Source organism: Cajanus cajan, chromosome 7 (genome assembly GCF_000230855.2).
Source record: "Cajanus cajan strain Asha chromosome 7, NIPB_CcT2T_4, whole genome shotgun sequence".
Classification (NCBI taxonomy): domain Eukaryota; kingdom Viridiplantae; phylum Streptophyta; class Magnoliopsida; order Fabales; family Fabaceae; genus Cajanus; species Cajanus cajan.
Genome location: NC_138523.1, coordinates 11898357 through 11970445, shown reverse-complemented (window position 1 = coordinate 11970445; position 72089 = coordinate 11898357). Strand labels below are relative to the sequence as shown.

The window sequence follows — 72089 nt, the reverse complement described above, 5'->3', positions numbered from 1 at the left end:
TAAAAAAGAATTATTTATTTTATCAATAATAACTATTCACTTATTTTCCAACTAGTTTCAATTTTTGTTTTTTGTTTTTTACTCTTTATAACTAATTACACATTTACATGTTAAGATTTGTCTCAGTTACTTTACATGTTGTAATATTATTTATTTCTATATTTTATTTTATATTATTTTAAAACAAAATTCATATAAGGAAGAAATGACTCTTTTTCACCGGTAGTGAATAAAGCTATCAATGAGTAGTAATTTGACGCAATGGTCAGTTATGATACTATGTAATTTGGTTTTTCAAAAAATTAAGACAAACAAGCTTAAAATAATAATAAAGGTTTCAATGTACTGTTTGTCTATTTGTAGATTCTTTGTGGCCTTATTATTCATTACTTGTATTTTTGCTAATAAGAGCACTTTCAGCGGAGGGTGCTTGTGCTGTTTCTTAAGATTAAGCAACGGAACTTAGAAATATTTGTTATTGGAGTAATCCTACTTGACAAGAAAAAGTTGAAAATTTTTAAAACCGTTCCTTCCTGAAGCTACGGTGCTTAGGATTGTGAAATGCCAAATGGAGGGTTCTCAATGGTTCATCTGTCCAAGCTGGCCGCTTCAACATCTCCATGCCCAAAGCCACGAACCGTCGCACAGAAGACCTCCCCGTGAGCTAGCAACACCGCTGAGATTCACTCGCACCAACACCAGCCACTGCGGAGCTCCTCTCGTCGTCGTCCACGTGGCCACCGTCGTCGGACCAGCACTGTCGCACTAGCACCGTCGTCCCTGTGGCCACCGTCGTCGCAACGTTGTCGTCCCCGCACCAGTTCCGTCGCACCAGGACCAGCCCTCCTCTCATCGTTGTCCTCGCACCAGTGTCGTCGTCCCTGTGGCCACTGTCGCCGCACCAGCGTCGTCGCCCACCAGCCACGAGAGAGGAATGAGAGACAAGAGAGAATCACATAAAGAAGAGAGAGACGTTGAAAGAGAAAGAGGGAACGAGATTTACGTTTATTTTCTATTTTTATTTTTTACATTTTATTTTCTATTTTTATTTTTTATATTTTATAATAAAAAAAATACATTTAGTAAATTATTCATATTTATATATTATTCATAATAATTAATTTTTAAAAAATTTATAATAAAGTGTAGTGTGAGGTGTTAAAAAATTTAGTATGAGTTGTAAAAAAGTAGGAGTACTTATAAGAAATTTTCATTGGAACAAAAATTATAAAAATATAGTATGAGTTGCTTAAGAGTGACGTGACATAGTGGGACCCATTTAAAGTGGTTGAGAGTTGCTTAAGAGTGACGTGACATAGTGAGACCTATTTAAAATGATTGGGAGTTGCTTATAATCAACTCGCATTATAGATGCTCTATGGGAATGAACTGAAAATAAATACTTGTATCAAAAGACTGAACAGTCAAAACCGGAAAAATAAAAAAATAAAAAAAGAAGTTGTATTTTAACATATCAGCAATACGATACTGTCAAAAAAAATAAGTAGTTTAATCAGTTAAAAATAACTAAAGAAATATGTAATTCAACATGCAGGTTTGCCCGAGTGGTTAAGGGGGAAGACTTAAGATCTTCTGCACAGAAGTGCGCGTGGGTTCGAACCCCACAGCCTGCAGTTTTTCCTTTTAAAAGTTCCGTTTCTAGGCAGAATATGTACTGTGCCGGTGTGCCCCATCTTTAAGTCTTCATAAATCTCATTAGTTTTGATTTAACAAATCAAAATATAACTATATGTAGTAATATAATATTTTAAAAACCTTTAACTTATTTTTTTTGTTTTGAATTGACGAGACTGAACAACCCAATAAGAATTAATTAAATTAAATAATACTAGTTACATTTGCCTTTGTTAGCAGGGCAAAAAAAATAGGTAAAACTTCATCAAAAATTCTCAAATTTGCACTAATAGATAAATCATAACTTGTTAATTTATTTGCCATTTAATTGTTTGGCTTCTCGATGCGTATGCGACCATATTATATCATCCCTAATCACCTTAAACGAGATTATGTTATGAGTCAAATTAGAATAAGAATAAAAAGAAAAGTATTTTTTGATAAGTAAGAAATTCGCATTTAAAAAATCTTATTCCATAATGAACTTTATGAAACCTTTACTCCAATCAATGTCAACTCCTATATCATTCTCATTATTCATTCATCACATATTATAATATTCATTATATTATCATTATCATAACATCTCAATTATGACATTATTATCATCGAACCTCAAACACCATCACACATCATAACATTATCTATTACTATAACTTATATCAAATACAAGTACTTAAAAGGACAACTCACTATTACAACTCTTAAATTATCTCTTCTTATTTTGAGTTTCTATGATATGTGTGGTTTAAATGTTATATCTAGAGTTATACCTATTATTTCAAATTGATCTTAATTTTATTAAAAATATAAAATAATTATTTACAACTTTTATGTTGACGTCAATAATTTATTTTACCATCTACTATTTTTAAAAATTACGTTACAACAATTTAAGCTTAAATTTGTCAACTTAACCTTTGCTGATTAAGTTGATTATAACTTGAGTTATAAACCTTTATTTTGGGTGATTCTAGTACCATTAGAAAGATAATAATCAAGCCTACAACTCTTATGGATACCACAAAACCTAATTCGGTCATGTAAGGGTCCTCACAATGCTTACAAGTTTCATACATTACGTTTCGCACACAAAACGTGAGACTCATCGTGTGACTCACATAATTCAATTGTTTATTATTATTTTTATGTGATTTTTGAGTCTAAATTATTGTTTCAAATGTATAATTTCTAACCTAGCAAATAAAACTCTTTTTGGATAATCAAGCAAAGATAAATTACCTAAATATTAAGATATGTTTATACCAAAATTTTCATAATTAAACAAAACTACACCAAAATTCTCAAATCACACATACAATCCTAACCCCCAATATATATATATATATATATATATATATATAGATCCATACACATCCTTTTACTTTAATTCTCAACTCAATTAGTCAAATACTTGTTTATCACTCATATATCGTTCATTATCATCAAATCATGCAAAACATTCAACCAAATCAAAAGCTCTAATTTATCTATTACCATTTCAATTCAATATATGTCAATACAACATGAATCAAAGCACAAATTCATAGAGTAAATTAGGAGTCAATTATCAATTAATTTCCACGTCTTTACATAAATTAAATTCATCAACTTAAGCGTCTTAGGGATAGTCTCCCTATTCTTATCCTTCACACATGTCCAAAGGAATTGACAATCTCTCTACTCTTATCATATCGTTAATTTGTGTTTCTCCTTATGGTTTCCTTTAAGTTCTTTCCTGTGAGTTCTCTGGATTTTGCAAAAAGTGCATAATGACTTAACATTCTCTCTATTTTCTTCTTTTGAACCAGTCTCCAAGTTAGGCATAGAGTCCAGCCCAAAATCTTCTGATTTACCTCTCCCCATTTTATTTTTATTAATAAAATGTTTCTCTTATAATATTCTAATTATTCTATTTTTTTTATAAATAGGATGTTACATAAAGCATAAACTTATTTCTTAGACGAGAACATTTTTAGGGACTTTTTGTTGATAATAGGATTTTTAAAAATTCTTTTAATTTCTTATTTAATTTGATTTTTACTTATCATAATTATTAATAAATTAAAATTAATATTTTTAAAATAAATTATTTATAAATAAAAATAATCTTATGTTACAATACAAATTATTTATAATAAATCTAAAATATAACTATTATAAATTTAAAAATATCTATTTCTACAAAATTTAAATATAATTTATATGTTCAAACATAATATTTATTTATATATATATATATATATATAATTTATTATAAATTTTAGTTATATATAATAAATATTTATCTTGTACATTCTGCATATTAAAATATTAGTTATAAATAGTGATTTATAAAAGGATTTGATATGAAATATTCGAGAATAATACTTAATTTTACAAAACAATGATGCACATTTTAATATGTTTATAACACAAATTAATCACAAGAGGTTTAGAAAACATGTATACGAAGAGGAGTCATAATCCATCTTTATTATTTAGGTAAAAAAAACTATGACAATTAAATAACTTCTCTCTATCTAATGACTACGAATTTTCACAATGTTGTGACTTATGTGTATAAAAATGTCTAATAGGCTGACGATTTTATAACTTCCGAAAATGATAATAAAGATTTCCCATATGTTCAATTACATCAAAAACCTAAGTAATATTCATCATTTAATTAATAACAGAATTTATGTTATCATAATTGATATTATTTAATAATATAAAATCCAATCCAATAAATAAACAATATTTATCTACAAAATTTCAATATTTACAACTTTATCTTCAAAAGTTACTGGATAAGAACCGGTAATTTTATCTGATAATTTTTTTGTAATATAAGATAAATTCTAACTTATTGCATGTTGGTATGGCATCAAATGATACAAAAACATACATCTTTTTAAAGTATGCGAAAGCCTCATTTAATTTTCTCATTGCAAAATGTTGTGTACATTTTGCAATATATATAATTTACAAGAAATAATCATGCTTAAATAAGATAAAATCATTATAAATAACAGATCTCTTCATATGTATTTAATATAATTGTATATTAGAAACTTAAAATCACGATTAAGATGTAAAATTCAAGCGTTAATAGATACACGTCCTAAGTGCTATATTTTGTAGCTTTCTTACTCAAAGTTGTATTTTGGTATGCTCATAGTGAATTTAATTTCTTCTCGTTGGTGAAGCATGTTAGAATTTTGTTATGTATCATTTTTTCTATAGTTTTCAATATTTATGAAAGTGCATGTAGAAGAAGAAGAAGAAGAGGATGTCAAGCACATTAATTGAAGTGTTATAGGTCTCCACAGTGGGAGAAACATCTCCTTCACCAGCCTTTCTACTTGGTCCACCTTCCATGTTAATTTGGCTGAGCATGCAAAATCAGGTTATTGAAACTCAAACAACTAGCATTTGTTCACTTGTCAATGTCACTCATGAATATTTGCATTTGCATTCACTAATATTTGCTATATCATATCTGTGGCTTCGAATCATTGAATCGCAAGGTTTAATGGTGATACATTCTCTCAACGTAAATTTTTTTACATAATAAATCAATTAGAAAGGATGATTTTGAATAAAATTGATTTGCAAAGTAAGTTAATTAAAATATAATATTTTTTTTATTTAGTACAAAAGTTATCTAAAATTTTATAAATTCAAAAACTCTATAATTAAATAAAATACCGACACGTAATTTCTGTATCAAATATCGATTTAAACAGATGGAATCTAATGAAATAAAATTAAATAGAATAACTTATCATACTATTGTTCGGGTGTTTTACGATGGAGTTGAGTAAAAATGTCATGTCCTTTCTGAGGAGTAAAACAAATAGGCAAAATTATAATTATATATTATTATATAAAAAGTAGTTCTATCCCATAACTTTGAAATTGGAGAGAAAAAAATGAATTGAATAGAATAAAAACAAAATGGTTTGTCTTGTTAATTTCATTTAATTTTAAACAATAACAGTGATTATTTTATTCTATTTTTCTTCATTAATTTCTTATTATTAACCCAGATATAATTTCATATTTAAGCCTCAAGTCTCTAGCTCAACCACTAAATTTAAACATATGTACTATTTAAGTCACCCCTCATAAATTTGGAGAGTTCTTCCAGAACCAACACTTTTCATTAATTAGCACCAAAAATATGTTCTTTTTAAGTATTAAATACTCTCTCCATTTTTATTTATAATTATTTTATTTTTATTTTTTTATTATTCTTTTTCATTGTTATTTTTTTTAAAATCAATATTTTATTATTATTTTTTTCATTTTTATTCTTCATAATTAATGTGTATTTACTGAATAATATATTTATTTATTTTTAATATACTTATTTTTTTCTATCCACCTAAAAGATATATAATAAAAAAATAAATAATAAATATTTTAAAAAAATTAAAATATCAATCATTTTCTAAAAATAAAAAAAAAAACGGAGAAAGTACATAATAATATCTATTTTTTTTAAGAGCTAGTAATAATTAATCACAATGTGATTAATTATGAATTCCCATGGCACAGGCTCCTCCATTATTGCTAGAAGAAACAAGTGGTCTGTCTAACGGCCACGAGTTGAGTTGAGATATATTTATCTTACTTTCATTTAATTCGAAATTTTAATAAAATTATTTATTTTAATTTTATTTAATTAAGATTTGATAATATGTGCGATAAAACTAAGTTCACATGATTTATCGAGAGTGTATTAATCTTAATATTATATATAATGAAATAATACATAAAAGAAATATATATATATATATATATATATATATATATATATATAACAAAAATTAAATATATTTTAATATATATAATTCAAAATAGATAATATTAATATAAATATAATATTGTATTATACAAAATGGTATTATTTATTAAGTTAAAATTTTTATTATTACTACATATTATTTTTGTTTTTTTTATCTATTCACTTAGAAAATAACACCCAGATTAAAAAAAATATATTCAGATCTTCATTTTTATTAAATTATTTTTAACTTCTTAATACTCCAATATTATTTCTCTCTTATTTGTCACAAGTGAACAAAGTAGTTCAGTAGACATAAAGATATAATTGAAAGAACAATTAAAAAAAAGTAACTTTTTATAACTATTTAAATAAAACAATTATCTCAAAATCACATTTAACTTAACATATTCAATTATATTTTTTTATAATTAAAATAATAATAATTATTGCATACATAATATAAATAATTATTGTATAATTAATTATTTATTCTGCTAATTCAGCATACATAATATAAATACACATTTACTTTTTTTTCTTTCATTTTTTATTTTTATAAAAAAAACTGTCTTATGAGAATCCAAGGCTTATCTAGTGATGTAAATTCTGTTGGGACAGCAGCAAATTCGGTGACTTCATATTTCCTTTCTTTGAAGAGACCGATGAATTATAATTATTATAATGGAAAAGTAACTCAAAGCAGACAGATATAAATTTTTTTTTATACGTAATATGCACCTTTTAATATACATAAAATACCCTTCCTTAAAATTATATAGGAAACTGGCCTTCATTTACTGTTCAAGTGTGAATTGGGGTTCACCTAAATTTTCATATTTTCATTTTCATACATTACACACAGAATTATGAAATCTTAAATCCTAAATCCTAAACCCTAAACTTTAAAACTCAATTCTAAACGAGTCTTTTTCAAAATTTTAATTTTTAGTTATATTGTAATTTTTAAAATTTAAAATAAAAATATATTTTAATATTTTTACCTTTTACTTTTTCTACCCTTACAATAACTTTATTTTATTGTTTGAAAAATATTACATTAGCACCTTTTATATATTACTTAATCTTAATTATTTGGAAAATATTACATTGTGATTCCCTGTAATAAGGACTGATGTAAACCTTTAAAATATAGTGTTCATGCAATTTTGTAGAACTTTATAAAGTTTCAACATAATTAACTCAATTATATATTTTAACATACAAGTATAATAGCCATATCTCTTATGAAAGAATAATATAATTTATTTTAATTTTTATCATTAAAATACTTTAAAAAATTATTTAAGAATTAAATAAATTTTTATTTAAAGTTTACAATATAATTAAATTTTAAAGTTTTAAAAATACCAGTTAAAAATTCGATTTTAAATAACTCAAATTCTAAAAATTTGACTCCTCTAAAGTGAGAAAATTTCATTAAAATAATAAGTTGATAAAAATATCAACAATGGAATATTATAGTTAATTTAAATTTTATTATATATATATATATATATATATATATATTTTTATCATGATTTTTTATCGTTGATTTTTTAATTAAAAATTATTATTACTTTATCCTTTAAAGTGTACTCTTCATTTTAGTGGAGACAAATCTGAATTCTAAACAATATATAAAACTTACACAATAAAATTCACTGAATACCAAATTCATACTTAAAATAGTGAATGAAGACTAATCTAGTATATAATTTTGGATGAGAGATACTTACGTGTATTAAAAGATGCAAAGAAAAGGAAATTAGAAACTAACTGGTTACAATAAACCTCCAACACTAGTTTAATTTCCTTTTTTTGTTTTCTCAATTCCATTGTGACGATGCATAATTACATTCATACCAGTGTTGGTGATTGGAATTTTAAATCCCTTCAGGCATAGATCAATCCTATTAAAATATTCACTTTCCTTGTTAATATTAAGGAATGAGTATCATGCACACATTCTACATTTACTAATAAACCAATCGTAGTTATAACCTTAACATTATAATTTGTATAATTTTGATTAGAAGACATTGAGCAAGACAAAATGGATATTCAACTTGAAACTCTGTAATCTACCCCATTTATTGGAAGCTGTTTATTATTTCTTCAAACAAATTCAAGTAAAGAAAGGCAAAAGAAGGAAAAGTCTTATAAAATAAAAAATAAAAATAAAAAAAGAAAAGAAAAAAGAACTACAAAATCTTAATAACCATCTGTCCAATCAAATATGTTTGCCCAGGGATGATTGATGCCTGTAGACTTCTGTATCGATTTTCTGTATGCTTCATTTCCAATTCCAAGAGAATAACTTACGTAATTTCCTTATGCATCTTTGTTGAATATTCACAAAAAACTGTTTCGGGTCACGGACTCTGATTATGGGAACCTTGAAGAATGACCACGCATTCATTTATGCTAACACAAGCTTTAATTTCTAATGCCACAGATTATACTGCGAACACTATTACAATATGTAGATATCTGAATCAAGTGTGTCAAGTCCTTCTAGGAGTTGGGAACGAAAGTGCCAACATATCCAAATGCCATGATGAAGAAAGCAATTGATTGGATATATAGGAATATGTAGAAGCGGTTTTTGCCGAACATGATATCATAGCAGCCACAGAAGAAGAGGTAGAATCCAACTAGAAGTTCCAACATGTGAATCCTAATGATATTGGTCACAAAGACAACAAATATAGATAGGTAAGCACTAAGCACTTAGATATCATCTAAAAAGTGAATTAGTGAATGTTGTTTTATAATGTTCTCTGATTAATGAAACCAAGAGTAAGAATACTCCTTTATACCTTTCTCCAATCTTGAATCGAAACTTCTTGGGTGCTTTACCCCCACCTTTACCCTTTAGAGCATCTCCAAGCTTTTCAGTGACAATCCATTCATTCACTCTACTAGCCTCTAGTAGACCAATAATTGTCGCCTTTGTTCTATGCAGAGACATGGTATTCTCAAAAAGAATCCAGAAGACCAGTAAGTGGAGTGACCTGAAAAATAGCTAAACACTTTGAGTAAACAAGTTCATTGTCTTTAAAGTTTTAAGTACTTTTAGACCATTTGGGAATGTCTCATGCAAAATGTTTAAGATTTTAAAGAGTGGAAAAACAATCGTGTGTCGTAATTCCTCATTCCTAGGAATTCCTCATTTCATTTGCATGGTTTAAAATGCGCTATGACCAAGGAGCTATATATGATGTGTTTATTTTATTTTATTTTGTATACATAGATCATAATGAGATTTGAACTTATAATCCTACAAAAACTACTTAAACTCCTATCACTAGACCGATTCTGATAGTCTTCTGATATGTTTTATTATGTGCTCTATAGATCATCCAAATTAATCTTTTGAGATTTGATCGTAGAGGCAAATAGATTATACTATTGAAGAAAGGAAAACTAGGGAAAAATGAAGACCTTGGAGTTCCAACAGCATTTAGGAGGGTGATAATGGAAGGGATATACACAGCACCCCACTTGGGAACCGCAACCTCAGGCACCACAACTGTTGCAGGTAACACAATGCAATAGAACACAAAAGTGTTGATGTGGGCCACGACCTTCCGGACAAAGAAGAAGCTGTAAATCACATATATCTTCTTCCACAAGGACACTTTCTGCAATGGACACATAAGAATTTTGGTCATAAATAGCCAATACTTTTTGTCCTGCCAGTTCAAAGGACCAACCTTACCTTGTTTCTCATAATCTCCGTGAACATTTTCTTGAAAAGATTGGCTGGTCCACAAGACCACCTGTGCTGTTGGTACCGGTAGGCCTTTAGAGTACTTGGTAATTCATTTTTAACCTGTAGTCCAATTAATAAACTCATGTAATTCATGCCATATCAACAAAATCATATGATAAAAAGAAGAGTAAACATGCAATGAAAATAAGTTTTACCCTATCATCTGATCACAAATCATGTATACTAAATTTTTTATGTCATATCAGTATAATTTCTGATTGATTAACTATACACGTGCATGAAAATTTAACACTAAATAGGAACAACTGAACAACTAATCAATACTCTTAAGTCCTATCATACACACATGAAATTTTGTAATGTGTGAAGAAGATATGAACAACATTGACTTGTATTGAATTAAGCAAATGGAACCTTCAAATTGGCTAGGTATAAGAATTTCCATCCTTTGAGACTGGCTCGGACAGCCAGGTCCATATCTTCTACTGTGGTCCTATCCTTCCACCCCCCAGCCTCATTCAGAGCCGAAATTCTCCATACACCCGCAGTCCCTGATCATTTAGATGAGTACAAAAATTGGTTGTAACATTTCCACTTTTGCACTTAAAATCAATTATTCTTTTTTATCAAAAAGGATGAAATTGTTTTCATTTTTTTGTTGTTGTTTTTTTTGTATTCTAGGGATAGATTATCTGGCACCAGATGATTACCGTTGAAGCCAAAGAAGGCGTAAGTGGAAGACCCCACTTCTTGTTCCACAGTAAAATGGTAATCCAGTGACATCTCTTGCATCCTGGTCATCAAACATTCATTTGCATTCACTGAAAATAAAAATGCATTGTTAATGCAATGAAATTAACAATTCCATGGTGTAATTGGGAATGATTTAGAAGGAGAGTGCGATATCAATTCAGCTGCCTTTTAGTAATAGTTGCGAAATGAGGGTCCACCATTAAAATTTTGCACATGCAGCTGCCGGATGCAATAGTAGTAGAAGATTTTCTATCACAAAATGTGTTTTCTAAGATTAGAAACAAAATAAAAATGTGCTTACTAGTACTAGACTAGAGAACTCCCAAATAAAAATAAAAACAATAAAGTAAGAAAAGAAGAAGGAAAATAAACATCTTATAAACAATCATGACATGACATCAACAACCTCAATTATACCAACAACGGTGTTGTGCCCTCGTAAAACAGAGGTGCCCCATGACATACGCATGCAGATTAATTTCAAGTAATATTGCCCTCTTTTGCGGTCACAACAATCCACAATAATTATGTTTCGGACTTTAATAATAGTCGAAAACAAATTTACAACTTCCTTGATTGAAAAAAAAAAAAAAAAACTTGAAAAAGGTATGAGCCGAAAAATTCTGGTAATGCACATGCTCGAGTCTATTCTTGAATTAGTATTGTGTCCTTCTCATTTAATTGACATGCTTAAAAGCCACTCAGATAGCACACTGCACAGTTTCCTTCAACATGATCATAAATGTAATTGACATGCTTAAAAGCCACTCAGATAGCACACTCAGATAGACTAACTTTATTTAATATTCTTAATTTAAAAATATTTATAGGAAATTAAATAGAAACACTATCTATTATAAATGTGATTAAAGATATTTTTAAAAATATATAATATATTTACATGAAATTATGAAAATCAAATATATTTAGTTAACTTTTTAATATGCGTAAAATTAATATATATATATATATAAATCTAAATAGAATACTTTTCTAGCACATAGTAGTAGTTTTGTAGGCAGCTATTATGATGATCTAATTATTAGGTGAAGATATAAATGCCTTTAACTATACCTCTAACATAAAGTTACATGATCATTTATAAAAATAATAAGCGAACCACCGTATTTTCTATTGACTCAAGAACATTTATGATGATTTTGCGTATCAATTCCCTTTACTTATTGAGTTGCTGGGGCTATAAACCCCCACACTAATTTTTTCCTGGCTGTGGTCCAACTATGTTATCTCACTTTTCGGCCACAGAAAACTAACCCCATTCCCGCCATAAATGAACCCTTAAGCACTTGTTTTTCAGGATATATATCATAATTATCAAACTGAATTTAGTTTATTTTCAATAATATTTTTTATGCATCATGTCATATACTAAAAAAAAAATCTAACTATCTTGACCTTAATCTCTTAATCATTCGTAACCCCCGGAAACCATTAATGTTATATCATGTGTTTCAGTTGATTTATGATGGTGACCTCACATGACAGACTGTATCCAAAATCGAAAAAGAGATTTACTAATGGCACTCCCACTTTTTCCAGAACTATGAAGACAACACAAGCCAAACAAAGAAAGTAAGAACACAAACGCTGGTCTTGGCGAACACGGGAAGAGACGCACACGTGGCCTATCTAGAGGGCCATTCAAGCACAAAGTGGGACCCACCTCAGCCCAACCAAACAAGAACATTTCCAAAACAAACAAGACCCGCCGACAGTTTTTTATTAGCGAAGCTGTATTCTCGGAACCATGGCCCCGGATTAAGGCTAAATGGTTAATCCAAGAAAAAGAAATTAAAGCCAAGCCGCCAAAGGCCTAGAACCAAAACTCAAGACAATGCTGGACTCTTTTTTTCTAATATAATAATTAAAATTTATTCCGACTTTTAAATTTATGAAATAAAAATAGTAAGGTTTACGTTATCTCTTGTTGGTCTCAACTCTTAATAGATTATAATCAAGCATATACTATAAATTTGAAGATAATTATTATCATGATAAGTATGAATAAATTATTTACCTAATATACTATGGTTACAAATAAAGTTTCCTTTTTCTTTTATTGATATACTAGTTTGTTAAGTTTGAGACTAATTTCATTTATTTGTAAATGTGAATTTTTACTAATAGATGGTAATGACGCGTGTCTCACTATTACGTAAATTCATTAGATTTGGTTACAGAGAATATGAATTAAGGTGCAGATGAGACATAAACAAGGGGTTGAGTGAAAGAGAAAGTACCAAACTTCCAGCGTGCCTGAACGAGACCAAGTTCAGGGTTGTTGACAAGGAATGGGACAGTTCGCCATAGGAAATCAGTCTCTGGTTGAAAATCAGCATCAAAGATTGCAACATAATCACATTGTTTCACATAGCTGCGTTTCATGCCTTCTTTAAGAGCCCCAGCTTTGTAACCGTTTCTGTTGTCCCTCACCTCGTACTTTATGTTCACCCCTTTGCTCGCCCATCTGCTACATTCCATTTGCACCAATTCCTGCAATTTTTCATTGCTTTCACTCACAACCCCTTTATTTTATTAATCACATATATATCATGGATAATATCATATATCAATGTATATTGTGTGTTCTCTATTATATGCATTAATTCGAATAACATAATTACCTTGATTGTTGGGTCAGTAGAATCATCGAGAATTTGGATGATGATTCTGTCTGAAGGCCAAGAAAGACCACATGCGGCACCAATCGATAGTTGATAAACCTGCATTGAGAAGTATAATGTTACACAATATACGTCAAAACTAACAGAACAAAAAGATGTTGGACTTTGGTTATACCTCTCTTTCGTTGTACATTGGGACTTGGACCAAAACCATTGGATAAATGGAATTTCCCAACTCAACGTCGTCCTTCATAGGCTCCCACTTGTAACGCTTCTCGGGTTTTCGACCAAAGAGCTTGACCAAGCAAATGACGAAGCCCATGTACACCCTCTCCACCAGCATCATCAAAGACATGGCCAAGCACAGAAACACTGACACTCTCAGCAGTGGCACGATCACTGGCTCCTTCACTTGGCTCCAAATCAGGCCAATTTGGAAGGAAATGTCATCCCTCGCCCCTTGAAACGCTTCCATCTGAAAACAACAAAGAGAGAAGAGAGGTTATATATTACTAATCACAAACAAACAAACACCCCACGAAATGGATTTTAAGAAATGAACCAACTTTGGCAATGAAGCAGACTTTTCTCTTTTGGGTAGTTTGATTTTGATATACTGGAGTATGTGTTTTGCTTCGGGGTCACGCAAAAAGGAAGCTAGAGGAACACACCTTGCACCTTCTAGATCTTGGAACACTGCTTCTTTGTTTTGAGGAAATGAGGGAACAGAAAATGGATGAGGGAAGAGTGGTGCTAGTTTGCTAATTGCATGGCTCCTTAATTTCCGTGAGCAAAATACTTATGATGTCAGTTATTATGTGGAAGCCAAGACTAGCTCTGGTTGGAACCAAAGCAAATAAAGGGTTGAAAAAAATGAGGTAAAAAAAAAAAGGAATGAAGAACAAGAGTGAGTGAGAGAGAGAGAGAATGTGGTTGTTTTTTGTAAGAGCAATGGCCTCTATGAGGATGCTCTGTCTTCTCTCTCTGTCTTTCTCTCTCTCTCTGTTGTTGGCCTTTTATAATGGGTTTTGCACCCCACAATGCCTCTAGACCTTGAACTCTTGATGCCACCACAACTGTGAACGTTAGGCTTATATAATTTGAGCATGTGGAAACCTAATAATTCGATATTTCATGTGTTTTATTTTATTTTATTATTTTTTGAAATTCTGTTTATGAGATAAGTTGTTTGTATGAAACAATATATTTTAAGATTGCAAATCATTTTTTTCTAAAAAGTAAACTTTTTTTATAACGAAAATTTTTTAATTCATTATTATTTATCAAGTTTTTTCTCTTTGATTTATTACATAAAAATTAATTAGTTTTTTTTTAATTTAAACAAAATTAAATATTGCAAAATTAATTTTCATTAAATTTATCTAACTAAAAATTTATTATGATTATAATCTATTATAATAATAATTGATTATATAATTAATCATTGAAATATTCTAATTATCATAATTTTTTCATAGGAAAAAGACTTTTAGACACTCTTGTCAGAGTTAAAAAGAGAGAAAAAAAATTAAGTTATTGATATTGTCGGTAATGTAACAAAAAGAGAGAAATATTGAGAAATGTTGGGTATTTAAAAATGTTGGAATGTAAAAATAATAATAATAAGTAAAATCAAATGTCAATCAGCTTTGAGCAGGGTTTTCCTTTTCCGTGCATTAATTAGTGTTTTAGTATTAAGAAAATTGCATTTAATAAATAATTGAAAGTACATGTATTAAATTTAATTAATTACAACATTTTAATTAATGTGATTATTAAGCAAGTCTTGTAATACATGTTTTACTATTTTGCCAGCTATAATACATGGTTTCGTGTTTTATTAAAAAAATTTTCTTTCTATTTTTAAATGAGTGTCGTGTAAAATATATATTAATTTTAACAAATTAACGTAAGAGTATTAAAAAATAGTGCATACACCCAGCCTGGTAGTGATTAGGGACGGATGTAAATGCTTACTTATTTTAGTTTTACCTTTTTAATATAAAATAGGATTTGTAAAACTCAGACAATTATTTTAAGACAATTATTTTTATGTCTATATTTGAAGGTTTGATCGTAGAAATAATGACAATTAAATGTTATTTTTAAATTTTTTTGGTAAAGTATCCTATTATCTTTTTATAGTTCTTTTATGATGATAATCATATTATTATTTTTCTTTCTAGACGGACATTCTAATTCTATTTTTATAATTTTTATTATAAATATTTTATTTTTTTATTCTTTTTGACAAAATATTTGAGTATAATTTTTTTAGAATTTATTATTATTTTAAAGGTTATAAAAACTTAGATGTAGTACAGTAAATATTTTTAGTATTTTTACTTGTTTGATAAGAAAATTTAATTCATTTTCATCAAGTTGATTCCTTAAATTGTAACTTCATGTTTAAAGTAGGGATCAAACCTTGATCTTTGGTTAAGAAGTATAAGTGTCAAATCACTTGAGTTAATAATTTTTTTATAAATATCATTGATATTATTCTTGGATTAAGAATTAAAATTTCACATTAATAATACACATTATCATTTAATAAAATTATTTATTAAGCAGATTATCGAGATAAAATTCTAATTCAAAGAACAATATCAAATTTTGTCTTGTAAGTTATTGCATTTTCAAGCAACAAGGCAAGTTTTATGAATATTATATAGAGATTGATAACTTTGAAATATATTGATAAATATTATTTCTTCATATCAATAATTTTCGTATATTTTTCTCCTCACATGTTTATTTTTATTGTCATTCTTTTACTAAAAAATATATTTTAAAGTGTTTTATAATTTTGTTAATGTAATATTTAAGGAACATTTTAGTTTTAGAAAATGATATGTAAGTAAGAAAAAAATAGAATAAATGAATATTTGAGCATTCCTAGCCCTCCTGACCTTGACACTATCTTCCCCCTTCAACTCGACACACTACCATTCCTCCTCCTGACCCCTTAAGGCTAATCCAATTCATTTATAACTCTCTTCATAGGCCTTCAATGGCCACCCCTCCCCATAGACTTTAGGTTTTCAAGAGAGTATTGATAGACTTATTATTATTGTCCTTGTTAACAAATGCTACTCCCATAATATTTTTCAACATCTCAAACTACTTATTACACCTAACCCTACCCTCCCAGTAATGGCAAAAAATGGCGCCCACATCATTTTCATTGGTTCATGTCCCAACTCAATATTCTTATCCAGAACAATGACTTCAACATTCTAATTTACCTCTTACCAATCCAAGAGGTTGATTTGGTCCTTGGAATTGAGTGACTCAACACACTTTCACCCATTATTTATGATTTCTCTTTTCTCTACATGACTTTTAACGACAACTAATATTCTAATACCCTTAATTATGATAAGCCTTTATTGACCACAACCACTTGCAAATAACTATTTCACTTATTCCACATTGATATGGTTGCTTCCTTTCATTATCTTTCAATTGAACCCTCCCACATCCCTAACCTCAAATTCAGTACTTCTTAAACCAATTTCACCAAGTGTACATTATGCCCTCAAGGCCTACCCCTAAAAATACCTAATGACCATCATATACCCTTCCTACCCAAAACTTCCCTAGTTAACATCAAACCTTACCACTACCCCCAACTCACAAGAATGTTGTGCTACTATCATCATCCAAGACCTCTTACTATCAACACTTATTAGGTAGCCCAACATAAGCCTTTTCTCTTCCCCAATTTTGACAGTGCGAAGAAAAATGGCACATGGTGCATTTGTATTGATTATAGAGTCCTTATGGCATAACTATATTTTCTTATATTGACTCATATTTAAACTATCATCAGATTCGGATCAAGCCTACAGGTATTCCAAGATAGCTTTTTGAACTTAAGATGGTCTCTGTGAGTTTTTCAGTTATGCCCTTTGGGCTTATTAATCCTCCTTATTCCTTCGAAAGGCTCATGAATGACCAACTTTGTCCATAGTTAAGGTGTTTTGTTTAGTGTCTTTTGATGACGTTCTTATTTATAGTTCTTTTTTCACTAATCACTTTCAAAATTTATAGTATGGGTTGGTTCAGGGACATGCCAAGCAGAACACTAATGTGGTAGAGACTTTCTATGTTAGGTGTTTTGTAGATTATGTGTCGGCTCTGGACACAACACAGTTCCTAGTGACATAGAATGTTCACACATTCTATGACAGGTCAACACGTGACATAGAAAATTCACTTTTTATGTCAAATGGTCAACATCTATCATAATATGGATACCAAATGTAATGTTTTAATCACATTGACACCCACATTCTATGATGGGTTTAACCTTATCTATCATAGAATGTTTTATGACGGATAAGGTCACACCTACCATAGAGTATGCACTTTCTATGATAAGTATGGTCACACACATCATAAAAAAATGCATTCTTTTAATATGTTGTACACTTTTTTTTTTATAATTTTCCTAAACCTATATAGAAAAAATACAACTTAGGTAGATTAATATAACATAATATTGTTATCTAGATCAATACAAACCTATATAAAACATAATATTTCATTTAAATTTAAAAATTGTATAAAGTAAAATAACTAGCAATCAAAGAGAATTAATAATAAATTTGTTAAAGTTAACAATAAATGTCACAAATTAATAATAATGAACATTTAGTATAAGAATGTACCATTGTTATCAAATAACAATGAATCTAAAGTAAACTAGCCAATATACACAAAGAAAACTAAAATAATGTACAAAAAGATAAATCAATCCTCAAATTGACTCAAGATAAGTCAATGTCTATCTTTTGCAAATATCTTTCAACTTTTCGTCGACAAATAGAGTTAAATTTTTGAATACCTTAAATTAATTCAATATATATATATATATAATTTAAATATTAATTGATCATTAAATAATTAAATAATTATTTAAAATAATTAAATTGATTTAAAAATGTATTACCTTCCTCCATGAGTTCATAATCTTGCTGATAATAATGGTAACATAATAGTCACATTCGTGATTACTCGGTTGACATGGGCATTACAATTTAAGTGAATATAAAACATAAATGAAACATAGTTAGAATATACTTTAATTCAATTATAAGTATTATTAGGTTGACAATTAACTTATTTTTGAAGCAATATATTAAAGCTTCTTCTGAGCTACCGGAGGAAGCCCCCACAAGATCAAGTTTGCATCCAAAGACACCTATGAAAATTAATGGTAAATTGAAAAAGTTAAAGAATGAACAATTTTAACACCGCAAACAAAACTGTGCATAACTAACGTAGTCTAGATACAAAGGTTTCTTCACATCATTGCACAATCTATCAAACACATGTGCATGTTTGAAAGAATCAATCCTAACATCATGGATCATATCCTCTAGTTGATCATCCATCTCTAAATTAACTTATTTTTCTTGTGTTTGAGACACTTGTATGAAGTTAGATGAAAGACACATAGAAGGGGGTGGGTTGAATATGTGTGTGTGAAGAAAGGAATTTTAAAAACATTTTTTCACAAATAGACACTTTTTCGTCTAGTAAAATCTTATCAGCGAATGCTGATCAGAAGCTACCCAGAATAGGTTTAACAAAATCATTTTGTGTCTGGGAGTTTCATCATCTGCTAAGAGAAAATACTTCTTAAGCGAAAACCGTTCTTTTAGGATAATTAGTTGAAAAGGTATGATTTTTCGTCTGAAGATAGTTTTAATAGACAATCTGCTTTAGACAAAGTTTTTAGTATATTAAATCAATAAAATAAAGTGCGTCTAAAACATTAAATCATAGCACATGTATTTTTATATTGGTTCACTCAAACTAAGCTACGTCCAGACTCCCTCAAATGAAAGGTTCTACTAGATAATCAATGAATTACAAGTATTATTTGTTCAGCCTCTTTAGGCTCGCAGTGAGTATTATAGACCACCTAAGTCACAACCACTCCTAGTCCCAAGTATTGTCAACCACTTCTAGCTCGTCAGCTTCACTTGCGGACGCTAGTATTCTTTACTCAGTCACTTCTGGCTCCTAGTGAGTATTACCGACCAACTCCTGGCTCGCTAACTTCACCATTAGCGCTAGTATTCTTTGATCAGCCACTTCTGGCTCTTAGTGAGTATTCTCGACCAACTCCTAACACGTTGACTTCACTCATCTATGCTAATATTCTTTAATCAGCCACTTCTGGCTCGTAGTGAGTATTCTTTGACAAGTCTCTTCATGCTTTACAAGTATTATTTCCCTAGCCTCTTCAGGCTCTACATATATTAACTAGACAAGTTTGGTTTGAGTGTTTGGTTTACTCTCATAGAGAGGATACATAAGATTATACACACACTAAGGTATGCAACCTTAGTTTTTGCAACGATTGAGTGTTTGGTTTACTCTCACATAGAGAATACATAAGTTGGTACACTCACTAAGATTTTTGTTCCTAAGATACATATGAATAGGTATATTTGACTCTTTACGCTCTATCTCTGGATTCGTTGCTTCGTGGGCTTGATATCACTTGGTTAATAATACAAGGTTAAAGCCAAAACCCAAAACGCCAACCTTTTAAGGTTTGAGATAGTGATATATATATTGTCTTGTAGAATTTGCTCGTTGCAAGTGACCGTTGAAGCAGATATAGTCGTTCATGACTAGTTTAATCTCTCATTTAATGCTCAAGATCGTTGCATTAAATGATGCTTCCTGTTTGTAGACCTTGTGTGAAGTCTTCTTTGCCTTGTTAGCAGCTGTGTCTGAATTTAGCAAAGACCTAGGAACCTTTTTGTCCTTTTCTGGTCACATAGTTGTAGAGTGTTCTAAAAAAGTGATGTACTTTCTCTGACACATGCATGCTTTAGCTTTTGCGTGCTTTTCTTCTTCTTCTTTCATCACGCTATCATGTTGAGAGCATTTGAGTGATTGTAGATGATGCCTTGATTTTTCTTTTAAGACTTGATTCTTTAATTGCTTGCATGGTAGTCTTCGTCTGCGTCTGTTGGTCCTGTGCATCTCAATCTTGACTTTCATCTGAGCATCTGAGTTTAATGCTTTTGAATTTTCTTTTGATCTGGTCAACATTGTGAATGGACAGCCTTTGTTCTTGTTTGAAGTGTCTTTCAGTCTGTGTTGTCCTTCGTCTTATGTGTTGTTGACTTTCTTTTGTTCTTTGTCTCATGCTTCGTCTAATTTCTTATGTTGCACTAGAGGTTGTCCTTGACACACCTTCATCTAATATTGGACTCATAATCGTCTAGTGCACATATTGTACTTTGTCTATTCAATTAGCTTGATTTATCTGGTTCTCATGATGTGCCTTGCCTTAACTGTCCTTTTATTAGAGTTGGTCATCTGGTTTCATCTGATGTTTAACACATCTTTGTCTTGTTCCAGGTTTGGTCATGTTTTGGCTTTTCTTCTGATACTTCAATGTCTCGACTTGTAGTAGGCCTCATCTAGTGTTTGTTGAATGTTCTTCCGTTTGTGATCATACCCAATCTTGATGCTTGACTAGCCATCATCTGATTCTTTTGTTTAGTTTGTTCGGGCTTCATAGATCTTGCATTTAATGCATTTGATCTTGCATTAAATGTTTGCTCGGTGATATTGGGTTACGTAAAGTCTTTTTGTATCGTTTGTTTACTTCTATGTCTGGGTTCAATCATGACCTAGACATCTATGTACTTTTCTGGCATTGTAGCTGCAAAGGCATTGTCTTTTACTGACTGGTAGGTAAACTTGCTTTGACACATGCAACTTTGACTTATGGATAAGCGCTAGTCCATTTTTCTTTTCTCTCTTCTTCTATTTTAATGACTTCATGTGTTCTTCTGAGAGTGTGGATGTTAGTTAGTTCTTCTCGTTGTGACTTCAGACGCAATCCAACATTCTTAGTTTTCGTTTGTGTATTTGAGTCTCTGGTCAACTATGCAAGCTCTTGACTCTGTCTAGGATGCTTTGATTTAGGTTTGTCCGTCGTCCATGGTTTTGTATCATTTGAGGCTTCACTAATTTCCTTCTTATGTTGAGCTTGTTTTCGTTTGATCTCTTCATCTGATGTCTTGTAGCTTGTGGATAGCTTTGTCTGGTGTATTTCCTTCTTTTGATCAACCTTCATCCGGTGCTTAGCTTATTTTGTCTTGGTTTTGGTGCAGAGGGTGGTGCATGCATATTTTCTATTCTTCAACTTGCCTGTACTAATTTTTTTATCTTAAACACTAACACATTTGTTAGAGATAACAATATGTATTATATTTGTCTCATTCAAAACCTTACTGGGAATTTCTTCGTCTGACTTAACATTGTACATGTGGCATGTCTAACAATTCACCATACCATATCCATATAATGTAACTTCTAAGGAACCCATTGCACAAAACATGCTCTTGTATAATATGTATTAGATACCTTTTCAAATTGAAACAATTCACACAAGGACAGTATAACCTTTCACTATTGTTTGTAACATTCCTTTGTGCAAACTAAAGAAACTCCTCCAGTCCATTCTCATATTTCACAATTGTGCGTAAACAGTTCATCTAGCTCTAATCCATCAGTGTGCATTCGTTTCACATAAACCATGTCAATCTTACTTTTTAATACAAGTTGTGATTCTACCCATTCAAAAAAATAATTCTTTATAATTGATTAATACATAAAGGTAAAGTCCCATACATTAAATTTGACAAAATTTTGGCAACATTTCGTATTGGTATCTAAGTACACAAAATGAAAGTAGTGACATGAAATTCACTATAATCAAATATGCACCCAGAAAACAACAAGAAATGTACTTAACCAAAATCTTAATAAATTTAAAATGAGGCTTAACCTCCTTCTATATATTAATCAACTATAAAAATATGTATCTTTCCAAATTGTCCAAATGAATAATTCAAGATTCAATACAGTGATTATACATTAATTGTGTAACCATTATATTCAATCTCAAACAAGAAACTAAAGTTCACTCACAATCGATCAATCATAACAACTATAATATAACATTTTCAAATAACTAAACATATAATTATGCTTAGTTAAAACTCATATATAAAATCAACAATATAATATACGCATGTAATTATACATCTCAAGACAACAAAAATTAAATTAGTAATAATTAAAATATTTATTTCATCAAAATTTGAACTCTAGCTCCCAAAAAAGGACTTTGTCTACTCAAGAAAATGAATCTATTTGTACAAAATTCACTTTAATTGTCAGAAGGCTCCAAGAAGATTGTCCTTCATTTTTGCTTCTACACACCAAACCATTGAGAGTTTCTTGAATGAACCACCCTAAATTGTTAAGAGTCTTGAGATCTAGTGAAGTGAATTCACTGAAGAATATTTTTTCTCTCTTGGCTCTCCCATGGTTGGGCATGGTAGATAAGTTCTCTTGTCCTTGGCCATACCTTGCCTCCTCCCCCACCATGGATGTACTCAAGCCACCTCCAAAGCCTTCATACACTCATGTTGTTTCTCCTCCAACTGTACGTGGCGCCTCACTTATCATCTCTTCCTAAGCCTTGTTGGAAGGGAGACGCCTTAACCATCAAGATTTTGGAAAATTTCTACCACGAATGTCTTATTAGATGGAACAATCACCTTCATTGGAGAGTCATACTAACCAAGGGTTAATTTCCCCAAGATTGTTGATCTGCATGCCAATTTTTGTTAATTATGGCTTATGATTGCTAATTGGAAGCTTGTCTCTTTGGGTAAAGGTTACTTTGAGCTCACGTCCCAAAATAATGAAGACTTGAGAAAGATTCTTACTAGGAGATTGTGGTGCTTGAACCCTGGTTTTCTTCGGTTATCTCTTTAGAAGCCTGACTTTAATCTTAGACTCGATAGGAACACTTTGGTTCAGGTTTGGATTTGTTTACTTGATCTTCCTCAAGAATATTGGATTCTCCAAATTATGTTTTCTATAGCTTCTAGTTTTGGTGTCCTTATTTCAACTGATCAAGCAACCATGCAACACACTTATAGTCATTTTGCATGGATTCTTATTAAGATCAATCTGGTCGAGGAAATTACTGATCAAATTTTTCTTGAAAGGGAAGGTTTTGCTTTCTTTATTGCTTTAGAATATGAGAGACTCCTTGATTTTTGTTTTTCTTGCAAAATGATTGGTCATTTTGTGGTTTTTTGCATGACTAATATTCCTAGTGAGGGAGTTGGAGACTTAAAATCCAAGAATGCTAAAGATTCTAAGTTGGATGGTGTTGCCAACGGTAAGAAATTCATTGCTAAACCTGGTCCCAAAGCTGGGGCTACTAGTCTTAGTGTTGTTGCTACTACAACTATCCCTGGAACTTTTATTAGCACAACTAGACTTGCCTTAGGTGATGCACCAACTTTGGGAGCTGCAATAGTTTCTTGTGTTGCTACACTAGTTTTTTAGGTTGGTATTGGGTCTAATTTGCATAATCAGATAAGTTCTCCTAATGAATTGCTTAAGTTTGTTACAATTTCTAATCATGCTCTTGGTTTAACAATTCCTAGAGTTAATGGTACTATAATTGTATCGGATGTTGTAGCAACATCTAGTCCAATTCCTTGTTCTTTAGCTCCAACTGTTTATTTTGGAGGGGTTGATGCTTCTACTATTATGATTGCATCTGGTCCAATTCATGTTGCAACAAATTGTCACAAAGCAACTTCAATTTTTGGTGCCCCAAATTCTAATGTTGCCTAAGTAGCTGATCATACTAGTGACCATGCTACAATTTTGGTCTAAGTTCTAAATGTTTGGTGGATGTTACAAAACCTTAATCTTATGATGTTGATCATGGTTCTTCAAATTCTAAGGGAATTGCAATGTAGTTGTCTCTAATTTTGTTAAACAACTTGGGGGTAAGCATTATAATGTTGTAGCCCCTAGAATGATCCCCAATTCTAGTTTTGCTACAAAACACAAGGATTGGTCCCTTCTTCCAAACACTGATTCAAACTCAAATGATGAATCTATTTTAGCTCCTAATAACGATCTTCTCTAGAATATCTCAGATTCCATTCCTAAATTAGGTTCTGATATACAACCTAATTTAGTTGCATTGTCTACTATTATATTTTCTAACCAAGTGCATGATCAAGTGCAAGTTGTTTCTTATCCTGATCAGTTTGTGGATCAATTGACCAACCCGACACCTAGTGGATCTTTGGATGGAATGCCATCTTTGGAGGATCTTTCTAATGATGATGGTCAAATTGGTTTAGCTTCTCGTTGTGCCTTAGAACAGAACATGGCATTAGCCATCACAAACCTGTCTCATGTAACACTATGTTTTCTAAAATTATTAAAATTATGTTTTAATTAATTAAATGAGTTTTAGAAAATATTTTAGAGGCTTTTAATATTACAAGTGTTTTCAATTAAATAATAAATGTTTGTAAAATTGTTTTGTATAATATTTATTATTGGAATATATGTTTATATTATAGTTATTTTATGTATTTTATTTATAGTTGTGTTGGAAAAAATATTTTTATTTTATATGTTTTTTATAAGTTTTAATAGTTGAGGAAAGGGAAGTGTGACTATGGTTAAAGTGTTTTTCTAAATGGTTAAACATAGGTTGGAAAGTTTTTAGAAGGGCTAATGACAATTTTTCTAAAATTTTTCTTTTTACATTTCTCTTCTTTCTTATGCTCCTTTTATGTGCATTGAAGAACTACCTGTAGATCAAGAAGGAGATCACCCCAGATATTCACATTCATCTGTGAATGCTCATTGAGGTAAGGGTGAGTGAGTAGTCTCACTCTGGATGTGGGCTTTATGTTGGGTAGTGAGAATGACCCCTAATCTCTCCTCTGTTGTATGCGTCATATGAGGAGAAATATCAAATTATGACTTGTGTTTTGTTTTTGTCTTTCATATAATTTTTCAATGCTTTGATTAATGATATTAACATGTATGTATGTTTAATTTCATTATCAAACTAATCTTGTGGATCTTGGATTACTCATGGGTTCTAATGGGAACCTTAGGGAACAAATGTTTTGGGTATATGAGTAGGGATTGGGATGCTTATGTACAAGTATGTAAATATTGGCTTGTAGATGTATGTTGATGGCCTACAGAATGCTTTTTTATTGAATGGAGTCATCAAATTGATGTATGTGTACATGTTGGTGTGTCTTTGCTTTCTGCAGGATAATATGTTTCTAATATGATTTCGAGTGCCACTTTGGGCTCATTAAGCATTATCGTGGTCGAGAGCAAAGTTTTCTCTCTATACCACTCATGTTGCTGGGTGTGGGTTGGTCCACACTAGGTGTGGGTGCTTTAAGGGCTCCCATTGGTGTTTTCACCAGAGTGAACTTGGTCACATTGGGCATTGTCCGTCCTAAGAGCAACGTATGCTCTTTGGATGTTTCACGTTGGACATAGGGTGGCCAATATTGGGTGTTGTGTTGCAATTCATGGTTTTATGTTCGTACACTGATGTATTATTTTATAGGTGTGTTTCCTATACTATTTAATGCTAATAACTATTAGTGGTATGGAGATAAGATATTGACATGATCGTGAGCTATGTATGAGTTGAATGATATTGCATCATTGGTATCTTGATGTGTATGGATCCTCTGAGGGTCATATGATAGGAAGTCTAAGTCGAGGCTTGGCAACAATTTGAACATGTGATGATCATGAATGGATGCATAGTTGTGAATATGTGTTGTGTTAACATGATGTTGCATAGAGTCTTGTGTGACATGCATCACATGCATAAAATGTTTTTGTATGGTATGACATGGAATATGCTGTCAAGAAGGCCCTCTTTACGTAAAAGCTTGGGGATGCCATTTGGGGATAGCTAGGTTTGGGAGCCCTAGTTTCACACATTTGTGTGCATTGGGTGTATCTTGCACAACATCGTTATCTTGACGCACCCTTGTGTATTTCCTCCTACTGTAGAGTGCAATAAAGGTGTGACCTGACATGATCTCCTAGGCTACTTTGTGTGTTATCATTTGGCAATACACTACAATATGATATTTACTAGTGCCACATACATGTGCCTTTTGTAGTCCATGTCCATAGCATTATGTATGTGAAGTGAAATTGTGTAATGAATCATTGATTAGTTTTATGTTGGAATATGAATATTATTACCTGTGTTGTACCTTGTTGTGATAAATTGTTAATAATATGTATTATTATTGCTATGTTTTTGTCACCTTATTGTTCTTGTTGAGTGTTTAGTTATCTAGTTATTTCTATGTGGTGAGCTAAAGTGAGATGTTCTTCACTCCTCGTTCCTTGTGTTTGTTTTATATGAATATTGCTACAAGTGAGACTCAACGTGATGTTGATGATGTTGGATATGGGGCATAAACCCTTCCTTGGGTTCATGCTCTTATAGGATGTCACAACGAGGATTAATTAGAATTTGAATTTTGACATATGTTCATGTTTAAGACAGTTGTTAGATTCCATTTTATTAAATTCTAGTAGACATTAGGTTGGCATATTGTTTCCAGTTAGTATGTAATGTGATACCCTCTCATTGGATATATGTTATTTTTATAATTATAGATTCCCTTCTATTCAAATTTAAATAATTGTGTTTAGTATGACATGTGAGGTAAAGGTTGTCACATCTTGGATCAACTTGACAGAACTACTACTATCTTAGTCCTAGTCACCTTCACTGATACATATGATATATCTCTGTATGACACTTTTGTTCAGCATGACTTCTAAGTTCTTGCAGATAATGGATTTGATTGGCAAGCTCAAAATCAAGCTCCTCCCATTCAGCCTAAAGCTCCTAAAGGACAAAAAGAAATAAAAAGGTTTTGAAGACTTCGTGCCTAGAACTCGTTCTAGAGTTGCCAAGTCCACTCAATTTTCATGATGCCTCTACTTTGGATCATTTTGTTGTTGTGTTGTCTGCATATGATTAGGTCTTGATATTCTAGAATCTAGTTGGTTCCTATTTCAGCTATATTTGTTTTATAGCTAAGTTTGGAGAGAGTTAACTTTCTATGCTTCTGCTATTTGTTTTGGTGTTCCTTGGTTTTGTAGCTAGAACTACAAGAAAATGACGATTTTGCGACAGTTATATGACCTACATTGCGACGGTTAAAACTGCCGCAAAGACATCATTGCGACAGTACACCAACCGTCGCAGAAATGTCCGTCACGAGTGAATTTTGCGACGGTTACTGGAACCGTTGCACAAACCGTCGCAAAATTGAAATTGTGACCCTTATAGCACCTGTCGCACTAACTGCCTCTAAATCAGTCGCTAAATATTTTTTTTATTTTATTAAATTTTTTAGACGTCTCAAATTCGGTTGTTATTCTTCTCAAGGATTTTATTTCACAATACTTCACTTTTTAGTATGTTTTGTCCTTACTTACACAGTTTCTGGGAAACTTCCTAGAAGGTCACTCATCCCTGTATTACTCCAAGTCAAGCACACTTAATTGTGGAATTCTGATGAGATAAGCTACAGAAAAGCAGATATATGTTGTTAGTATAAGTAGTACAACTTAATTCATTTAAGTCATTCTCAACTATACTATCTCATACTTATACTATCTTTGGATTCCTCTCATTCCGGTGTGTCTGAACCGTTATAAATATATAATAATTATATTACTAATAATAATTATATTATATTTAATTAATCTTTATTTATATATATACTTACTTTTATAATTAACAATCTACTTATTTCTATTTAAAATTAATATTATGATATAATTTAAATTATTTATTATAAATTTAAAAGTTTAAATAATAATTTATATATTTTAAAATGAGAAAGGTTATAATAACACCGGTGTAACTTTTACTAAGTATTACACTACTTAATAATCTTATATTAAATGTGAATTTTGTAAATCTAACCATTGGATTGAAAGTTCTTATCACTTTATATGTTTATATCAAATTTTGTTAAAATTGAACAACTTGAAGGTAATCAAAGTGTTCATATTTTAGTATATTTTGAAATGTATATATAATGTCAATTTTTTTTACAAGAATGAAGTATCGAATCATTTTGAATTAATATAAAATTTTGTATATATGATCTAAGAGTAAAAACTTTCAATCTAACGATTGAATTTATAAAATTAACATTTAATATAAAGTTATTGAGCGGTGTAATACTTAGTAAAAGTTACACTGGTGTTATTATAACCTTTCTCTTTTAAAATATTATTTTTATAAATTAAATTTTAACATTTTAAATAAATTATTAATTAACTTAATTTATTTATTCATCTTAAATCTAAGATATAAAATTCAAAAAATGTATTTATCCTTGTTTTAATTTCTAATCAATTTTTCTATATTAATTATTTGTAAAATTTAATAACTTTTAATTTAATAATTGGATCGATAAAATTTAACTTATATCATGAGTTATTGAGCGGAGTAATTTTATTAAGAGTTACTTTGTGAGTCATTTGATTCCTCCTCTCTCTCTCTCTCTATATATATATATATATATATATATTTTTTTTATGATAATTGTGTATCCCATATTAAACAAAATATATATAAAATTGTTAATAAAAGTTTATTAAGATAATATAATACTTCCAAAAGAAAAATATTACTTTTGCTCTAGTCTACTATTAAATGTATTTTTAATCCTAAATTTTATCAAATTTCACCGTAATTTTTGAACAAAATAATATTTAGTTTTTACTAAAAATAACTTTTAAATTCTAATTAAATAGGTGTTATATATATGTGTGTGTATTATATTCAAACCTAGAAGTGATTTTTAAGTTATTATTTGTGAAAAGATAATTAATTTATCAAATATCTCATATTTAATTAACCATTAAAATAATAAATTTCATATATTATTTATTATTTTTTCAATATTCTTGATTTAATCCACAATTAAGATGTATTATTAATTTCACTAACACATAAAAAAATGTAACATATATATTTTTTTTTTAATTTTTAGCTTCCTAGGATTAACATAAAACTTTTTTATTCTAAAATAATTTAAAAGATAGAGAAATAAAATTAATATAGTATATTAAAGTATTTTTTTCCTTTTTAACATTTCTAAATGTAATTACATGTCATTATTATTTTACTTTTCTATTTTTTATTGAAAGTAAAATTATATAATTTTGGAGTGTGCATGACTTTGTGTGAATTTTTATTTCAATTTTTGTCTTGTAAATTGCGACGGTTGGGAGGAACCGTCACAATGTTGGAAAATTTTGCGACGATTGGGAGAAACCGTCGCAATGTTTAAAAATTTTGCGACGGTTTTGAGAGAAACCGTCGCAATGTTCAAAAATTTTGCGACGATCGGGAGGAACCGTCGCAATGTTGGAAAATTTTGCGACGGTTTTGGGAGAAACCGTCGCAATGTTGAAAAATTTTGTGATGGTTGGGAGAAACTGTCGTATGAAGGGTCGCAATATAAAAGCGACGACGGTTTCAGGATAACCGTCGCATTGTCCGTCGCAATTCATCATTTTCGTTGTAGTTTGTTGATTCTGGCTTCCAACCAAAAACCATCATCAAGCAACTAAATAAGCATCCAAACCTCAAACCCATCCCAAACTAGAAAACCAAACCAACACCCAAGCACCAAAATATGCACCCAAACCAACCCTAAACGAGCACCCAAATCAGCACCCCAACCTCATTCACACAATTTTATGAACACATGCATACACAAAAAAAACTCAAACAAGACAATAATTTAGTGAATAATCAATCTCAATAACCTAGACACACATTCAGTAACACCAACAACATCAAACTCAAACAAACATGAAAAAGAGAAGAGAAGATGAGAACGAACTTGGAGCACTTCGTCTCAACGAAGGAAGTGTCCTTAACATCCCGCCTGAACAAGGCCTTTGGCTGAACGAAAGTAGTGATTGAATGAAGTCGCCTAAAATCCCCTCAATGGAGCTAACTAGAACAAAGGGACAATCACTAACATTGCCAAAACGAAGAAGATGATGAACAATATAAAGAGCGCGAACTAAATTTGTGCTCCTAGTGTCTTGATAAAAACACATTCTATGGCGGGTCTTAATTTACCTGTCATAGAATGTCCTTTTCTATTTCAAGTAAGTTAACACACTTGTCATAAAAAGGTTGAAGTCAAAGGTTGGTCAACACATTCTATGACAAGTGTTAACTTATCTGTCATAGACATAACATTATATAATGAGTAAGTCAACACCCGTCATAGAATATTTTGGCATAATTACAAATATGTCATTACACCACTTTCTATATTGTGTGAATAACACCCAACATAGAAAATGTGTCAAGAAATGGAGTTTTTTGATTTAGTGGAAGTTGGTGGGTTTGTAACAATTCAAACATACCAAGATGAGAAGAATATAGATATTTGTATAGTATAAAACTATACAGATAGTTGAAAATAACTTAAAGAAATTAACTATTATTATCTATATCAATAAGATGTATTTACTTATTTTTAGTAGTTCATCACTTAAGAACTTCACACTTAAGTTTACTTGACTTGGAGTGATTTAGGGATGAATGACCTTCTAGAAAGTTTTTCAAAAAGTGTATGAGGGAGAAAAAAACATTTAAAAAAGTCTTGTGTTGGTTTATGGGGACAATCATTAATCCTAAATGTGGTCAGAAATCTTATAAATGGCTATTTGCAGAGGGTTTTAATTTTGATCAACGAATAGTTAAGTGAAGTGTCATTGTGTGAAGTACCGTAGAGTGCAACGTTGAGACGTCAAATTTGATATGTGTTACATTATTAATTAACGATATTCAACTAAGTCTTTTGACCCAATGATTGTAAAGTTTGTCTTAAGACATAAAGGTTGACATGATGTTCCTAAGTTGATTCATATTAATATTAAAATAATGTTTAGCCAATAAAAGTTATGTCCCTTTAGCATAAATTATTTCTTAATTATCAACCTTAAAAAATTACATGAATCATATCTATAAAAAAGTTAACTAACAATCTTTTGCGTTTAAGAAATCATAACTCATAACTTTGGAATAAAATAATCTTGCTATAAAATTTAAAGGAGTATGATTTATTGTTTGATTTTTAACCGTTCAATACTTTAATAATTTTTCTATTTACCTCCTCATTTAATTTTGCACTACTTATTTTAACAAAATTTTCCTTTAACATTACACCATACATATTATGTATTTTCGATTTTAAACAAAATATTTGATTTTTTATTCGATTTAATATTCAAGCTCAAAATTTAAACTCTTAATAACTTAATTAAGAAATACAAAATGTTATCATTTGTTTTAGAGGAAAAATATTATCAATTGTACTAACTAATATTAGTATAAAATGATATATTATAATGCTATTTTAAAATTTTATTTTTTTATAAAAACATTTCAAATGCTCCTTCTCTTTTAATTTCTTTTCTATCGTGTATCCATTTTTCTCCGTTCCAAATATATTATTAAAAAAGTTATAATATCATCGTTACCTCAACATGTTTTACTATGAACTTTTTGTTAGCTCCCCCTTGGAAATGTGGTAATAGTATAAAGCAAGTTTTGGCGGGTAAAAATGGAATGTAGCTTTTGTAATTAATACACTACAAGGAGTAAGGAGATCAGAGGGAATAATCGTTATCAATAGTCACAAATCTTTCTAAATCTTCACCTAATAATCTAGCCCTTAGTCAAATAGTATATAAATGGAACTTTTAAGTAGCATGTTAATACTAATTATATTAACTTAAACTTAAATTTCAAATAGCGACTAATCTTCATTATTATTCATTACAGACTTAGACTTTATACCCTCAATATTATCTATTAGTTTGATGTCTTTATCACACAGGCAAACGAAGGATACACATTTAAATATGGTGTTAACATTAATCATTAATATTAACCTGGCCTAGGACTATAGATTCTGTCAAGCAGAAGCAAAATTTGCCCAATAATCCACCAAGTGGCTTGAATTAACCTCAAATTTGCTTCATTCAATGGATATATTGATATATTCATATATTATGATGTTGTTGTTACATCAATGTTTAGTGTGGATTTTTTAATTAAGTTAAAATTGTGGCGAGCATCTGTAAGCTATGCAATGTACATAGTTTGTATAGAATACGCTTGGTTTTTGGGAGAGGGGGATTTATATTCAACATCAAATTTATAATGCATTTCACAATCATTGGTGTAGTACAAATTATTATAAACTAAAAATTTGAATGTGTGAATCATCTTGACTTTTACTTGATATTACAACAAAATTTTATGATTATCGATAATTATTTAATAATAATAAATTAATTGTTTCTATTTTATTATTTAATAAAAATATTATTTCTATTTTATTATTTAATAAAAATATTAATAATTAATATATAATGATCATTAAAAATGTATTTATATCACACCAAAATTTACTATTAACGACAACTATTTATTGAGAAAAATTTAAGTCTCACATTGACTAAAAATAAGATAATTAAAGAGTATATAAGTAGATGATAACTCTTATCTTATAAGTTTTTTTGTAGGGTTGAGTTAGACATATAACTTATTATTCTAAGTTAGTATAAGATTCCTCACTATTACCAAAATCAATAGTACTGTTCCGATATACCTAAAAGTCCTACATCGCTTAGGAGTCGATGCTAAGGGTAGTTTATAAACATTCATCCTCCTTAACGCACCGAGACGCCTTTTCAAGGACAAAACCGTGACGGCCCAATGAGCGCTAAAGCGGACAATACCTCGGATACGGTGACCCTAACGATGACAGCGGACTTACGGTAGGAACAAGTACTAAACTTGAGGGAGTGTATTGAAAAAAATCTAAATCTCACATCAATTATCGATAAAATAATTAATTAGAAGATAAGACAATAAGTAGAAGATAACTCTCGTCTTACATCGACTAAAGATAAAATAATTAAAGAGTATTTGTACTCATCTTACAAGTCCCATATCGACTAGAAATAAGATAATTAAAAAGTATTATGAATTATTTCTTGAACTTTTAGTGACAATAATAAAAAATATTAAATGCCAGTAAAAAATACCATAAAAAATCATACACTTTCCCCAATCATTATAAAGGTCTTTACCAGAATAATTACCGCTAAATGTTTTAGTGATACTGCATACAATGGCTAATGTGAAAATATCGGTAAAAGATTTTCTAGCAATTTTTATTGTCACTAAAAATTATATTAAATGTTAGTAAAAGTTCATTTTATTGTTGTGATTGAATTATCTCTAGCATTGTTATATCATCGATCATTCTAGCTAGTTTTCATGTCTTTGTCTTAACAGCCAATGAAAGAGTCAGCATTTGTTTTGGCTAGAACTAGAATATACGAAACACATGCATGCGTATTTTGGTTTAACTTTCTAATTAAAGTGTGAAAAAAGCTGAAATTCAACAACTGTTAGGTTGAAGGTAGTGTGTTTAACTTTCGTTTTCAAAGGCAGGTTAAGAAGAAAGATTCCCGCGCCACTTCTCTAACCTACAGTCTTTTAATTCTCTTAAATGGAATCATTAATAAAATCAGTGACCCAATATAATTGTTTTTCCATCTACCTATGTATTTGAGTTTTGAAGGATCAATAAAGAAAATAAGAAAAAAGTCTATGTACTCTGGTGGTTTTAAAATTCATCTGATACTTATTAATTTTCTTTTTTATTGATATGAAGTAATAACAAGTCTTTTAAAGAATGTAAATATATAGAAAGTAAGTATTCTTTTTTATATTTAAATCAAATTTTGAATAATTTAATTATAAGATATAAGTTTAATTTTACTATTTATATAAATCAATGTTTATTGATGATTTATTATCTTTTATAATAAATAACTAAAATGTCATATAAATAATGAATTGCAGTCGGTTGACATCATAGAATGCATAGTCATTAAACTCGAAGAAAATATCATCCTTTCTAGTGACAAAATAGGGCAATCGGTACAACATGGTGCAATTTTGGCTCGAGTACGGCAGTTAAACCACACTTAATCAAAAACTGAAAAGGTAAAAATAAGTTAAAGTGCCATTAATCAAAAACGGAAAAGATTAAAAAAAAGTTAGTAATATACGTATCAAAAATCATTGAAAGAAAATTATTATAATATTAGCTTAACTTTTTATTAATTATACTTATAGTTATACCTATAAAAAAAATACAATTATATTTATTAAAATATTTTATACCAATTAAGAATTTAAAATTGACATAGTAAAGAAAATTTTGGATGATTTACGTAAATTTCTAAATTTAGGGGGGTGTATTGGTTTAGGATTTCGTAGGATTTTAAAAGACTTTTTTTGAGTAAAAAAGTCCATTGGTATTCAATCAGGATTTTATGTCACTTAAAAACAATCCAGTGGTATTCAATCTGGATTTTTAGGATTTTTTAAAGAGTCCATTAAAATCCACTGGTATTCATTTGAGATTTTTTATAACTTAAAAACAATCCATTGGTATTCAAAAATTTAAGGATTTTAAAGGATTGTTGTGTGAGAGGGATTTTGAAAGACTTTCTAGTGTTATCTATAAATACCAGATTCATAAAACAATCCCATCCAAACCCATCGGATTTTGAAGGATTGTTTGAAATGATTTTTCAAGTGTTTTAAGAATTTTCAAGTGAGTTTTTCATCTTTTTTTTCTATGCTCCTGTCTTCTCCAATTTTTCTCTACTAATAATACTACACTATTGTTCATTGCTCATATATAATACTATTCTCATACCATTCTCCTATTTTGTGAAACTCTAATATGTAAATGATAGTGTCATTGACTTGTTTTATTTTTCTGTTCGTTCTCTTTAATTGACTTACTTTATTTTATTCTATGTAGTTGAATTTGTTCCTTTATATAACACAAAAAAATACTTGAAATTTTAACTTTTAAGTGGTAATTTTTTTTATGACACACGTTAAGAAAAGAAAAAGGTGAAAGATGAAATTGATATCATAATCTCAACAATATATATATATATATATATATATATATATATAAAAGATGAATTTGTTAGGGTTTTTGTGAGTAGAATGAGATAAAAATGGATCTTAGTAGGGGGAAGAACCCTCTTAGCATAAAAATTGCGAATTCTCTCTTTCCCTTGAATTTGTTACTCTTATCTCTCCTCCTTTTATGACTCAACAATTATTTTATTTTTTTTACTATGAATTTTTCTTTTTTATTTTTATATTATGAAATTAAGATTTTTTATATTTTAAAAAAAGAAAATTAACATAAGACATTGCAATATCTAACTTTTTTAGGGTTTAGGATTTATGCCTTCATTAACTTATTTTTTAAAAAAGAAAATATTGTTAAAATATTTGTTAGAATAATTTATATTTATAAATATCGTTAAAAATTATCATATATATATATATATATATATATATTCTCTATATCTAAATACTTCTGTTTATATAAAAAAAATTATATATCTAAATATTTTTTCAGTATCGAATATACTAATTTTTTTATATAAAAAATTATCTTATGTTTCTATATTTTCGTTTTTACATTTTTTTATAATAACTGAGGTATTTGATTCATTTGGATAGCAAAAATATATTCGATCTTGTATGATGGTGTGCTTCTAAAAATAATAATATAATTTTATTGATTTTGTCTATTATCCGTAATTATCCGTAATTATTTATATAACTATTTTTTAACATATATTTTTTTAGTAATTCAAATGGGAGATTCACAAGGAAATAATAAAGAAAAATGAAAAGAGAAAGAAAACTATGAAGCTTGGATTAAGGATGATTCCGATGAATTGTTACAATTGATAATGGATGCTATAAAAAGAGGATAGAATATTATAGAGAATTATTATTATTATTTATCTAGACATTATTTTTTTTATTTATTATTTTTATCTTTGACTCTTTTTAAATTTGAATGTATAATTTTTTTTAAATCTTATCAAATGTCAAAACTCCACAAAATCCCACAGAATCCATTAAAATCCTAATTTAAAAGTCTTGCAGAATCCATTAAAATCCTGATTTTAAGTCTTGTAGAATCTTGCAAAATCTTAAAAGTCATGAAAATCCTGCAAAGTCTTTTAAAATCCGCAGGATTTTTTTTAACTAAAAAATTCCTTTAAAATCCTAATCCAATACACCCCCCTTAAACTCCAATATATTAAAAAAGAAAACTATATTCACGTACATAAAAAATTATTACGTACTTTATTGTTTAAATTTTGCAGCAAAAGTTGGCTTGTGGGCACCTACTAATTCCTTCCATAAGAAAACATCATAAATTATACTCCATCAATTCTTTTTTTATTGGTCATAGGAATTAGATGCATAAGAATTGTAGAAGTTATTAACTAAACGTACAAAATAACCATATTTAATTAATTGAATCGTTTTCTACCAAGTACTCAAATTATTACTATTAGATAACAAATTATTATTATTTCGTATTTTTTTTCATTATTGTTGTTACTTTTTATATCATTATGCCTATAACTTGTTAGAATAACGTTGGAGAAATAAATAAATTTTATTAAATAAAACATAATACTGCAACCAAAAAGGAAATGATATATGAAATCATTCATGTGACTTGACTTCCCTTAGATGAATGAAAGGCATGATTGGATTTATGACCAATTTAATTAGTTATAATAATTGTAATTATGATTAATTTTTTTTACCGAAATATGCCGATAAATATTTTTTTTTTTGTATAATTAACATATTTGTTCACTGAAGTGGTAATTTTAATTGGGGCTTTATGTTCAAAGCAAAAAAAAACAAGTATCAAAATACTAATACGTACTAATAACTTTTGGTATCATTGATATAAGATGTTTTGAACTAACCTTATTAGTAAACTCATAATTTTGAGGAAAAATTTATGACAATAAAAAGTGTCAAAAATCGAATATTACAATTGATATATTTAATCCTTAATTTGGTTTAATTTAAGTTTAGAGAATTAATTACTTTTTGTATTCTCAAAAGGCTAAAAAAAATGGTTGTACAAAATAAATGGAACCAAAGAGTTTCTAATCAATATGACATACTAACCATTTGACTCCAATTGTGAGTTTAGAAGTTGGAAGAAGTAAGATTGATATAGACCCAATCTAAATTGGGTGGGGAACAGAGGGATAGCATTAGCATTGTCTCAAATGTCTTTTGTTTGATCAGATATATGAATATGAATGTGAAGACTAGACACTGCACCTTCCTTCTTTCTTCCACCAATTCCACGCAACTTAGACTCCATTCTTCATGATGTCAACACGTCCTTGTCTTTCTTCTCACCACTTTTATCGTATTACACATCAATATAACAATGTTTATACTCTTTTTTTAACACAACTTAACTATAGTTTTTTTTAGGTGTAGTTAATATTGTTCATTAATTAGAATTTGTATTTTACTTTAGTATTATGTATTTATATTTAATATAAATATCACTAATATATATTTATGTATATTATCAAGATAAAACTTTAATTTTGATTGAAAAATAATATCAATCATACGTAAAAAAATTATGTTTAAATTCTGTTTTTATATTTTTTATATTAATTATATGTGATATTTATTAGAGATAATTATATTCAAGTTAATTATATTTGATTGAATTTAAAATTATTGATTGAACTGTAACAGCTTCTTACCGATTAAAAATATAAAAAGCATAAATAATCGAAAGTTCAAAATATATATAGAATTAAAATAAAAAATAAAGTCTGATACAATTTGTTTAATGATATTTTAAACTTTTGATGTACTGTGTTTGTAAATATTATTCTCGTGTTAGAATTATTTCTGTCTATGTTTATATTTATGTATATTCAGTTAAATTAATTGGCAAGGGTCAATGACAATGCTAATGGTTAGTTATTATTTAGAAAGAATTACTTAAAATATATTTAAAATATAGGGGTGAAAATGATTATAATGTCTTAGTCCAAATTTGATTTCTTAGATGGTTATAAGCTAATTTTTTTATCTGATTTAACGTTAATATAAATCTATTCGTAGCTATAAATTTATTTAAAGACTAGTTTTATATTAAGATATGCTTGAATAAATTTATCCGTAAACACTTACAGGAAAGAATATTAAAAAATGAAATAATTTTTTTATAAGTTAATTTATAGAATTTTTCTCTTATTATTTTCTTTAAGATCTTATTTTCAACTTGTATATAAGTAAGTTTTAATTTTAGAGAAATTTATTGATGTAAAAAAATTAGAAAAATTTATTTCAATTTTTTCTTCCTATTTTTTATTCATAAGATTATTTTAAAAAAAATTATCTAAAATAAACGCTAAAACTTTAAATAGGTTGATAGTATTTTAGAGAAATTTATTGATGTAAAACTTTAAAAATGTAGCCCATTGCTCCTTAATGATGTTTATATCTTCTAGCGACAATAGTGATCGATCTATAAATATCTGTTAAGAAAATTTAGACCAATTAGAAGTAACTCTTAAAACATGATAAAATGCAAACTTAAAATAAAAAATTTTAAAATTTTAAAACGTACTTCAGTCCACCCAGATACTATTTGTGCATCAACAATAATATGCATTGCCTTCATTACATAGTATCCGCACTCATAGTTTCCTTTTTGCTTATGAGACTACAAAAAGAATATAAAAACCAATTTTAGTAGTAATGGTAATTCAAAAGAAAATACCTTAGAAAAAATATCATTACTAAAATAACTTACTTTAAGAGAGACCCAAAACATTTTTTTCTTCAACTTTGAACCTTTAAGCATATGGTATCCTTCCATAGCCCTAATGATAAAAGGACATTAGAAGAGTTGCATTAGTACATGACAATCATGAGACTTCAAGCCAACTAATTTCAAATCTTTCATTAATACTAGACTTTTTACATTAGAAGAGTAACCATGCGGCACTTTGACACCATGTAAGCACTCACAAAAACTTGTTTTCTCATTTTTTTGACAATGTGTGACATGCTGGGGGCAAATATGTTCGCTTACCCTTAGGTTGTGGATACAATTGTTGTCGTATTCCCATGAGTTGCAAATCTAGACGAGAGTTGAGTCCATCTTTTGTCTTGCCTTGAATATTGAGAAGTGTGCCAATTACACTATCACATACATTTTTCTCAACATGCATGACATCAATGCAATGTCTAACATCAAGAACTTTCCAGTATGGAAGATCAAATAATATCGACCTCTTCTTCCATATGCTTCTTTCTTTGGGTTGTTTTCCCTTCTTTCCAAGTGTCATATTTAAATTCTTCACCCGTTCATAAACTTGCTCACCAGTTAATGCAGTAGGAGCACTGTCATATTCTTGAAATCCATTAAAAGCTTTTTTTAACCTTCGATATAGATGATTAGGTTTAAGAAATCTTCGATGGCCAAGGTAAACTGTCTTCTTCCAATTAAGTAGTTGATGGTAACAAGTGCCCTCTTCACATATAGGGCAAGCTTTATGCCCCTTAACACTGTAGCCGCACAAGTTTCCATATGTTGGAAAGTCATTGATTGTGCATAACAACATGGCACACAACCTGAACAATTCACCTGAATACCCGTCAAACACATCAATTCCCTCTTCCCACAACATCTTTAAGTCTTCCACCAATGGACTTAAATAAACATCAATGTCATTTCCTGGTTGCCTTGGACCAGAAATCATCATAGATAGCATTAAATATTTGCGTTTCATGCACAACCACGGAGGTAAATTGTAAATTGTCAACAAAACAGACCATGAACTATGCTTAGCACTTAAGTTACCAAACGGATTCATTCCATCCGTAGCTAGTCCAAGCCTCATATTTCTTGGCTCCTTGCCAAAATTTGGAAACATAGAATCAATTTTTTTCCATTGCAAACAATCTGCTGGATGCCTAAGACTTCCATCACACTTCCTTTCATCTTCATGCCATCTCATTAGCTTTGCGTCATCCGCATTAGCAAACAAATGTTTTAATCTCGGAACAATTGGCAAATACCATAAAACCTTCGCTGGAGGACCCTTAGTGCTCACATCATAATCAGAATCATCTTGTTTCTTTTTATATCGTGACAACCCACATCTTGGACATTGATGCAACCCTTCAAACTCACCATGATATAACATACAATCATTTGGGCACGCATGTATCTTCTTATACTCCAAACCCATAGGACACAACACCTTTTTTGCCTCGTAGTTACGATTAGGCAATGTGTTACCCTCTGGAAGCATTTCTTTCAGTAGCTCTAACAATTCTGTGAAGCTTTTATAACTCCATCCATTTCTTGCCTTCAAATTGAACAATCTTAATATCGTTGAAAGTCTTGTGAATTTTGTACAGTTTGGATACAACAGCTTCTCCAAATCGTTGCACATAGTTTCATACATATGTGCACACTTGAATGATTCTGGACCAACATCACGAAGCATCTCCTCTAACCGATCATCCATATCTATCTCTTGTGTAAATGTTTGAGTTTGAGTTTCGACTGATTCACTTTGAATGTCAACATTTTCACCATGCCATATCCAACGTGTATAATTGTTAAGAAATCCATCACACAAAAGATGTTCTCTTATAACATCAAGTTCTACGCGAGTCGCATTACAACAATTAACACAAGGACAAAAAAACCTTTCATTCATATCATCATTAGCATTTCGTATTACATATTCAATAAAATATTCTACTCCAGTCTCATACTCATCACTTATACGTGATGCATGTATCCAACTTCAATTCAATAACCAACTTTTATCCATAACTTCTGTTCTTCATAAAAAAAACATAGACCATGAACGTTAATCTCACTATTTTAATCATTTGTATTAAATTTCAAAAGGGAAACTAAGGTTCACTCAATATGTGCATAAATATAACATCATACTAATTTATAAAAATCAAATAAACCACCTAATTTTTCTAAACACTAAATTACTAGGTAGACATTAATTATATCACAAATTATTAATAAAATACAAATATATAACACATACATACAAGGGGTCTAATTTAGAAAAATGCTTAAAACAGTGTCTGGGAACGGCCCTGGAACGGCCCCAGAACGGGCCGTTCTGCAAGCAGAACGACCTGTACTGCTTGCAGAACGGCCCGTACTGCTTGCAGAACGGCCCGTACTGCTTGCAGAACGGCCCGTGCTGCTTGCAGAACGGCCCGTTCTGCTTGCAGAATGGCCCGTGCTGCAAGCAGAACGGCCCGTGCTGCAAGCAGAACGGCCCGTGCTGCAAGCAGAACGGCCCGTGCTGCAAGCAGAACGGCCCGTTCTGCAAGAGTACAGGTCGTTCTGCTTTCAGAACGGGCCGTTCTGGGGTCGTTCCAGACTCAAAGTTCGCCCAAAACCAACGAAATAAGACGCATGAAACGAAAATGTTACCTCAATATTGTATTCGTCCCAGAAAATGAGAAGCTCCACACTTCAGATGAGAGTCCCAGAGAGTAAAGAGGAAGAATATATGATAATGAAGCAAAATAGTAGAGAATGGAGCACTAGGAGCAGAGACAGTGTAATTAATTCTCTGATACTACTTTTAAAATCGGCTATTCAATGACCGATTTTAAAAGTGATACTTTTAAAATCGGCTGTTCAAGAGCCGATTTTAAAAGTAGCGTCAGAGACTTTTAAAATCGGTCATAACGTAGCCGATTTTAAAAGTAATGCCATTATTTACAAAATTGCCACCGCATCACTTTTAAAATCGGCTACCAGATGACCGATTTTAAAACCCCAATTTTAAAAGCCATTTTTGTACTAGTAATCCTTAAACAAGTCACTAGATTTTTAGACAATTGGACAACATATCATTGAAGAAACTAAATAAATTTTGGAGATAACATGTTTATCACTAGATAAATTAATAGGCTTACAAGCAAGTGAGCCCATCATACATCAAATGTTTAAAACCGAAAAATACCCTTCATTTTATAAATATTAAAACTAGCTCAAGAAAAAATATAAAGGCTTTGTTGTTAAAATAATTATATGATATTATATATCAAATATTAATATTTTTATTAAAATAATATTTCTTCCATTTCTTTATGTAAGAAATAAATAACTAATTCATCAAAACTAATAAAAAGAATTAATTTAGTTAATTTTTATTAATAAGTCAGAAATTAAAATTTCATTTCAAAATATCTCTTAGCTAAAATGATTTACATAGTACTTACATTTAATGATATACATGGAGATAATTTTTTTCACGTGATAGACCAGTAAATACACTCATTTAATTTGTATGCAATATGATAAATAAGTGTCAAATTAATAGATTTTACGATAAATAAAAAAGAATCGAAGAAATCTAGTAAATATTATAACTTAAAATGAGTATAATTGTTTTATAATTATAACTAAAAAAAGAATATTTATTTGTTTCTAACTTAAAGACCGAAATAGTGTGTCAAAGACAATGTGATTAACTATAATAGAAGACAAAATGGTTTGTGGTCAAAAACGCAATTATGCCATGTTTGGATGGATCATTGTACTCTGATTAAAATTCTCGGTTGACCAAGAACAGGTTGATGTATTGCATGCATTACGAACTAATTGATAATTAGAAATTATATTTTTTTTTTACATTTATTTGATTAAGTTTAAAAAAAATTGTTATAACTTCTAAAATATTATAAAAATCAAAAGCATGTGTAAGTAGGTTAGTTTACAAAGAGTTGATAGGTTTTGGATTGATGAATTCTTATTTTTATAAAGAGTTGATAGGTTTTGGATTGATGAATTCTTATTTTTATGAAAGTTTGATCATAATTCAAAGTCTCCAAAATTTACAAATTTGTCCAACCGATTTGGATGCACTCAATGAATCAAGGACAAAGAGTTTATTGCAGAGAAAATTCGATCAACCGTTTGAAAATGATCGAATGAATTTGGTCTAGAGAAGCAAGAAAATTTGGGTCCAAAAAGGGCTTAGTATACCCTAAATGGCTTAATAGATGGAGTTTTCTTCACCATAAAGAATTCAAAATTTCGCTCAACCATTGAAAAAGGATTGAGCGAATTACTCACTTACAACACATGTTGTTTTATTTTCTTAGACAAATATAAAGGGTTAAAGGGAGAAAATGATTATGATTTGGACAGAAATAGAGAGAGAACAAAGCACAAAAGAAGGAAGAAAGCATCCAGACCATTTGGAAATGATCGACCTTGGGTTCACCTTTTCTTTCCTTTGCTTTTCTTTTTATATAGAAATTGCTCTCACCATCATGAGTAGTTAATCTTCTTTTTTGTTGGGATTGAATGTAATATATTAAACTCATGTAATCTTTTTGATTCATACATACATACATACACATACACACACACACATATATATATGATATTTTATTATTCAGTGTTAGTAATTTGGTTATGTTCTTAATACTTGAGGTGGATTGATTACTTCTCTTTTTGATTGGAAAATATTTTATAAATCTAACTTAAATCAAATCACATAATGATTTTAAATGCTTGTAATATATTTAAAGTTGTTAGTTAAGTTAAATACATGAGTTTAATGTAAAGACTCTAATTTGATAAACTAGAGAAATTGGTTATTAAATTAGGATCCTTAGAATTTTGAAATACATGGAATTGATTTGGGGTGAAATTAAGAATTCAATAACATTAAGTAATATGAATCATATATAAAGAATCTTAAGAGAGCATATGAGTGAAACAAATGAAATCCAATCTTAACAGTCACTTTCACTATTATCTTTTCAAATTTACATTTGCCTTTGATTACTTGTTACGTACTATTTTAAAGTTGAAATGCAAAATAATATGTTTATATTCAGTTGTACATCTTTCCTTTACAAGTTTTACTAGGATAATAAAAATTACAAAAATATCTTCCAAGTTTCTAAGGAATCGACAATCTATACTTCAAAAATATATTACAATAGACTTTATGTAGTTGCCAAAAATCTAACACTAATATGAGCATTTTGGTTGGGTAATGGTGTGATCATTTTTTCCTTGTTTGTACGAGTATTTTTAAATTTGCTAAATTACACGTATGTTCTTCTTCACAAATTTACCCTTTTAATTTTTAATTTTATAATTTTAATTTTAAATTTTATTAAATCTACAATTTTTATTTACTAATAAATATTCATTTGTTGATCATTAGTTACAATGTTGATCATGGTTTTATATTAAGAAGATAACATGATGATTTATATTTAATAAACTAAAAGATAAACTGTACTTTTGGTCTTTTTATCTTATTTTTAAAATTTATTTTAATTTTTTATCTTTTAAAAGATTCATTATGGTCATTTATTTTTTAAATTTAGGTCAATTTGATTTTTTAAAAGAGTGATTATTTTTAATTTATTTAACACATAAAACTTATCTTATTAGATTCACTTACACGAATCCTGAAAAAACTAAAAAATAAAATATATATAATTTAGTATATTAAATGCTAATTATTATGTCATCTACTTAATATAAAGTCATGATTAACATGCCAACAAATGAACATTTATTTGTAGACCAAAATTGCGAGAATGAAATTGTGAAATTAAAAATTAAGAGGTTAAAATCCTAGTCCAATATTACAAGGCATAAGTCAGTTCAAGCGACTAGTGACAACATAATTATCATGCATTGTACATTTATTGAAATGAAAATAATTTAAAATTTGATAACAATGAGGCACAATCCCCTAGTTACCACCAAACCAAATGCAACTTTGTGTAACATTATTACGAGTATATTATACATATCTACTGCTTAACAAAAATAAAATTAATTTTTAATAAAATGGAACTTGAACTTAACTCAACATGATTATTTAACACATTAATGACTAATAAATAACATGTCATATTGTTATATAATTTACTATAATAACTTATATAATATGTTTTTAATTTAAAATTATATATTTAATTTATATAGTTTAATCAATCTATAAATTAGTTGCTTTGTCATTATTATATTGATTAAAAAAACTTAAGACTTCTTTAAAGAATGTTACTAATTTTATTGAAATTTATAGGTATGAAATACATATGATATGAATATTCTTCAAAAAAATTAGTAGAGGCTAAGTCATGTGATTCGATTAATGACCCACAAATTTGACCTCTAATTCTCTAACTCAGTATCTTAACCGGTTTTATGACAAGTTTGGTTTTTAATACATTATTACAAGGTACTAAAAGTGAAATTTAGTAATTAATTTTCTATTTAAATATAACTTTTGTCCCTATAATTGATTTTTTTTTACTTTTAGTCCCTACAAATTTTTTTGTTGTTATTTCATCCCTAATATTTTATAACATTTCAAAAATAGTCTTTATTGTTAACTCTCATTAAAAAAATCCTATGTGACAAATAAAATATATATTATATTATTTATATTCCACTTTAATATTGCCGCATAGGTAAATTAATTTTAATTTTTTTATAAAAGATTTTAAAATGCACTTCATCACACCCAAACTCGCACCATGTTTCCCCTCTCCGATTCAAATCTGATGTCGCAAACCCTAATCCTCCCAATCCCAAACCCCAATCCCCCTGAAAAGGAGTAGTTTCTCACAATCTGCAATCACGACAACAACGTCGATTTTGTAACAACTTAGTAGGTCTTTACACTTTACAACTTAGTTACAATGTAGCGTAAAACATAAAAGTAATCTAACTAGAATTATCATACAAGCAATCCCTAGATATTCATGTAATAATATATATGTAAGAAAATAAACAACTAAAAACATAACATCCCTTAGTGGGATTATATCTAAATCTTGTACGCACACAAATATCAGGCTACAAAATATAAAGATGCTAGGTTATTGGTTAAATAACAACTATACAAATGATACCTCAAAACAGAACTACCCAAAACACCGCCATCTCCAATATGGCACCACAACCTGTTTGCCCTCTGTTCTAATCTTGTCTTACTCCTATAATAATATGATCATTGCAGTCTAACAACATAGAAAGGCAAGGGTAAGCTCGTAAACAAGAAAATAACATAGTATAGAAGTAATGAACTAGTTATACAAATAACTTCATCAACACAACACAACAATAGCTCAAAGCCTAGATTAGCAACACAAATCAATATATCAACACAACTTTACAACTTAACAACTTTGCAACTTGCAACATAATTATAAAACTCATCATTATATCAACTTAGCATATGAACCAACACAAATTAGCAACACAACATATTAACAACTTCACAACAACTTAGCATATGAACCAACACAAATTAGCAACACAACATATTAAAAACTGCACTACAACTTAGCAATATAGCAACTTAACAACACAACAACATTATGTGTTGTCATGCATTTCAACTAAAAGATCTGTTACAACATGAGTGAACAGTCTAAATGGCTTAAGTCTACCGAACCAACAACAACATGATCTTGTTGGCTTGCTAGATCAATAGCAAATTTGGATATTAATCCACAACACAATATGATTTCTCAGGTTTTGCTACTTAAACAAGAAAAGTGTAGTGCTCATCATCAGGTATAACATGGCTTGGGTGTGGGTCTGCCATAACATTGGTATGCATTAACCAAGTCACCTATGGAAATAGCTTACCAACTATCCTCATGATACCACACACCTTTCTAGTAATCGGTTAAATATTTTACCTCTTGGCTTTATAATTTACTTAATTTGGCTATTTTTAAATCAATATGGTTCACCTAACCCCCATACAATATCAATTAAGGACTTAGAAGAGAATCAACACTTTATTTCAAGAGACAACAATACTTAATAAGGATTTTTCAATAATTGGATTCTCAAAGTTCCATAATACATATCAACACAATGGGTTATTTCAACTTTTAAAACAACATCTATCCTCTAATCCTAATTAAGTTCACAACATAGTTCAACATCATGCATTAAGCATTCATCATACAACTCTATACAACAATATGCCTTATGCATTCGTAACACAACACTACACAACAACATGCCTTATACATTCACAACACAACACTACTCAACATGTCTCATGCATTAACAACATAACAATGCACAACAAAATGTGTCATACATTCACAACACAACAATATAGATAGAGCACAGCTTAGAAGCTACAAGTCTTAAGGTGACAATCACTCTGTCATGGAGAGTGTGCTCTAAGTGAGTCAAATTCGCTCCAAGCACCCACAACATGCAATCAATACATAATCCAAAATTGTAACACCTAGTCGTATAAATTTTAATCCCAATATTATATGTATATATATATATATATATATATATATATATATAAAAGATTGAAAACACATATATATTATTAATAATGTTATACATAATAACAAACTAAAAATATTTACCACTACGTGTGTAGTTACTTATATTTTTTCATATATATTACATTATTTGCATATTAGACTGGTACTTAATTATAACTTCTTATATCTCACATACGATTTTAATTTTTAAATTACATATTACTCTAAAAATATTTATAATACGTACATATTTACATACCATAATTTTTTTCTACTATAAAATTTACATAGGTGGTTGAAATAAATTTACAATAGGATTCACATGATTTGCAGGAGGTAAATAAAAAGTAACAACTATAGGCCCATCTATCACACTTGGAATTTCTTGATTTGCAGAAAAGGTGAATGAAGACACAACTACTCCATTAAAAGTAACTGAGTTGGCTAAAGCGTCAACACTCCACGTTGTACCAGAGAAAACTATAGAGATTACTGAAGGGAAAGGAGCTGAAATTGCTGGAACGTCCATCTATATTTATTTAGTTATTTTTATAAATTAATTACATATATTTCACAAAAATACATAAGGAGTGAGAACAATTATTCAATAAATATCAGTAATGACATAATATGCAAAGAAATATTTAATACTAATAATTATATATTAATTTTTCTTGATATAAAAATAAATAAAAATTTAAATTATATTTGTAGTGACTAGTCAGGATAAATGAACATTATACTAACAAATAACTAAATGTTATTTCACCTTAAATCTTTACTCACCCAAGGTAAACCTCCAACTAAAATTAATTCAAACTTTCATTATTATGTTCATAGAATAATATTTATCTTTATAAATATATGAAGAAATAACAACAAGACGAGTAAAAGATATTTTAACAAAAACTATATTATAAATAATCATAAAAATAATTAAATAACACAAACTAGGAACACCTCATTAATTATTATGAGTAAAAATTATCATAGATTAAGCAAATAAATGAGGTTAGGGACACCTCACTAAATAAATACACACAAAATATAACATAATTAAATAAGCAGTAACATATAAAATTTTAAAAAGATAAAGTTATTCTCCCCCTTACCTTAAGATTGCTTTTATGTTTCTTCTTTTTTTTTCTCACAACGTTTTCCCCTGTTCAATGCCTCCCGTTCTCTCTTTCTCTTACAATGTTTTCCCCTGCTATTTATGTTCCGTTCAATGCTTCGTGCTGCTATTTATAGGCCTTCCGTTCAATGCCTCCCTGTTATATCTTATCTACTACAACATTAATTATTTACTGCAACTTTGTAGATAAGTTTTATCCTGTATTTATCTAGTAGATAAGTTTTATCTAGTTAGTACGAGAGAATATTTAGGAGAATATTTATTGTGGCATTTATCTACTTGCAAAATTGAAACATTTATCTACTTGCAGACATTAAACTGTAATAGATAAATTCACAAGATAAATTTTATTTATTGCAACTTTGTAGATAAGTTTTATCATGTATTTATCTAATAGATAAGTTTTATCTGATAAATTTTATTTACTGCAACTTTGTAGATAAGTTTTATCATGTATCTATCTAGTAGATAAGTTTTATCTAGTTAGTACGAGAGAATATTTAGGAGAATATTTACTGTGGTATTTATCTACTTGCAGAATTGAAGCATTTATCTACTTGCAGACATTGAATTGTAATAGATAAATTCAAATTCATACTTGAATACATTGAATTGTAATAGATAAATTCACAAGATAAATTTTATTTACTGCAACTTTGTAGATAAGTTTTATCCTGTATTTATCTAGTAGATAAGTTGCTGACATTGAATTGTAATAGAGAATATTTATTGTGGCATTTATCTACTTGCAAACATTGAATTGTAATAGATAAATTCAAATTCATACTTGCAGACATAAATTTTATTTACCGCAACTTTGTAGATAAGTTTTGTCCTGTATTTATCTAGTAGATAAGTGCATTTATCTACTTGCAGACATTGAATTGTAATAGACCTCATTTCTACTGCAATGCATATCCGATTTGCATTTATCTTTCCATATAATGTATTTAATACATTTATCTTTCCATATAATTTATTTAATTACTATATATACTGCAACATGTGTATATTTATAGATTTTGAATAAAATTTTATTTAATTACTAAAATATCTTAAATACATTGAATTGTAATAGATAAATTCACAAGATAAATTTTATTTACTGCAACTTTGTAGATAAGTTTTATCTTGTATTTATCTAGTAGATAAGTTGCAGACATTGAATTGAAATAGGAGAATATTTACTGTGACATTTATCTACTTGCAGACATTGAATTGTAATAGATAAATTCAAATTCATACTTGCAGACATAAATTTGCAATGCATATCGGATTTACATTTATCTTTCCATATAATTTATTTAATACATTTATCTTTCCATATAATTTATTTAATTACTATATATACTGCATTATAGAACAAGTCACTGAACCATTCTATTTTATATGTATATGTTATCATATACATTATAATAAGTTGTTTCGAATGTAATTATAATAATAAAATATTATAATATAATTGGATATCATACATATTTTATATATATATATATATATATATATATATATTTAGTTTACTGAAAAATATAAAATTTTATTAAAATACAACACTAGTATTTATCTATTTATTTTAAATATATTAAATAAAATTTAAGAGTCTTATTTTAAAAATAATAATAATAAGAATAAAATTGTGAATAAATATTATATGATTATATTTTATTAATCAGATCATAATAATTATAAAATTAGCAATAAATATTATATAATTCTATTTTATTTTACTAAAAATTTTGTAATAAAAATTTAATATTTTGTAATTATATAAAATATTATATTTATTCTCTATGATATATATATATATATATATATATATATATATATATATATTATATGATAACTAAAAATTTAGACTACTATTTTAAAAAGAGTATAATAATAAAATTGAGAATTTTGTATCTAAAAATTAAGACATTGCAAAAATCACCTATTTGTTTCTCCAACAACCAAGAGCCCATATATAACATGATTTACTTCTTAATTCAACATATATATACTAAATTGATGAATTCAAGTAATAATCAATACTTACATCACCAATACAATTGATCTACAAGTTTCTCTTACCTCAAATCTCCGAGAAAAGAAAAAGAAGGAAAAAAATGATGAAGAATGCTACTCTAAGTTATCGCTGCACCACGATCCTAATTCTTGATCCTCAACACTCTAGGCTTTAAATCTCAACTCAAATACACCACAACTACTCTAAGGAAGGATCCAAGCGCTCTTGTGAAGTCAACAAAAGGAGAAAAAAATATTTCTAGTTTTAAAGTTTATCTCTCTAACTTCTCTATAAGTTTCTTAAGAAAATAAATTTATGAAGTTCAAGTCTTAAAAAATCTTATATACTTTCCCTTAAACTTGGTCAACTTTGACCTTAACACAAAACAACTCCCAAAAAAATAAACTCATAAAAATTCCTTAATCTTTAGAGTTTTTAAAACATTAAAACAAAACATCAAAATAAATTTTTAAATTAATAAAATTAAATAAATAATAAAATCATAAACGAGTATTACAAATTTCATTCTAAATGACCAATACCTTTGTGAGGTTGTTAATGACCGCCACTTCACCATAGAGGAATTTGACCTTATGCTTGGCTACTCCTCCATCCTGTAGGAGCTCATGCTTCGCCAAAGCGTCCACCACTTCGTCATTGGCAATACCACCTCCTCCAAAGAGAAGAACTACATCATTTGACTAAGGACCTCAAGTTCATCGCCACCTATCGTGGCCGTTATCGTCACGACATTGAGCGAGATGCCTCGTCGAAGAAGGAAAATTGGTGGTCTAACTCCGCCATTGATGACAGCCAGGACATGGTGTTCTAAGCCCGGATAAGGTATGCATAAAGAGTATGATGAAGTGACAACAATGAAATGTATCTCAAAATCTTGTCTAAAAAAATTAAAATCAATTTACCTATGTGTCAATAGCAAAGTGACATATAACAAATATAATATATATTTTGTTTGTCACATGAAATTCTTTTTAACAAAAGTTGATGGCAAAGACTATTTTTAAAATATTATAAAAAGGCTGGAGATTAAATAATAACAAAAACATTTATAGGGACTAAAAGTGAAAAAATGAGACAAAAATTATGTTTAAATTTTTTTATAAAATTTAAATTTAAATTTAAATAAATATATGTATCCTTAAATAACAACAAAGTTACCAGTTTAATTATGGTTCTTGTAGTTTTGTAAACTTTACCTTTTAATATATATAATTAAAAAAGTTTCACTTTATTCCTTATATATACCATTTTTGTCCTTATCATCTATTTCTATAGAAACTAAAATATTAAATTTATGAAACTATAAAGTCTAAAAAGAAGAAAAAAAAACGAAATTTATAGGGAAAAAAATGAAAAGTTTTTAACCATACAAACTAAATAAAATTATTAGGAAAAAAAGTTAATTAAAGAGCATATGGATCCTATCCCCTATATCAAACTTAAAATTATGTTTTAAGGAAAAATAAAATATAATTAGCTAAATTATATTTTTTTTCCCTCTATTTTTTGTCGATATGAAATTTTGGTTCTCCTATTTTAAAATAGAGACATTTAATCTTCTTATTTTTAAAAATACGATGATCCTATTATCAATTTAATGTTCTAATTTTTAAATTTTGACATTATTTGATGAACTGTCACAACTTAAGTGATGTCATATTTAGTGACATGACATATAGGGATAAAAATGAAAATATAACATTCGATAGATCTTCGTTTGTATTTATTTTAATGAGTGATTTATATTTATTAATTTTATTAATAAATTTTATTTGCATACTTTTTTATCTCCAAATGTCACTTGCTAAATATCACATCACTTAAGTATGAATAAATGTTATAACTTAAGGATTAATAAATGTCAATTTAACAAGATGATCAAAATTTTGTATTTTTAAGTTAGAGTGACTAAATGTCTTTATTTTAAAATAATGGGATCAAAAAATGTCACATTGATGAAAATAGAAAGACCAAAAGTATAATTTAGTCAATATAATAAGAGATATTGGGTTTGTTTGTTTAAAAAAAAATTCATAAAAGTATTTAGCTTAAATATGTTTTTAGTCCCTATAAAATTAGGAAGTTTTGATTTTAGTCCCTGTAAATTTTTTATTTTATTTTTAATCCTTATAAAATTAAAATTATTATTTTTAGTCCCTATTTTTATGTGATATTTTTTAACTATTTTTTATTTATCAAAAAGTTAAGTAATCATCTTAAATTTTACCTACAACGATTATTGATATCATATCAATATTTAACGCTTCTAAAAAAATACATAGGTTCTTGAAATAAATATTATTTATTCACCTTAAAATGACCATTAGAGACTAAAAATATTTATTTTAGATTTTAGAGATATGAATACCAAAGAAAAATATTTTACATGGACCAAAATTAAAACTTACTCATTTTATAAAGATAAAAAATAATGTTTATAAATTTTATAAGGATGAAAAATAACCCTAAAAAAATTAAAGGAACCAAAATCAAAATCATCAATTTTATAGGAACTAAAAACATATTTAAGTCAAAGTATTTTTTTAAAATAAAATAAGCACTTTTTTATGTGTTTGTCTAAACTTCTTTTCTTAAAATAAATAGTTTTCTACCTTTTTTTTAAAGCAACACTTATCTATTTCTTAAAACATTATTATTTAAAAAAACTTTTTTCGAAACACTTTGTTTTTAAGTTTAAACAAATAAATATAGTAATAATATTATTATTATTAAGAATGCATATTTTATTTTATTATATGAGCTATTAGATAGAGATATTAATTATAAAACAAAATGTTAAAATGGAGTTGAGGTTTCTAAATAGAAGCTGGACATCTAAACTCGATTATCAAAATGTTAGTAGACCCAAAAATGAGCCCAACCCAAGAATTTGCTGATGACGATCCAGCACTTCCAACCCAGCCCAACATGACAACTTTACTATCATGCATGGTGGATCGAACATAAGCAAGAAAGGAAGTCACAATTCGTGTATATTCAATCATCAAATTAAGATATAAAACTCTAATGAATATTCATAAAACTTTTCAATTGTACCTCTTGAAAATTCAATGAAGTTTAAATAAATTCTAGAACATGGATAGGACAATCCTAGCCTATATCCGTTATAACGTTTCAAACACTTTTTTCCAGAGTGGTTGTTAAGATACGATACTTGGCCAAAATAGCACAAACAAAAATATGAAAGCAGCATAATACTAGGCCCAAAATGCACAAACAAATATAGGAAAGTAATAAATACATCAATTTTGGCCAATCCAATTAAATCAAAAGCCTAAGCCTATCCAGCATCAACCACCTAGCTCCTCCTACAAATATAAATGTTATCCCTATGGTTTATACCAGTTTTAAGGAACGTACCATAAGAAACTTTTATGTATATAGATCTAAGATCCATGATACGGCGAAAAACTCTTAAAAGAAGCAGCATCGCAAATGTGCACAAGTTAAAAAATACAAGAATTATACCGAAACAATCCCAACAGAATAATAGCCTACAAAGTCTTTGATCATTTCTTAAGAAGAAAAGAAAGAGAAAACTTTAAATGTTCAACAGAAACTATAAGATAAAAAAAAAAATATTGAGGCCTTAATAATCCTTTCTAATTTCTGACAACTGTACATCATGTCATATAACCTAGTTGTCATGACAAAGTTCCCGGTGTTAGTTTCACTCAGCTACCATGTCAGCCTCTGCATCACCTGAAAACAGAAGAAGAAACAAAAAGTTAGAACATGATGAAAGATTATTGACCTGAAAGTGAAACGTGATATCACAAGACCTATGATGGACACATACCATACACATATCTGATACAACAATGCGATTATTTTAAATTATATAAGATAGGTATATGTTTTCATCTATATCAATAATCATAAAATATAATAAACATGTAAATATAATTTTGATCAAAATTTATAAACATAATAAATATATAATTACAATTTTGCAAATCTAAATTAAAAATATATTTCTTGTACATTATTAAAAACAAATAAATTATAAATCATTTTATCATAAATTAGTAAATTACTTCCTATTATTTTCAAATAGAAATAAGACTATCAATCTTATTTTTTTTCTTAAAATCATCCATATAGAACACAATTTATATTTTTAGTTTATCAAGAAACGATGCTTCTATGTTTCTATATTTAACATGTTTGTCTTATTTAGCTGTAATATTCATAATTTTGTAAGGATTTGGATAATTCACCAATACAAATGCAAGAGTATCGAGATTGGATAAAATTTTCATGATTTTTTAAAGGCTTGGATACTTCGCTGATACATATGGGTAAAGAACTTGAGAGTATTGATATCGGATGCGAATATATGAAGTCAATTGAAGTATCGATATTTCATAACACAAGACAAGACAGTACCATAACATTCTATTCATCTGGCAAGGTTATGTTGATGTCTGGAGATGTCCTCTGATCATCATAGTCCTCAGAGCCATTCCAAGTAGCAGTAGCATCAGGTGTAGCATCAAGGTTCTGTTTGTCACTTGTAACACTGACAGATTCTCTCTGGTTTTGGTCTGGTATCTGAGACATATGCATCAGAAAGTTTTCACCATCAGCATGTGCTTGTGAGATAGGTCTTGCTGCTGTCACTACTATGTCTGGAACAGGTGAAGTAGGGGAGGCCAATGCCTGCTCACGATGTTGATACTTCCTCTTTTGGGCCTTGTAACCATTTTGCATGAAGCTTCCTACCACAATCTGAAACCATTGCAAATAAATTCCCAATATAAGTAAATGAAGGGGTCATAATAAAACCACGATGCACTCTTCATAGTGCTGAAAGGTGAAAAGTGAAAACCCTCCTTTGTGAAAAATATAGAGGACCAAAATGTGTTATATATCAATCTAGTGACTTTCATCTTTATTTCATGCATTCAAATGTAAACAGTACAAGTTCAAAGATCTTGGTAATGCAACCTAGAAGGGAAGCCTTACATAATCATATAACAATATATAAAGGCAATTCCTTCCTTTTATGCTTTGTTTGGGACAAGAGCGAAATAGAGAGAAAAGAAATAAGAATGATAGAAACAGAAGGTAATTAGTCATGTGTCGTTTAGATGTATAGAAATAAGAAGAAAAAAAATGGAGAAAATTCTCCCCACATGTATTCTAATAATCTTTTGAATGCTATCATTTGCAAAATATTTCATAGATGCAGTTTGATAATATGCTCTCTCTATGATTTGAGATAGCTGATGCAAGTTATAATTTCAATCTCACTACAGTAATTGCAATTCAAAACAGACGAGACAAAATTAGTTTAGGGCCAGTTTGGACTATATAAGATAACAAAATAAGGTTAAAAATCCATGATCAGTTTCATCAGTACCACATTTGACATACCAAACCCATTCTTACAAGCAAAATCTTTTAGAAAGCAATCGAGACAATATCTTACTTGGATGGGGCCAGCAGCAGTTAAAAGTCCAGCAACACCACCTCCTATCACCCGACCATCAGGGCCAGCAAGTGAGACACTCAATCCACCAGTTCGACTTCTTATGCCAGTGCTGTCAGTGAGAGTGAATGATCCAGACAAAGATAAAATCTCAAACCGACCCTGAAAGTAAAAGGTGGACTAAATAATTGAAGAATTTCCAAAATCAATTAAGCATAGTTGCATGTATGAAACAAGAGTTACGCCATAACAGGAGAAATTGCAAAACAGCAGAAAATGACAGGTGAGATTGACCTCAGACAGAAAACCAAGTTAATAATTTTCAACTATTTAATATAAAAATATGTATAGCCAGATAAATAATGCATCAAATAAACGATTCACATCATCATCGTGTACTAAATCTATGCATTGTCGTTATGCATTTCCTGTTGCAAGACAAGGAAAGCTCAACTTGAACTCTAGAACCTTGTAGTTGTCGCTTATCATATTGTTATAACCACTGGCTATAAAAACGCTACATCAGTAGCAAATTTTTGTTTAGGAAATTATGACTTAGTTTAGAAATAGTTTTCAATATGTGCTCATATAAAAAGAAAATAAATCACAAATTTTCCACAAGATAAAATCAATTTATTGTTCTAGAGACTTCCTTATTTAACTTCTCTTATAAGTTGATTTTAATTTATAAGATAATTTGATTCATTTTACCCCTTTTTTTCTTCTCAAGTGCTTGTTGAGAAGTTTATCCAATCGCCTATGTCTCCTCCAATGACTGAAACTCAGCCTCTGGATCAAGACAACCAACAAAATAGCGACTTTGATATTAGTTGAAAGGTTTCATCAGATTTTTAAAAAAGTTAAAAACATCACTAAAGAGGACACCGCTAGAAGTGTATGTTTCTAACTTCTCTAACTTATTTCCCATTTCCCAGTGTTAGATCCGACACTAGAACTGATGGAATGATAAGATGAACCATTTTTTAGCATATATCCAATTCCAATATACCAATTTTGAGCAAATTGCCAATAGAAAAGGGAGACACTATGTCCAACCCCACACAGCAAGAGACAAACAGAGATCACCTGACATAAATGCACCTAATGCTGTCCTATATGGCTTCCACGTTCTATACATGGCAGAAGACATAAATAAGCTAGCCCATCAAATTATTTCAGGAATGATTCAAATTCAATCAAAGACATCATAATATCAGGGAAATGGAAATCCAATCAAAACACTCAAGGGAAAATAATAGATAAAATAATATTTTACTCAAAAAGCATTGAGATCTAAGAGACCGTGCCTCGTATGTCAATATGCCACCAGAAGAACCGGGTTGGCGAATGGTCACATTTGAGATAGCCCCATTGGCAGAGAGAATGCATATTCCTCTTGGACCCTTCTGCACAAGGGACATGATCTTCCCAGCAACATCCTGCAAAGTAATAAAGTAATAAAAATTCTTATCCAAATCAAATCACCAATCGCAAAAGATCTGTCAAAACAGCTCAAGAAATTACGCCCAAAATCTACACTGTTACATAAATTTGCAAAAGGCCAAGAATGCACACGGCTTCTACATTACCTCTCCAGTATAAACAGTCACCACATGCGGTATAAAATCCCCAACAGCAGTGTTTGCAAACACCTCACCTGCAAACAACACAGACAGAGAAACAATCAACAAATTTTCCATAAATTGAGAAACACCACACCCCAGTTTAACTAATTTTCACCACCAAAATTACAAGCCCCATGTAAGTAAACCCCAGAAAAAAAAATAATAAATAAAACAAAACAAAACATTTTTTTGTTGTATGAGACAACAATCCTCCTTCTCCGTCAGCCAGGAAGAATTACTTTCTCTTCTTGCATGCTCAGAACTCAAATTCAAAACTACTAATTAAGCTGAAACAATTTTACGTCAATCGATCCAAACAATCAAAGAACAATTTTTTCTAGCCATAAAAATCAAGCAAATGCGCACACACACACTCACCAACCTTAGATTTAGCCACAAAAAGGAAAGTTCACATTTTTTTAACCGATCACGATCCCTAACACGCTGTTCGGCCATTACCAGAAAGAAAAAAATAAAAAGAAAAGCATATCTTTTGTATCAACCAAGGCACCCCTTTAACAAATGGAGCTCAAATCTCGATCCCAACCCCATGAACCCAAAAAAAAAAAAAAAAAAACCTGAAGCAAGCACAAACCCAGAGACAGTGGAGCTACAAAAGCACGAGGATTTGAGATTCAACGATTTGGGCAAGCTGGTTAAGAAACAAAAGGGTAAAAAAAAAAAAAACTTGAGCGAGGAACAGGGATTTTGGTTTGGCGGGTAAGTCAACTTGGAAGAAAACAGTAGTAGTACAATGAGTGAGGTCAGCACAGAACACCACATCACAACACCTGAGAGAATCAACCAACCAACGTTGTATCGTATTGCGTTGTACGGTAGCAGTACTCACCAAAAGAAGAAAAGGGTTGGTAGGTTCCAAACGCGGCGTGTTTGCCACGACCCCTTTTGGAAGAAAACTCAGGTGGTGTCGATAAAGTGAAACCCGGCGGTGGTGGTGGTTGCGGCGTTGCACTCACCCTCAGGTTCCCATCTGCGTCGTACTTCCTCGGCCTCCCTCTCTTCTTCTTCCCAAACAAATCCAAACTCCCTTGCGCCAATGTTGTTGGTGTCACTGCTGCTGCCGTTGTTGTTGTTGTGGCTGGCACAGGCACAGGCGCAGGCGCAGGTGGCACCACCGTTGTTGTCGTTTCGGTGCTCCCCACGTTCATGTTGACGTTCATGTTCAATGTCTGGGGAACCGAGGGTGTGAGGGAGGGTGCAGAAACGGTGCTGCCGAGAGTGGGTTCCATGAGGGTGTTTCCAGAAATGGAAGGAGAGGAAAAAGGGTGGAGTTTGAACGAGGTAGAGTCTGCAAATGGCGCCAGAAGTAGAAGGAATAGAGAGGGTGTAGTGTAGGCTTTTTCTCTTTTTAATCTTTGCTACAAAGAAATTGTGAATGTGAATATGATTATGAATATGATTATGAATATGAATATGAATATGAATATGAATACTAATACTTCTCTCTCTCTCTGTATTGGCATTAATGGAGGAGAATGAGGCTGGGATGGGAAACTGCTATTTACTTGTCGGGACTCCACTCTGCATTATTATTTTAATTTCCATAAAGTAAGGTTTTAATATTAAAATGTGTCTAAGCTCTCTTCTAAACTATGAGGATAATCACCACATACTAATGTCAATACCCCAAAATGCCCCTCTTAACCGCCCTAAGGACCTTTTTGTTTCTAGGTCCCGTTTTTTCACAAAGCAATGCCTCTCTAGATGTTTTTTTATTTATTTTTTTTGTATAAAATTTTGATTTAATTGATAAATTATAAAATGGTAACATTTAAATGTCCATAAAAAAAAAATTGGGTTTATTCATTTTGATGTTTATTATACATTCAAAGAAATTAGTTTTCTATAACGTTGTACTTGAAATGCATAAAAGAAGGAGGACTGATGAAGAAGCGACAAAGAAAAAGTTAATTATCAGTTTCTATCAATGTTAAAGTCTTTTTGAGAGTATAAATATTAAAAAGTACACTTAAATTTCATTATGTTTAATACTACTATTTAATAGACTTAAATATTTTTCTTGCCTTTCTATAACGTTTGGCGTAAAATGTGTGACGGAGAAAAATGAATAATTTGAAATGCATAAAAGAAGAAAGACAGATAAGGAATGACGAAAAATAAATAAATTATATATTATTCTTAACGCTTGAAGTCTTCTAAATAGTTAAGAATGAGAGAATAAAAAAACTATAAAATGTACTATTTACAATTTTTCATGTACTATGTAGGCGTTGAAATAAATGAGAGAGGGAAATGATTTATATACTTAAACATTTTTAAAAATTATACTTAACACTTATTATTTTTAATATTAATAGAGCATTGAACATTGTCTTATCTTTCTTTCATGTTCTATATGAATTAATTAAAAATTTTAATAATTTTTTTTTTCGTCCCTGGCAGGACCGATGATTGTTCTTTACTAGGTTGGAGATACCTCAAAGGGTGAGATAGTTGACCCCAAGATTTAAGGCGACTGCATACAGGATTCGAACCCTTGATCTTGTTTAAACGTGGATCAACCCCTACTACTAAACCACACGCTTGGGGTTAATAAAAACTTTTAATAAAAGTATTTAAAACTTTTTTTAAAAAAGTCATCAAAAAAAGAGTAATATTCAATTGATATAATTATAATTTTTTTATAAATATGTCAAAATTTAATAATTTAATTAAAAAAATTACTTAAAAAAATTGTTAATATTAAAAGAGATAAAGATTTTAAAGAATTATTTTAAATGATGAATTTTATGAAATTTTAGTATAGTTTACATGCCGTATTCAACAAACTATTGTAAAATTTACATATAATTTGTATGTCTTTATTTTTCTTTCTGCATCTTTTCTTTCTATTTTTTTTTCTCTTCCATCTTATCTCTTCTCTCGTCTTTCTTCTCTCTCTTTTCTCTTTTTTATCTCATGTTTTCTTTTCTCTCTCTTTCAATTTTTCTCTTCTCTTTATTTCATTTTTTTTTGTTTTTTATTTATCTCTTATTCTTCTTCTATATTTTTTATCTATTAATAGTGATATTTGATTTATTAATATTTATTTTTTAATTCTTAAATATTTAAATTTAGTTTTGAAAGAGAAAAATAAATAATTTAAAATGCGTAAAAGAAGGAAAACAGATAAGAAAGGATAAAAAAAAAGTAAATTATAATCCCATTTAAAGCTTAAAACCTTCTAAATAGTTAAGAATGAGAGAGAAAAATGTGAAATTTACTATCATTTATAATTTTTTGGGTACATTTAAAAAAAATTGTACATACTAATATTTACAATTCGTAGGTTTTGACTTAAATGAGACAGGGAAATGATTTATATACTTAAACATTTTTAAAATTTTACTGGAATTTATTATTTTTAATATTAAGCATCGAACATCGAACATTGTCTTATCTTTCTTTTAACGTTCTATATGAAACGCACAAAATAGGGAGGGCACATAAAAAAGAAGTAAGTTTTCTATTTTAATATTTGGAGTCTTTTGAAAAGCAAAAAGTAAATAGATAAAAATAAATAAAAAAAATTAAGAAGGGTGTATTAGACTAAGATTTTAAAAGATTTAAAAAATATATATTAAAAAAAAATTATGGCATTCATTTAAGATAATAAAAAAATTTAAGAGTACGTCAAAATTTAATAATATATAATTAAGACAAACTTAATTTTTTTAAGAGTGTATCAAAATTTAGTAGTATTCAATTAAGATTTTTTCACTCAAAATATATTGTTGGTATCAAAAATATAGATATTTTAATAGATTATTTTGAATGGTGAATTTTATGAGACTTTTTAATAGAATTTACTTATAATTCACTTATCCAACAATCTCATCAAAATCTCTTAGATTTTGCATGACTATTTTTTTCATTCACTACAAAAAAATTAAAATTGTCACATATAATGACACATATCTTATAGAGATATAATACGTGTCACTAAAAGGTATCTTTACCTACATACAAAATATAATATGTTGGTATATTGTTAAAAAGTGTTGGTATGAGCTATAGTGACACACAAAATATGTTGTTAAATTACATTCAAAATCAACACTTAAATTGTGTGTAGTTATATATCAAATATATATATATATATATATATATATATATATATTATATTGTACCTATAATAATATTTTTTGTATATCATTGTATGTAACATTTTTTTGTAGTGATTCAATTTCTCCTCTCTTTTTCTCTCTCCTCAATCTTGTCTATCGTCTTTCTTGTTTCTCTCTCTTCTTTCTTCTCTTCTCTCCTTTCTCGTTCTCTCTATAACATTGTGTTGTGTGTTGTGATTGTTATATTATTTAAATATTTTATTTAATTGAATATTTGTTGATATGTAGTTTTAATGTTTTAGAACTTTAAGAATTAAGGAAATTCTTATGAGTTTAATTGTTGGGAGTTGTTTTGATTTAAGGTCAAAGTTGACTAAGATTTGGAAAAGTATATAAGATTTTCTTAAGACTTGAATCTCATAAGTTCATTTTCTTAAGAATTATAGAGAAATTTTAAAGATATAAACTCTAAAACCAAAGGAGATTCTTCTTCCTTCTAACTTCACTAGAGAGTTTTGATCCTTTCTTGGAGCACCTTTTGTAGGAGTTAAGTTGTGATTTAAGGTTTGGAAGTTGAGAATCATAGTTTAGAGTCGTCTTATAATGGGAGCTTGAGAGACCATGTTCTCTATTGTTCTTCCTTTTCTTCCATTTTACTTTAAGACTTGAGACAAGAGAAGCTTGTAGATTAATCATGTTGAGTTGCATGTGTTAATTTTTGGTTTTTTTTCCTATTGGTGTCTTTGATTGCTGAATTTGAAGAGAAAAAATCTTGGTGTTCTTGGTAAAATGATAAGGAAATCGATGATTTGTGAACTCATGTGGTTCATGTTGTTCTTTTCGATGAATTCAAGTTGTTTGTAGTGTATGTGTGTTGAATTGAGAGTTGCATGTTGGATTAAAGTTAAAATTTTGATTATTTGAGCCAAATCGCGATTCTGCAAAGTGTAGAAATCACCTTCATATTAGGTGCAACTTCATGGCATCAGGCGTGAGCAAGTCAAAAACTCTTTATCTCATTAATGTTGAGCACAAAATGAGTGTCACGATCGTGAGTTAAGAGCTTTTTGACTTGGTGAAGTTAAGTGAGGGATAATTGGCGTCAAACGTAATTTTATTATAGACTTTATGACTTGGTGATACCATACATATATAGGACGAGTTGAGCTAGGCGTGAGCAAGATAGAAACTCTTTGCCTTAGTGACATCGGGCATAGGATGAGTGTCGTTGGATATTAATCCACAACATGATTTTTTGAATTTTGTAACATATTGGGAAAACCCAGTACCCGTCATCAAGTATAACATAGTTTGGGTATAAGTTTGTCACGACATATTGATATGCGTTAATAAAGTCAACTATGGGTGCAACCCTCTAACTATCATTGTAATTCCACGTACCTTTCTTGCAATTAGTTAAGGAATTTACCCATTGATTTCATACCTTATTCAAATTGGTCACTTCTAAACCAATATGAGTCGACCTAATCCCGATACGATATCAATTAAAGACTTGGAGGAAACTCAACACTTCACTTTAAGAGATAACAATAGACATTAAATATTATCTTATCTTTCATTAACTATTTGTGTGAAAAGCATGAAAGAGAAAAGAGAGACAATTTATTGTTTACAATTCATTGAATATTATCTTATCTCATGCAAAATAGTATATTATATTTAATATGTAGGGGCGGATTTATTATAAATACTTACTTGAATTTGAGACCTTGATATTTGAGGACCAATCACAACACCAGTCAAACCTAACAAACGTTGATTAAGCTAATTTTATCTTATGTAGAAGTTTATTTCAAAAAAAAAAAGTCTTTCATTTTTCTCTTCTAAAAGCACTTCTAAATAAGTTTATCTAAATAGATTCATAAAAGTAGTGAAAATAGAAGTAGCTTCCATTGGCAAAATCCGTGTAGAAGAAAAGCATAAGGTATAATGATTACATATTTAGTGTGTTCGAAAAAGAAATTTTAAAAATTTATGAAATTTGAAATTATTAGGTTTTGAATCACTTTTATTTTAATTTTCATTATTCTTTAAATGTTTTGTTTGAATTTAAATTATTTTTATTTCAATTTTCGTCATTCTTTAAAGGTTTTATTTGAATAACTAAATTGAAATTTTTAAAATTTTAAATTTTTAGTTTGGATGGGTCAATATGATTTCCTTCATGAATAAAATTAATTTCAAAGACACACGCGCATACACACACAATGAAAATTTGGAATTAAATTTTATAAGACTAAATATTAGCAAAATTTTAAATATATTAATAATTATAAAAATAATATTATATAATATTTAATAATTTAAAAATAATTCAAATACTTAATAATTTAAAAAAATATTAATATTTTTTATATCAATTTGGAAAGAGATGAGAGGAAGATAAGAGAAAAAAGAGAAAGAAGAATTTTAAATTTTTATATTTTTGGAAGAATTTGAAGTTCTATAATTTTAAAGAAATTTATACATTGTTAAATTTCAAAATTTTTGCAAATTTTCCTTAAAAAAAAGTATTTCACCACAAAACATTTGAAATTCTTCAAAAAAAAAATTGAATTATTTATTAAAATTTCCATCCAAACACACTCTAAAATGTTGAAATAAAATGATTATAAAAAAAAAACTATTTTCCTTTACATGTAAGTATAAACTAATTAAAAAAGAAACATTTTTTACCTCTATATTTTTTTTAAAAATAATAATAAAATCTTTGTAGAAAAGAACAAATAGACATAATTATTATATTTAAGAATAAAACGTTCTCATAAAAAGAAAAAAAAATAGTTATAACTGATAAATAAAATTATCACCTTAATGTAAATATAGATTTTTTAAAAAAATTGAGATGTGAAAAATACAATTATATAAAATAAATTTATTTATTTTTAATAGCATGGTGAATATTTTAGTAAATAGGTTAGTTTATTATTTAAATAATTATTTTTATTTTCCATTCTCTCTCGATTTACGAAGAGAACAATTTTTCATAAGACCCACCTTAATACTTTTTCATCTCCTTTATTTTTTCTCTCATAATTTAAATAAGATTAAATTAATTTCTTCTTCATTTTATTATAATTTTAGATTTTAATAAATAAAATAATAAAACAATATTAATAAAATAAATAACAATTTATTAAAATATAATTAATTTTAAAATTAAAAGTAATTAACCATCTTTACTCTTTTTTCTTTAGAAACTTTAAATGATTAATATTTTTGAAAAAAAAATGAGTGTACATAACATCCCAGACCATAAAAATCAAAAGCGCATGGTAAAATATATACTTTTATTTTAAGTAAGATTATACAAAAGTTAGTTTAACCTTAGCGGTAAGGGTTGATCCACGCTACGAGGGAGACACTTTAAAAGGTGGGATAACTGGCTCCAAAAATTCCTTATGCTTCTAACTACCACAATCCCTCCCCATCCTAAATAAATATGTTTTAAATCCTTATATTTTCAATTGATAAAGTTTCTATATTTTATATTGATAATTTTTTAATTTTAAAATATGTGAATTTAGTTTATACTTTCCAAAAATTTATAATATTTTTTAAAGTTAAGATTAAGAAGGCTAAATTCTTATATATTTTAAAATTAAAGGATTAAATTTTTTTATATTAAAATATAAGGATCTTGATCACGTTTAATTGCAAATATAGGATTCAAAACACACGTATTCATAAAAACAAAGTTGTGCTCTCATCACATTAATTTTATTATTAGAAAAGTTACTATACCCAAAAAGAAAAATTGAAAAGTGAAAGTGAGAATTAATATTACTGTTATAGATGATATTATGATATATGTACTTAATTGCAAGAAAACGAACATCAAATCAATATCGTGATGTAAAAAATAATGAAGCTGGACTAACACGTTCTTCATCACGGCTTTTCAATATGAATAGTGAGTAAATAGGGTTTTGGTAAAAAAAAAAAAAAAAAAAAAAAAAAAAAAAAAAAAAACAGAATTGCATATAGGGTAAATTGATGATGACATATTCTATTTACTCTAACAAATCCATATCTCCATAATTGGTTTTCTAAAATATATATTTTAAAAATCATTATAAGTCAAATGTTAAATTTTTTATTTATTTGAATTATTATTAATGAGAGTGATTTTATTTTATTAAAATGAGTTTAATGTTAGTTGATATTTATTTTTCCTATCAATTCATTATATTAAATGTTAGAATAGTGGATTAAGCCTAACTCAACCCTACAAAACCGGCTTGTAAGGTGAGGGTTGCTTTCCACTTATATACTATTCAATTGCCTAATCTCTAGTCGATGTGGGACTTGGGTTTTTCCCAATACACCCCCTCACGTCCAGCACTATCAGGCTTGGTACGTGGATAAATGGTGGGTGACCCTTTTTAATGATATAGGATTGGCGGGACTTGGATTTTTCCCAATACACCCCCTCACACCTATGAGGCATGCATCAATGGTGGGTGACCCATTTTTAAAGTGGATCTAAATGGCTCTGATACCATGTTAGAATAGTGGATTAAGCCTAACTCAACCCTACAAAATCGACTTGTAAGGTGAGGGTTGCTTTCCACTTATATACTATTCAATTGCCTAATCTCTAGTCGATGTGGGACTTGGGTTTTTCCCAATACACCCCCTCACGTCCAGCACTATCAGGCTTGGTACGTGGATAAATGGTGGGTGGCCCTTTTTAATGATCTAGGATTGGCGAGACTTGGGTTTTTCCCAATACACCCCCTCACGTCCAACACTATTGAGCTTGGTGGGTGGCCCATTTTTAATGATCTAGGATTGGCGGGACTTGGATTTTTCTATTGATTGATACATGCATCATGGGCATGAGGGGGTGTATTCAAGTCCCGTTATTAAAAAAGGGCCACCTACCATTCATTGATACATGTACCATGGGCATGAGGGGGTGTATTTCAAGTCCCGCCAATCCTAGATCATTAAAAAGGGCCACCCACCATTTATCCACGTATCAAGCCCAATAGTGTTGGACATGAGGGGGTGTATTGGGAAAAACCCAAGTCCCGCCAATCCTAGATCATTAAAAAGGGTCACCCACCATTTATCCACGTACCAAGCCTGATAGTGCTGGACGTGAGGGGGGTGTATTGGGAAAAACCCAAGTCCTACATCGACTAGAGATTAGGCAATTGAATAGTATATAAGTGGAAAGCAACCCTCACCTTACAAGCCGGTTTTGTAGGGTTGAGTTGGCTTAATCCACTATTCTAACATTAAATGATCTATTTTGGATTTAAAAATCTCTATGTAAGTACAACTAATTATTAAGTTAAACCTTATATACAAGTGTGTTACGTTTTTAATGTGGGGTTTAATTAATTTAATATTTGTTATGAATAAATATTAAGTTGGAGTTTTAGAATTTAAAAAGATAAAATTTTACTAAACTCCTTTTTATCCATCAAAGAGATAGTGGCAACAAAGAAAAGTTTTGATATAAAAGTTGTTCTCGACATATATAAGTGAGTACGTAATCAAATTGTGATTATAACATATTTATTACAAAAATATCTATTAGAGATAAGTAATTTATAGCAATTGATAAATACTATTGTGGTGTTCTAAATTTTATTATTGATCCGAAATTCTAATAAATAATACTAAGATTGATTTAAAAAAAAAACTCTTAACAAATAGAAAATCGACAATGTTAATATCTATTTTCTTAAACTTAAACATTGTTATCATTTTTTGTTTCTGGATTAGCACATCTACTCGATTCTCAATAACATGTAAGAAGCTTGAGTAATGTTTTTTTTCTTCTATAAAATGCAAGAATGAATAAAAAATAAATAAAATGTTATTGTAAGTTAGTAGCTTAATTCAAACTAGTATAATTGTGAACATAAAATGAAGAGTAAAGAATCATAAAGATAAATAATATTATCATTCCTTTGTTTTTATTATCCATGAAATCACTATAATCGTAATATGATTAAAGAACAAAGGTGTGTTTGATTGTATTTTTTTTTATAATTTTAAAAAATATTTATGAAATAATTTTTAAAACATGATATTTTGACCGTAAGCTTGTTGGACTAGTTAAGGTTATAACGACCTGTCATGAACTTTATACTAATTATACAATTATTAGTAGTTGATAACAACTAATAATTGAGTTATAAGTTTACTAATATATGGACATGTACTATATACCATATATATGAAAGCAAAGCAAATATATAAACATATATGATATAAATATAATAATCCAATAAAAGTAAATTATACAACCTAAGTTGTCGATCAAATAACTTCTACTTGTTAGAACTCAAAGTATACGGTGACTGAAATGAATTATGAGAGAATGAATTTTATTCATAAGCAATGGTTGGCTTATATAAGCCTTACAAAACAGAAAAACAAAACCATGTTTTACGTTGCAGTAAAGTAGGAACAATTAACGCAACAACTAAAAAATTGATTGGCCCTTGAAAGTAGGGACTTTATTAACTGACACACGTAACATAACACACGAAATAGCAAATTTGACTAACATTCCCTCCCTTAAGCTACATGCATCTGCTGCATTTTAGCTTACTTCAGTGGCTTTTACTACTCTAAGCATGCATCGAATCCTTTCAAATTGATCAAGCTTCAATGGTTTGGTCATTATGTCAGCTATTTGTTTGTTAGAACTATAGTAGCTCAGGCGCACTACTTGGTCGTTTACCAAGTCTCTAAGAAAGTGAAATCTTACTGCAATGTGCTTACTTCTTCCGTGAAAGTCTGGATTCTTGGATAGTTGGATAATAGAGCTGTTGTCACATAAAATTTCAGTTTCTTTCTTTTCCTCTGATCCAAGATGCTCTAAGATTCTTCAGAGTCAGATACATTGACAGGCGCAGAATGCTGCAGTTATGTATTCAGCCTCAATGGTAGATAAACTTACCACATGCTGCTTTTTCAAAGCCCATGAGATAGCTCTAGTCCCCATTATAAATACTAAGCCAGAGGTGCTTCTTCTATCATCTAAATCTCCTGCATAATTGCTATCGCTGGAAGCTATGAGACCAGTTTTCCTTCCCCTTTTATAGAATAGGCCATACTTAGTGGTTCCTTTTAGATACCTTAAGAGTCTTTTTGTTGTAGCCCAATGTGACTCCTTTGGATTTGCCATGTACCTGTTGATCAGACTTACTCCAAACATCAAGTCTGGCCGAGTTACTGTTAAATACATGAGACTTCCAATTGCTTGTTTGAATTTTGTAGCATCCACTGCAATACCTTCATCATCCTTTGATAGTATGATTCCTGGAACGATAGGATTTCACACAGGATTATTGTCTGTCATATTGAATCTGGCTAGAACTTCACGAGCATATCTTCTTTGACAAATGAAAATCCCATCATCACTTTGTATGACTTCTATTCCAAGAAAGTGTCTCATTTTACCCAAGTTAGTCATATCAAACTCCAGCTTCATTGAACTTTTGAATTCTTCACACATGTTTATGCTATTTCCAGTAAAAATCAAATCGTCAACGTAGAGGCTAACTATTAGTATATTACCGTGATCCTTTTTGGTGAACAAGGTGTGTTCACTAGAGCATCTTTCAAACTGTTCCTTTGCAAAGTATGCCTCAATTTTGCTATACCAAGCTCTTGGTGCTTGTTTAAGCCCATATAGTGCTTTCTTGAACCGATATATTTGATCTTCTTTTCCTTTCTTGATAAATCCCACGAGCTGTTGGACAAACACTTCTTCTTGGAGTTCACCATGCAAAAAGGCGCTTATTACATCAAGTTGAAATACTTCCCATGCACCTTGAGCTGCCAAGGCTAATAGTACCCTCACAGTGTCAAGTCTAGCAACTGGTGCAAACACCTCCATATAGTCTACTCCATATCTTTGAGCATAGCCTTTGGCCACTAATCTGGCCTTGTACTTTTCTATATTGTCACTTTCATTGAATTTGGTCTTGAAAATCCATTTAACTCCAATGGGTGTAACACCTTCCGGAGGATCAACAAGTTCCCAAGTATTATTCTTTTCAATTGCCTTTATCTCCGTATTCATTGCTTCTCTCCACTTCAGACTTGTACATCCTTCTTCGAAGGAGTGTGGATCGTCAGAGACAGCCATCATCATCGCCATCAAGCTCTCTTCCTCTGTTGAGAGATTGGTTTCATAATCAGTCATCCACACTGGTTATCTTCTAGTCCTTGCTGCCCTCCCTCCAATTGGTAATGCGTCAACTGGAGGATCTTGATTAGCATTGCTTTTTGAGTTTAAGAGAGGTTCGAGTTCATCTTGATTATTATCATATCTGTCTGTTATTTCATGTTGTATAGGTTTTGCATCTTCTTCAGTTTCTTTGTCTTCCCAATCAAGAACATCAGCTTTACTCTCTTCTGTGTGTCTGTGCCAGTTCCAGCTTTTATCTTCTTCGAACACTACATCTCTGCTCATAATGAATTTCTTTGTAATAGGATCAAATAGTTTGTAGGCCTTAGACTCATCACTAACTCCCAAGAAAACACATTTTTGGCTTTTTTCGTCTAACTTGCTTCTCTTTTGATCTGGAACATGAGTGTGTGCAACACACCCAAATATCCAAAAGTAGTCAACTCGTGGATTTACTCCACTCCATATTTCTTCTGGGGTTCGTTGATCTACAACAGAGGTTGGACTTCTGTTTTGGACATGTACACACCACCGAACTGCCTCGGGCCAAAAAGGTTTTGGAACTTGCTTCTCGTGTAATACTACTCGTATTGCATTCATGATATTTTGGTTTTTGCATTCGGCGACTCTGTTCTGTTGATGGGTGTAGGCTTCCATCAATTGCCTAGAGATACCTTGATTAGTACAGAAATCTATAAACTCCTTAGAGGTGAATTCACCACCTTTATCTATTCTTAGACAAGTAATGTAGGTACCAGCTTCCTTTTCAACACAAGCTTTGAAGCTTTTGAACACAATAATTGGTTCAGATTTTTCATGCAAGAAGTAAATCCAAGCTTTACGTGAATAATCATCAATAAAGCTTAGAATGTACCTTTTGTTGTTGTGTGAGGAAGGTGAGATGGGACCACAAATGTCGGCATGGATTAACTGAAGCTTCGTTGAGGCCCTCCATGAGCTTTGCTTTGGTATGGAGTCTCTATGTTGTTTTCCAACGAGACAAGTAGTGCATATTGTTTTAGGAGATTTCAGAGAGGGTATCCCAAGCACCATTTGTTTGCTTGCAAGTGTGCTAAGTCCTTTATAGTTGAGGTGCCCAAAACGACTATGCCATAGTTGAGTTTTCTTTTCCGAGACGTCTTCAGCTTGGAGGCACAGGGGGTGTTGAGGAACTGTAGATGCTGACAAATAAAACATCCTATTTCCTTTCATGGTAATGTGAATAATTAAGCCTTTGTCTGGGTGAAATATCTTGCACGTGCCATTTTGAATTAGAATGGCTAAACCTTTCTCTTAGAGTTTTCCTAGGCTTATTAGATTGGTCTTAAGCTCAAGAACATAATATACGTTTGATATTACGTGAGAAATGCCATTGATTTGCACCTGAATGCTTCCTTTTGCAGCAACAGCCATTATGGTGTCATTTCTGAGCTTGACAGTTCTACAGAGTCCTTCTTCTTCAATTTTTGTGAACCAGAGTTTGTTTCTAGTCATATGGTTACTCTAACCAGAGTCTAGGAACCTGGCTTCCTCCTGTATAGATTGTGGTGACTCTTCATAAGCCACTAGTAGAAGTTCATCTTCTGCTTCTACAGCTTCCTCAAATATTGCAAAATGAGCCTTCTTCTCCAACTGAGGGCACTCGTACTGAAAGTGACCTAGTTTGTGAGACTGAAAACACTCAATGAGCACTTTGTTTATAGTCTGTCTTCCTCTTCCTCTCCCACGACCACGACCGCCTCTACTACGACCTCTGCCTACTCCTGATCTGTCATCATGGGTGACTTTC

The 72089-nt window shown here is 29.5% G+C and overlaps 3 protein-coding genes and 1 non-coding gene across 8 annotated transcripts; 1 reads left to right on the top strand and 3 right to left on the bottom strand.

The window, feature by feature from the left end:
• Positions 1 to 1551: 1551 nt before the first annotated feature.
• Positions 1552 to 1634, top strand: TRNAL-UAA (transfer RNA leucine (anticodon UAA)). Its single transcript has one exon. It is a non-coding gene; the product is annotated as a tRNA-Leu (tRNA).
• Positions 1635 to 8472: 6838 nt separating this feature from the next.
• LOC109817510 (glucomannan 4-beta-mannosyltransferase 9) lies at positions 8473 to 14603 on the bottom strand. Of its 2 annotated transcripts, none has more exons than XM_020382775.3 (10): positions 14113 to 14603; positions 13722 to 14021; positions 13547 to 13645; positions 13163 to 13415; positions 10859 to 10969; positions 10563 to 10699; positions 10134 to 10247; positions 9857 to 10056; positions 9232 to 9426; positions 8473 to 9089 (listed from the first exon to the last, which is right to left on the bottom strand). In XM_020382775.3, the coding sequence occupies exons 2-10, from the start codon at positions 14019 to 14021 to the stop codon at positions 8927 to 8929; spliced, it is 1572 nt and encodes a 523-aa protein (XP_020238364.1). In that variant the 5' UTR covers positions 14113 to 14603; the 3' UTR covers positions 8473 to 8926. The 2 variants fall into 2 exon arrangements, with proteins under 2 accessions (XP_020238364.1, XP_020238371.1); XM_020382782.3 differs by having other exon boundaries at positions 14218 to 14603.
• Positions 14604 to 36014: 21411 nt separating this feature from the next.
• LOC145950122 (uncharacterized) lies at positions 36015 to 50347 on the bottom strand. Of its 3 annotated transcripts, XM_083061077.1 has the most exons (5): positions 48902 to 50347; positions 39541 to 46505; positions 39259 to 39328; positions 39073 to 39168; positions 36015 to 38980 (listed from the first exon to the last, which is right to left on the bottom strand). In XM_083061077.1, exons 2-3 carry the CDS (start codon positions 41177 to 41179, stop codon positions 39288 to 39290), a joined length of 1680 nt encoding a protein of 559 aa, XP_082917203.1. In that variant the 5' UTR covers positions 41180 to 46505; positions 48902 to 50347; the 3' UTR covers positions 36015 to 38980; positions 39073 to 39168; positions 39259 to 39287. The 3 variants fall into 3 exon arrangements, with proteins under 3 accessions (XP_082917203.1, XP_082917202.1, XP_082917201.1); XM_083061076.1 differs by having other exon boundaries at positions 39259 to 48318; XM_083061075.1 differs by having other exon boundaries at positions 39259 to 46505.
• Positions 50348 to 54409: 4062 nt separating this feature from the next.
• On the bottom strand, positions 54410 to 59567 carry LOC109791514 (AT-hook motif nuclear-localized protein 1). 2 transcript variants are annotated; one of them, XM_020350821.3, is made up of 6 exons: positions 58881 to 59567; positions 57995 to 58062; positions 57713 to 57844; positions 56406 to 56567; positions 55361 to 55702; positions 54410 to 54673 (listed from the first exon to the last, which is right to left on the bottom strand). In XM_020350821.3, exons 1-5 carry the CDS (start codon positions 59278 to 59280, stop codon positions 55370 to 55372), a joined length of 1095 nt encoding a protein of 364 aa, XP_020206410.1. In that variant the 5' UTR covers positions 59281 to 59567; the 3' UTR covers positions 54410 to 54673; positions 55361 to 55369. The 2 variants fall into 2 exon arrangements, with proteins under 2 accessions (XP_020206410.1, XP_082917204.1); XM_083061078.1 differs by lacking the exon at positions 58881 to 59567 and adding an exon at positions 58609 to 58867.
• Between the last annotated feature and the right edge of the window lie 12522 nt (positions 59568 to 72089).

Coding starts and splice junctions, on each gene's coding strand:
- LOC145950122 (XM_083061076.1), bottom strand. CDS start 41,179: ATGAATGAAAGGTTTTTTTGTCCTTGTGTTAATTGTTGTAATGCGACT.
- LOC109791514 (XM_020350821.3), bottom strand. CDS start 59,280: ATGGAACCCACTCTCGGCAGCACCGTTTCTGCACCCTCCCTCACACCC. Junction 58,063..58,880: donor CCAACCCTTTTCTTCTTTTG/GTGAGTACTGCT, acceptor TGTTGTTTGCAG/GTGAGGTGTTTGCAAACACT. Junction 56,568..57,712: donor GTGGCATATTGACATACGAG/GCACGGTCTCTT, acceptor TTTTACTTTCAG/GGTCGGTTTGAGATTTTATC.
- LOC109817510 (XM_020382775.3), bottom strand. CDS start 14,021: ATGGAAGCGTTTCAAGGGGCGAGGGATGACATTTCCTTCCAAATTGGC. Junction 13,416..13,546: donor CTACTGACCCAACAATCAAG/GTAATTATGTTA, acceptor GAAAAATTGCAG/GAATTGGTGCAAATGGAATG. Junction 10,700..10,858: donor CGCCTTCTTTGGCTTCAACG/GTAATCATCTGG, acceptor CTAAATGATCAG/GGACTGCGGGTGTATGGAGA.